We start from the raw sequence: 72,089 nt of genomic DNA, 5'->3' as shown, positions 1-72,089 counted from the left end.
GTGAGGAACTATTGTGCAACAAAGGTAACATATTATTCAGGTTGTTTATGGGAATGGAAGAGAATGATTTGATTGTCTAATGGCTATATGAGATTAGAGTGGTTTTTAAATGGGTTATGTTGAGTGAGCTAGAGGTGGGTAGCTAATTTTATTTTCCCATGTGGCCTTACAATGTAGTTTAAGTTGAACTCTACCATAAATGCTTATGGTTTAGTGGAAATTTCTAATATATAATCAATGTATTGAATTTTGTATTATTAAAATATAGGTGTTATTTTTTTATTAATGAATCTACAATACCATGTTATTTTCTCTAATGAATGTGAGAGAGATAAAGAGATAGAAATTATAAACATAGAATCTTGATTACCATGTAATATGTTAGCACATGCTTTTATTGTTCATTGCATTTTAATTATTACAATTTGCATACATTTTGAATTTGTTTTGGACCTTTATAGACACTCTCATTATATCGTTATAATGAATTCATCTCTTAAGGATTAAAATTTACATCCCCTATTTAGTAGCTCTTCATTCCATGACGAAGAGTATTAGTTAGGGCCACAACAAAAATATTTAGAAGTGCCTTTAATAAAATTGAGACAAATGAATGTAACTAACACATAAATACAACATATCATTCCAAGAAATTCATAAAAATAAGGTAAATAGATTTTGTAAGTAAACAACTTGCAAATTAGGATGTGTGATTGCTATACAACTTTCCTAAAAAAAAGAATTGTAGTGTGATTAACTTTTTCATCGCCAAATTATTGCTTTTATTTTTAGAGTTTTAAATGATCAAAACTTGAGTGTATAAAAAGTGCCAAAACTTTAATAATATCAATTAAAGCCATACCTATCTATTTTAATGGTTAAGAACATTGTTTCCTTGTAAGAGGTCATAGGTCTAAGTCTAGAGGGTAGTAGAGTATGTACATCTCCATATACTTCAGCAATGAGATCATTACAAGGAGGGGGATCCCTACGTGAAAGAGGATTTGGTTCAACATTAGTTGGAAATAATCCCAACTTAATAGATCTACATTACATAAATAAAATATACATGCAAATGTATTTACATTCTCAAATTACGTTAGTTGGTATATATTCCCAACTAATATTATTTCATAGCCTATAAATATGAATTGGAATATAATTCCCAAAAATATAAATTTACTGTGATTTGTGAGTTATTTAAATGAGATAACAATAGAGATTTTTTTTTAACCAATCATTGTCGCCAAATGGGTCGTAGTTGCTACAATGATTGTATGATATCTGAAACATCTTCAACCTAATCGTTATGGTTTTCATGGTGCTATGTTTAAGGTTACATGATAAATTTACAATCATTGAGAGCTTAAGCACATACTATTAGACACCCTCTAGATGACTTTAGTACTTCTAAATTATCAAAAATTAAGGAAATATCACAAGCAATATTTTTTACCTTAATTTTTCTTGATGAAATAAATATTGTTAAATATTTTATAAGATGGTAATGGAGGGTTATTTCATTGAAAGAGTGATAAAAAATGCATATAAGAAGGTTAATTAAGAGTTAAAATGATTTCAAAATGGAGACCAACATCTCCTCAGATATTGGGCATCTCTTTGCAGCTAATTCATAAAAGTTTCGGAGAACTTATAGCAATCTACGTTTTTTTATAAATGGCTACAAGGTTCCACATCCCTTGTAGCAAATTATAGAACCTACGACATATTATAGAAAATTGTAGAACTTGCAGTAGACTATAAAACATTTTGCAGTTTGTAGAAAACTACAAAAACATGTAACATACTATGAAACTTTGTAAAATAAGACATAATTTATTATTAGTTTTTAAACATTGTCTACCAGAAGATTGGTTTTCAGATATGATTTATTCAATATCTTCTTCTTTTTTTAATTATTTTCCATGTGCCTATACTTTGTTTTGCACACTATTCAACTCAAACTTAAACAACCATTTTTTCAGTTTCGTCCCATTCTGGTATTGTTCTAAATATTTATGCATTTTATTCTTATAACTCAATGCTTTTAGTGAATGAATACCTCCTCCAATATTATAACTATCACCAACAATACATGGAAAAGATGTAAAGTTGTATAAAGGAAAATTTGACTAACAATCAAGGTTTCCATGAGGGCTAAAATATAAATGGAGGAAAATCATTTCAAGAGTGGTATGAAATCATGGTTATATAGCTAGACTGGTATGTTGATTTATCTGTTAGTAAATGGGGCATTAATTGGATAAAGAGGTGATAATAGTTAACACAAGATTGAATTCGTAAAATCCTTTTAAAATAATTGAAAAAACTTATTAAAAGAACCAATAAAATCACCTCATTTACCAAAATCACATTTTTCTTTTACATTCTCTAACATATTACAACTTCAAACTCTGTAGCAATTGTGAATCATGTGACAAATTGAAACATTTTACAATACTTGTGACAAATTATGAATTTGAAGCCTAACAAGGTCAACTTCCTTCCTTGTATTGTCCTGGTCACCAACTTGTTATTTCTTCTTAAGTTCCTCATTTTCCTTTTTCAAATTGTTAATATCTTCCATGGCATCCATAAGTTTAGTGAGGATATCTTCTTCAAAATCTTTTTCATTCTGTTCATCTTCTAGGTCTTCTTTAGCCTTGATGCCATCACTCTTATCTTCAGCGTCCTTGACGGGCTCTGGATTTTCTTCTTGTTTTCCATCATTTTCTTCACTAGAGATCATTATCAACGCTCCTTTTGAGTGAAGATCATGAAGTTTATCCCATATGCCTTATGTTGATGAACATTTTTCAAAATTAGCCTTCATAGAATCAGGTAGCCCATTCAAGATTGCTTTCATTACTCTTGTATTATGTTCCTTGGATTCTCCATCCATCATGCTATCAGTAATCACTGATTTCCAGACTTCAATTCCTTGAGTCTTTAAGAAATTCCTTATTCTTGCTTCCCATATATCAAAGTTTCCATTGAACAATGGAGCCTTCACAAATTGATTGACTTCAATTTCAGTGGTTGAGGGAGACACATCTTTAGGAGGATTGGAGACTTTCTTCCTTGCCTTCACCATTTGTGTTCTAATGATCAACCTTCAAGATGTTAGGCTTTGAATGAAGGTACTGGCTCTGATGACAATTGTTGGAAATACTGAGAGGGGGGTGAATCAATATTTCTTTTCAATTGTTACTTTTACCAGTTAGATCACTTATATTTAGAACACAAAAATTAACAATAGAAGTAAATGATTTTATTAATATAATCCTTATAATGAATCAAGTACAATATGGGTAGGGCTCCAACCCTTGATGAAGACACCCAGGCTCCAACCTGGGATGTGCCAAGCACCTACTTGGACTTTAGTGAGGCTCCAACCTTTAGGGCTTCGACTCTATCTTATCAAGCCACCAACCTTGAGTTTTGGAGCACCAACTCCAAGGACACCAATCCTCAATCTTCCAGGCTCCAACCTTGTCAATTTTGAGGCACCAACATCAAGGGCTCCAACCCTATATCTGGTTCAGGATCCGACCTAGTTTTTTGAGGACTCTGATCCTCTAGGGCTCCAACCCTTTCCTCCAAGGCACCAACCTTGTCCCTTGCTTTACTTCATCAAGATATATTTAGTTGTACTTCATGGCTCTCGATGTCTTCTTCAATGAGCCCTGTCAATCTCTTCAACAATGTCGGTTGAAAAATGTGCAACAAGAAATGTTAAATTTAGAATGTGCTAAAAATAGACTTGCTAAAAATAGCATGTCAAAAATAGCAGTTTGGCTAGTGAGGTCATTGGCCACATTGGGTGAGAGGTGAAACTGCTAAAAATAGAAAGTTCTAGAATAGCATTTCTAGGTCCCTTCCTATTTATAGCAATCCTTAGTCTATCTATAGGAAGTAAAATTAATTTTGGTCTTAACAGCAGTTGGAAATATTAATTAATTAATTCATTTGAGTTAATTAGTTAAGGAAATTTGAATTTGAAGTCTTTGTGAGCATGCACATGAGTTGTCCCACTGATTGAGGGAATAAGTATGAGTTCTATAATGAGAGAATCAATTGACTTAGTTATTACTAGTCAAGTCCAGTTAGATTATTTTAACAAGTTGTCAAAATAATAAAATATAGTTTGTTAATGCTTGCAAGCATGTGACAACTATTATTTTAGATAACTGAGGATTCACTCATGGATAACTGTTGCATGTCAGTTCTTTCAGAGACCCAGTTGAGATCAGATGAGGGACAATGTACTATCAGATGCTTGGATATTTCTAGTAAGTATTCCTTGCATGGAGAAGGATCTATTTCCAAGAGAAATATGTATTATAGGAGATTGGAGGACTTGTGGCCTATATATTGAGGCCTAGGTAGTCTATGATCTTCATCTTCTAATTACAGAGAGAGCAGGATAGCTATTGAGCTGATTCTTTTTGTATGTTGTTGAGGATCTACACTTGATTGATAATACATGGTTGGGGTTTTATGTTGGTGCTTTCCCTTGGATATATCTTGTGTTATGTGTGAATATTTCTCTTGATCTGTTATGCATGTTTCTACTTGATGTTTCTCATGAATTCAATTATGCTTCCGCTTAATGTTTTATAGAAGTAGAACAAGTATTATGCTTTAGGACATTGCATATATCGGTTGGTTCTACAGGTGAAATTTCTACATGGTATCAGAGCACAGGTGACCAAGCAAGAACAATATACTAGTAGGAGAAATTCAAAGTTTATTATTTGGGATATAGATCTCAAGTTCTTATCACATTTATTTCATCGATGGCATTCGATGGTTTGAGGCTTGAGTATGCCCTTGATGGAAGCTCAAACTATATAGCTTGGAAGGATCACATGGAGGCAGTTTTGGAAGATAATGGTCTTAAGGATTTCATTGATCAAGAAATCCCTAAGCCTACTGACAAGACTGAGCAGGTGGAATGGAGGATGTGTGTGGCTAGAGCTAGGAGAATTCTTTTGGAGGGAGTGTGAGATCACATTGTCTCGAGCCTCCATGGGAAGGAGACTCTGCATGCAATGTGGAAAGCATTGAAATATTTATATCAGAATAGCAGTGATCAGAGGAAGTTGGCACTAAAGGACAAACTTCGAAAGATCAAGTGTGAAAGGGATGAGATGATCTCTATGTATTTGACCAAGCTCATCACATGCAGGGATGAGTTTGCAAGTGTAGGGGTTGTGACGTCAGATGAGGATATGGTGAGTCTAGCACTCCTTGTCCTTCCTAAGAGCTGGCATAGCTACTAGGACTCGGTGAATGGAAGGGAGAAACTGCCAAATTGGGAATGACTATGGTTGGATTTGATGAAGGAGGAGATCAAACGGAGCACCAGAGACAAATATTCATCCATGCATGATGAGGATAATTGTGCCTTAGCGAGTAAGGCGAAGAAGGGGAAGGAGAACGTTTCTCTTTCCGAATCCAGTTCTTCCAATGATGGGAAGAAGGTTGAGAAATCGAAAGTGCGATGCTTTCATTGTCATGAGGTGGGCCATTATGCCGCAAATTGTCCACGAAAGAAATCCAAGAAGGGATCCAGGAAGGATCTGAAGGTGAGGCACTTGCTTCACAATTTGAGTGGGATTTCACACTCTTCGCATGCATGGTTTCATCCATAGTGGGAAGTGGTTGGTTTCTTGACAGTGGAGCTTCTTTCCACATGACTGGCGACAAGAGTTTGTTCAGTACTTTGGAGGAGAAAGATCTCCAGATACTCATCGCGATGGGTAATGATGAAAAGTATAGTGTCTCAGGTGTAGGCATGGTTATTTTTTAGAGGGAGCATGGAGCTTGCCTTACCTTGACCGATGTCAAGTATGTACTAGGACTAAAGAGAAACTTGGTGTTGATCACGATGCTGGAAGACAGAGGCTATGATGTAGTCTTCAGTAAGGGAAAGGTTTTCCTTAAACACATCATCACTAGATAGGTGAAGTAGATTGGTTCATAGGTCAAGAACCTGTATGCTCTTGAGGTTCAAGATGCATGCAAAGCCTTGAGCAGCAAGGCAACTGATGGAGACTTGGTGGTTGAGAGGGAGGGTATATTACCTCTCAACATGCAGAGCCAGAAGAAGTCTCAAACGATTGTGGAAGAGCCACGATTGGTGCAGCAGCTTTAGGAGGTTGTGGAGCAGCCACAATAGGGGAAGCTGAGTGGAGATTGAGTAGAGACATCTACTCATGCAGAGACCTCCAGTAGGGGGAAACTTCGATCCAGGTGGGTTGAGGGATCACATGCAACCATACCTCTAGGTAGGAGGTTGGGAAATATAGAGTGATCGTCCCAAGGAGGAGGGGTAGAATCCTTGAGGTACCTAACCTCTTGGATGATACCTTGCTACAGGAGCTCTGATGTGGAGTAGTAGGAACTGAGTGATTGGGTAGAGATAGATGCGGATGGAGTGGCAGAGAGAGTGACAGTGTAGGGAATCCCAGGATAGTGCATAACAAGCAGGCTACAGCAATGTGAGAGGCACAAGTGTTTTGCACAGTGCTAGGTGGCACAGAGAGGTGTGCAATGGTGTGACATGCATGGAGATGTTGCAGTAGCACAGATGTAAGAGAAGGAGCACTTGTTAGCAACAGGTAGAGCTTCAGCATCAGAGTATGTTCCTAGCCCAACAGAGTGGTCAGTTGGGATTGCTTTTGTTCCAAGTGTTGTTGGAGCAAGTGGACCAGGTAGATGTCTTTCATGTAGAAAATTCCAGAGTTACAGGATCAGGTTCAAGAGAAAGCCTTTCTTGTTGAGAGGGAGTGTTGAAAAATGTGCAACACGAAATTTTAAATTTACAATGTGCTAAAAATAGACTTGCTAAAAATAGCATGTCTAAGAATAGCAGTTTGGCCAGTGAGTTCATTGGCCACATTGGGTGAGAGGTGAAACTTCTAAAAATAGCATTTATGGGTCCCTTCCTATTTATAGCAGTCCCTAGTCTATCTATAGGAAGTAAAATTAATTTTGGTCTTAACAATAGTTGGAAATATTAATTAATTAATTCTGCTGAGTTAATTAGTTAAGGAAATTAGAATTTGAAGTCTTTGTGAGCATGCACATGAGTTGTCCCACTGATTGAGTAATTTATCCTTAATTTCCTCCACTGATTGAGGGAATAAGTATGAGTTCTATAATGAGAGAATCAGTTGACTTAGTTCTTTTTTGTCCGAAGAAAAAAGCCGAAATTTTTTATAAGAAATAAAAAAGTTACAATCAGATGAGTGAACATTCAGCAAAATTCTGCTTGAGAAGGAGAGAAACAACCTCCTCTGTGTAGCCATCAGCATGTCTAAAAACAGCTAAGGTTCTCCTGTACCCGGCCTGAACAGCCATATCAAAAAATATAGTCAAGTCTGTCTCAGTGAATCTGGGTCTCCTTTCAAAGGAAAACAACCCATAGAGTATGCATAAGAACAGATGTCTCTAGTACGCTCTTGTCACAGAAGAGCGAAAACAGAAAAAGGAAAAACACAGATTTTCATATGCTGCCAGTATCAGATAATATAATAGAGTCCACTGATACCTAGAGCATTTACAGATGGAGGCAAAAAACATTAAGTGTATGGAGGAAGATCTGACACACGGATCTAGTCCTGGATCTGTTCTGTTATTCTCCACGAGCCCACAGCTTGCTGCAGACCTTCTTTAGAAAACCTGTCTGCCTCTTCATTCTTGTCCCGGATGGTTCATCTTCAGGAAGATCGGCCGAATCATCAATGGGCATTTCCATGTGAGGTTGGTCTTCTGTAGCTCGAGCCGGATCCCCTTCCTCCCGAAGCAAGCCCTCTTCTGTCTGAGTATATTGTTCTTCCGTATGCTCTGCTTCTGGGTTATTCTCCTCCACCGGTTTCTCGGCTTTCCTCAAAAAACCCTCCCACTCCTCTTCTTTATTTTGAGTCCTCCTTCTTCTTTTCCCCATAGGGCAGTCCCTTGCCAAATGCCCATACTCATGACAACGGTGACATCGAAAGGGTAGGAGTTCATAATCCAGAGGCTGTTCGAAGACATAATCCTTATACTACAGCGTGATCGATTCTGCAAGTCCTTCTTTCGGATTGAGCCTTACTAATATCCTCGCCACAGCTCTTTCATAGGTATGAAGGAAGGATCTATCAGCATCCAGATAAGTGCCCAGAAGGTTCCCAATAGACATGAAGATGGAATCCACCCATAGGAAAGGGGGTAAATTTGGAGCCCTGACCCACACAGGGAATTCATCAACCTTCTCCTTTGAGGCGTCGAAAAGGGGAGACCATCTTTTAAAGAAAACAGGACGATTCCCGAAAGCCCAATTCCTCCCTTCGACCCATTCCATAGCTTCCTTACTGTCAAATCTTACCATGAACCAACCCTTAACCAACGTGGCGGTCCTGAAAGAATTTGCCGGGGTCTCCAGCCACTGACTCTCCGCCCACTGCTTTAAGAATTTACCAGATACATAACGCCCTCTAGCTCTGCCCACAAGTGTACACTCTGCCACTTCCAGAGCATCCTCTACCTGAACGTCCATACCGAGAACCAAGTTCGTAAACCGCTTTTTCTTCAATGGTTTAGCCTTCTTCCTTTTTTCCCCTACCTTTTCCGGTTCCGGCTCTGATTCTCTGCCTCCTGAATCAGGGGTTGTACTTCCTACAACCCTTTGAGGACCATTCCCATCTACTGCAGCTTGGTGAACATCAATACTGGGGGGGGTTTCAATCAACCCTTCTACAGGGCTCCCCGCTTCTCCTTCTGCCGAAGTCCCACCTTCTTCCGCCTTGCCGGAAACGAGAGGATGAGCAAAATTCCCCTGATTCGATGTCTTACTAAAACCGGCGAAAACCCCCTCCGCCCTTAAAATGCTCTGAGTGGGATCCTTTGAAAATAGAGCCCTGTTTACAGCCGAATGGCTGCTTCTGTCACCCAAGTCTTTCCCAGCAATTGGAATACCCCCTATAGACCTCCATATCCCTTTATTTTGAGAAAAATTTATAATATCCTCAAGGCCGCCAGACGAACAGAAAATTTTTGAAGGGGAAAGAGACTTACTATCAGGTGAGGCGGTATTCTTGTCTCTCAGCGCGCCTATCTTAGCTTGAGGGATTGCCTCCTCCGAAACCTTGCCGACATTACCGAAACCGCCTGCGAGCTCCAAGCTCTCGTCCAGTAAACCTTTTGCAGTTTTGGAACTCCACGAACCTCCACCCGAGAACAATGCGGACGCATGGCTGTCTACTTGCCCAAAAAACTTGTCGATATTCTGCTCAGTGACCTCCTTTCCCCAGACCGAGAGGATATCTTCCGGAGCTAGGTCAAGGTCCACCGTTTCGTTTTGTTTTACCATGGTAAACAGCCCCAGTAAAAACCTGACACCACCTCGCAACCGCTACCCGGTGAAACAGCTGAAACCGCCTGTGAGCAAACAGGCTTTGACCTCTCCAAAGGAACAGAAAAAGAAAAAACCACCTAGAAAGTTCCCACAATATAGAAACCACTAGGGAAAAGACCCAAAACTCAAACCGTGACAGTTCCCCGGCGCCAAACCGATAGCGGTATTTTACCCAGCTGTCTCCCTCTCCGCTTGTCCACAATGAGCGACCTCGGAGGATCCGCCAGCAGCGAAAAACCCCCGTACCTGCGTGTCCTTTCCTGCGCCGTCTGTGTCACCTAGGCCTATGGCCTAGGGTTCCCGGATCGAACCCTACTCCATCCATCCAGCTCCCGCTCCCTTCTTGTCGAGTCTTGACTTAGTTCTTACTAGTGAAGTCCAGTTGGATTATTTTAACAAGTTGTTAAAATAATAAAATATAGTTTTTTAATGCTTGCATGCATGTGACAACTATTATTTTATATAACTGAGGATTCACTCATGGATAACTGTTGCATGTCAATTCTGTCAGAGACCCAGTTGAGATCAGATGAGGGACAATGTACTATCAGATGCTTGGATATTTCTAGTAAGTATTCCTTGCATGGAGAAGGATATATTTCCAAGAGAGATACATATTATAGGAGATTGGAGGACTTGTGGGCTATATATTGAGGCCTAGGTAGTCTATGATCTTCATCTTCTGATTACAGAGAGAGCAAGATAGCTATTGAGCTGATTCTTTTTGTATGTTGTTGAGGATCTACACTTGATTGATAATACATGGTTGGGGTTTTATGTTGGTGCTTTCCCTTGGATATATCTTGTGTTATGTGTGAATATTTCTCTTGATCAGTTATGCATGTTTCTACTTGATGTTGCTCATGAATTCGATTATGCTTCCGCTAATGTTTTGTAGAAGTAGAATAAGTATTATGCTTTAGGACATTGCATATATCGGTTTGTTCTACAGGTGAAATTTCTACAATGTCTTCTCCAAATCACTTCATCAATGACAACCTTGTCTTCTCAAAAGGTGTCACCACAACACTTCATGGTTCCCAAACAAATATCTTCAAGGTTAGTCCATGAGGGCTTCATCAAAGCATCATGTTTCCAAGTGTGCCTTCAAAATAAGCTACTACAAGGTGTCTTCATTGCTTCAAAATATTCTCAAATAGTCAAGTTGATTTTATAAATATTCAAGCTATGGTTCAAGAAGGTTTTCTACACGCTGCCCCAAGAGCTCTCCATAATATAAGATCTTCAATGTGACTCAACAAGGCCTCTAATCAATTCTTCAAGAGGACTGCTACAAGTTTAATAACTGCTCCAATGCTCAAAGGTTGTTCTCAAGTCTGCACATCAATTCTTCAATAAGCTACTTTAAGAATCCCCTCAAAAATATACTCAAAAGTGTCAACAAATCTGATTCACAAGAGATCAATTGATTCTGACACAAATCTGAATAGATCTGCTCATAAGGTAGGCTTGTAGGTCTATTTTATTGTTATAATTGTTGTATTTGGTTAGGGCTAGTAACCCACTACTGCAACCCTCTTAAACTTTCCCAACCAGTCCTTCCACAGCTGCAGCCTTGCTCCAAGATGATGTTGTTTCTACTCACTGCTCCTAGAATACCCTATAGCCTTGTTTCATGGCCTTTCAATTTTTTCCAAACAGGTTGTAGCAGCTTGGCCTTCTTCCTATAGTTGTACCATCCTACACCAACTCCAAAACACCCACAGGAAACTCATACTTGTCCACTGATGTAGCCCAAGCCTTTTTGTTCACTGTTTTCTGTGATAGTCCACAACAAATATAAGCTACAGGACTACCCAAGAATTCAAGTAGACAGTCATAAATCTGACGTCTGCTGCAATGTAGTGTCTCCACAGATCCAGTATACCACAGAGGTATTCCTTCTTGGCCTCTTTAAAGCGTTGCCCAAACAATGTTTTATAATGTGCTCCTCATCCTCCTTTTAATTCTATGCTTCTTCTCTGAAATAATCACCAAAATTGTTGAGGAGAAATGAGGTCTATGGTTTATATATATACACATTTCATTCATGAATTGAATGCTCAAATCATAATGGTAGGCCGACTTCAATTTACACATTCAGGTAGGCTTGCTGGCCAGAAATTATACCTTAACTTAAAAAATCAATAACTTTCCGACCACTTGGAATTTTGTGACATATAATAGCTTGTTGGAAAGGAAAAATTATGCTCTTTAAGGTTGTGTAGGTCTCATGGAAGAATTCTGCCTCTAAGGTAGCAAGAAGTACTTTTTTAATGTGACTAATATTTATGAGTGCAGAAACATAGGACAGAAACATTCTTTCATAGATGGGCTTCCTCTTCATGGATGATTCCTTCGTTAATTGTCTTCAAAATTCATGTCCTTGTCTTCATGTCATTATTTCTATGCCCTCTTCATGTTCTTGATTGCCTCATTCATGAATTCTTGTATAGGGACCTTCCAAAATTGTTCCTTAAATGCTCTTCATTTGCAAGGTTAGTTGGGCATCATTTATGTGTGTAAGGCTTCACATGCATTTAGTATTTTTCATGCATGTAGCATATGAATCTAGAGTTTCATATACGCATTTATGGTATCTTTAACATCTTCAGCAAGTGTTTGACATAAATGCACAACATCTAAGTTTAGGGTTTCCTTTATCTTCAACTATATTAATTTCCCTGAGGTTAACTTCATTAATGGCTTGACATCATATTGACTTAAGTGATTCTATTGTTTTTCATCATCAATGACACATAGGGTTAGCTTCAACAATGCTAGACATGACATCATATTGACATCAATGACAACCTTATCCAACAATCTCCCCCTTTTTCATTGTTGGCAATACTCTCCCCCTTTTAGCATTCTCTCCCCTTTGACATCAATGGCAAATGGGGTGCCCAAGTACTCCCCCTATCAAGCTGCTTCTTGACATGTTGCTTTATCGTATTATCTTCATTAATGATAGTTCTCCATGATAGATGTGTTGCTCCCTCTGTCAAGATGCTCTTCTTTTTGGCAATGTGGCCCATAATATATGTGTTTGCATTTCTTTATATGATGAACCAACTCCCCCTATCTGCACGAGATCCTCTAGCTCAAGAAATATTACCTGCTTAGTGATCAAGTGGAAGAGATCTTCAATAGTAGTTCATGGATGAATAAGGGATCATGTTCTTCAATGGAAAGTTCTCGAGAGGTGATCTATCAAAGAATGAATGTCCATGCTGCTCATCAAGGATTTCATAGGGCCCATTCATAAATAGCTTCTGCATGAATGCCTAATCATCATAAGCTCCCCCTAACTATATGCGTTGTCTTCCTTTTGGTAGAGTTTCCCCATCAAATACTTGGAATATCGAGGATGACATCATCAGGTCAACAACATGCGTTGTTGGCTGGAGTGTTCAAGATATTTTTGGATTCAATTTGCTTCCTTCTCCATACTTGTGTAACTTTCTTCTCTGGCACAGTTCTAGCTTGCGTAGGGGCCCAAGTCAAGTTACAATCACGTGTCATATGTCCAATGTTATTACATTTGAAGCATTCTAAGTTGTTCATGAATAAAAATTCATGACTTCTTGCAAAATTGCTTCTCGAAGATTGACGGGAATCATTATATTTATCATTGTGATATGCCCTACAATCTTTTTCCATGTGCCCAAAGTTCGTAGAAGAATAACAATAACCAAGAAATATACTTTGGTACCTGGGAGAAGAAGGTTTCCTTGATGTACTTCTGAAGTCTTTTTGCCTTGGGATCCTTTGATGATAATCATTGCTTCTTGCATCCTTAACACCATCTGCATTTCTTCTTGGAGGAGAGTTTCTTCCATACTTGCCTTGACTCTTCTCCTTGCCTTTGCTGGAACTAGGAGCATCAACATTTCTTCCAGGCTTCCTCACATCCTTGTTGTTTGAAGAATTAGGGTTTGCATCATTTCTACTTGAGGATTCACCTGCATAACTAAGACCTAATTTATTGAGGGGAGACCTTTGATGACTTAGGATGTCATCTAGGGTTTGAGAACTTTTCAAGTTCTTATTCAGCAAGTCAACTTCCTTTTTAAGAAAGACAATTTATTCCTTCATTTTCTTGCATTCTTCATCCTTATTTGATAGAATGATCTCCATTTCTTCCTTCATCTTGGTTGCTTCACACAATTGGGCCTAAAGAGAAGTGATTTGTTATTTTAACTTGGTGATGTCATCATCCTTTTCTTCTAGTTGGCATATCATGGTGTTTCTCTCCTTTTCTTCTTCATCAACTTGTCCTTCTATGAACGTCAAAGCTTCATCACCTTCTCAGCTCCTTGTGCTTGTTTCCTTGTTTCTTCTAGTTGAGATCTAAGGGAGGAGACATCCTCCTTGTATTGACCAATCTCTACTTCAAGTTTGTTCAAGCTCGTGTGCCTTTGTTCAAGGTGGTTTGACAAGGTATCTTCCCTTTTGTTTGCCTTATCCAATTGATTTGTCATGGATATGACTTCTTCATGATGCTTTCCCTAGTTTTGATAAATTCCTCCTTGATCTTGGCGAGCACTTCATATCTTTCTTGTACTTGAAGCTTGACAAGGTCAACTTCCTTCCTTGTCTTGTCTTGGTCACCAACTTGTGCTTTCTTCTTAAGTTCCTCATTTTCCTTTTTCAAATTGTTAATCTCTTCCACGGTAGCCATAATTTTAGTGAGGAGATCTTCTTCAAAATATTTTTCATTCTCTTCATCTTCTAGGTCTTCTTTAGCCTTGATGCCATCACTCTTATCTTCAGCGTCCTTGATGGGCTCTGGATTTTCTTCTTGTTTTCCATCATTTTCTTCACTAGAGATCATTTTCAACGCTCCTTTTGAGGGATGATCATGAAGTTTATCCCATATGCCTTTTGCTGACGAACATTTTTCAAAATTGGCCTTTATAGAATTAGGTAGCCCATTCAAGATTACTTTCATTTCTCTTGTATTATGTTCCTTGGACTCTCCATCCATCATGCTATCAATAATCACTAATTTCCATACTTCAATACCTTGAGTCTTTAAGAAATTCCTCATTCTTGCTTCCCATATATCAAAGTTTCCATTGAAAAATGGAGCCTTCACAAATTGATTGACTTCAACTTCAGTGGTTGAGGGAGACACATCTTTAGGTGGATTGGAGACTCTCTTCCTTGCCTTCGCCATTTGTGTTCTAATGATCAACCTTCAAGATGTTAGGCTTTGAGTGAAGGTACTGGCTTTGATACCAATTGTTGGAAATACTTAGAGGGGGGTGAATTAGTATTTTTTTTTCAATTGTTACTTTTACCTGTTAGTTCGCTTATATTTAGAACACAAAAATGAATAATAGAAATAAATGATTTTATTAATATAGCCCTTATATGAATCAAGTACAATATGGGTAGGGTTCCAACCCTTGATGAAGACACCCAGGCTCCAACCTGGGATGTGCCAAGCACCTACTTGGACTTTAGTGAGGCTTCGACCTCTAGGGTTGTAGAATTTTTCTACAAAACAGCTAGCTCTGATACCATGTAGAAACTTCACCTGTAGAACAAACCAATATATGCAATGTCCTAAAGCAAAACACATGATTTAATTCTACAAACAATTTAGCGGAAGCTTAATCAACCAAGAGAAACATCAATAAGAACACATATAACCGATAAGAAGGAATCAATCACACAAAACACAGAATATATCACTGGGGAAAGCACCAGCGTAAAACCCCAACACTGTATTATCAATCAAGTGGAAATCCTCTTCAACATACAAAAAGAATCAGCTCAATAGCTATCCTGCTCTCTTTGTACTCTGATGATCTTCAATCAGAAGATGAAAATCATGGACTACCTAGGCCTCAATATATAGGCCACAAGTCCTCCAATCTCCTATAATAGATACTTCTCCATGCAAGGAATACTTACTAGAAATATCCAAGAATCTGATAGTACATTGTCTCACATCTGATATCAATTAGGTCTTTGATAGAACTGACATGCAACAATTATCCATGAGTGAATCCTCAATTATCTAAAATAATAGTTGTCACATGCATGCAAGCATTAACAAACTATATTTTTTTTAATTGTAACAACTTATTAAAATAATCTAACTGGACTTGGCTAAGTTAGAACTAAGTCAATTGATTCTCTCATTATAGAACTCATACTTATTCCCTCAATCAGTGGAGGAAATTAAGGATAAATTCCTTAATCAGTTGGAAAACTCATGTGCATGTTCACAAAGACTTCAAATTCAAATTTCCTTAACTAATTAATTCAAGTGACACTTAGGACACTTGCATTATTTTCTGGGTCTTCAAGTCTTGCAATCCAAAGAACGTATTTCCCTTTCCCAGTCCAAGTATGCCTATGATCTTCTACGCCACTTTCACATGGAAGACTATAAGCCAACCCCTTCTCCCTTTCTGTCTGGAGCCAAACTTTCAGTCACTTGTACTTCCCCTGAAGTTGATTCTAACTTATACCGTCAGCTTGTTGGAAAAAAATTTATTTGACCCATACACGTCTTGACCTTTCCTTTGTTGTTGGCCTTGTTGCTCAGTTTATGAAAAAACCACATGAAAGTCATTGGAAAGCAAATAAAAGAATACTTCATTATGTTCGAGGTACAGCTCCATTTGGGATTCATTACAGTGCAGAAGCATCTCCTCTATTGGTTGGTTCCACTGATTCTGATTGGGCTAGTGACCCTGATGATCAAAAGTATACTACAGGTTATGTCTTCACCCTTGGTTTTGGACCTATTATATTGGCTTGCAAGAAACAAAGTGTCATTTCTCTTTCTTCAGCAGAAGCAGAGTATCATGGTGTTGTTGAAGCTAGTAAGGAAGCCTTGTGGCTTCGTCAAATCATTTCAGAGTTTGGTTTTCAGTAGCAGCATCTGACTACACTTTGGTTAGAATCAAAGTTCCATTCAACTATGCAAAGATCCAGTCCAACATCAACGCAAAAAACACATTGAACTACACATGCACTTTATCGGAAAGCTCATTCATGACCATGTCCTTGAAGTGCAATATTGTTCAATTGATGATCAAGTCGCATACATCTTTACAAAGGCTTTCACAAAGGAAAAGTTTACTAAACTTCGATTTATGGTTGGAGTTCAGGAAGTTGTCACTAGGGGGGATAGGCTCTAATGCCTCCTTCCTTCTCCTATTGTGTCATCTTTGTACATCCTTCAATCCTATTCCAAGTTGTTCTTAAGGGGGGATGTTAGGATATTCCGACACATAGGAAATAATTAAGTATAACTTGGTCTAGTTGACAGTTAGGTAAAGTGTGTTTCTTTAGTATGTACTTTTTGTAACTTACAATTCAATCGTCGCAATATGTTCTAGACATGAAGTGATTTGACGGTTCATTCTCTCCTCGGTATTAATGACACTTGATCCATGGCTTAACACCTGATTGGTCCATGATCTCTATTTAAAGAGCATGGAGGCTCATTTGTGTTGGCATTATGATACATATGTTGTACTTGATGGCAACCCACTCATCTCAGATGATAAATTATAGTGCAGAAAAGTTCACGCACTTATATGCAGAGAATTTATTTCATGTAGAGAAAAGTTCATGCACTTTTATGCAGAGAAAAGTTTATTTCATGTAGAGAAAAGTTCACACACTTTTATGCAGAGAAAAGTTTCTTTCATGTAGAGAAAAGTTCACGCACTTATATGCATAGAAACGTTTATTTCATGTAGAGAAAAGTTCACGCACTTTCATGCAGAGAAAAGTCCCTTTCATGAAGAGAAAAGTTCACGCACTTTCATGGTTGGCTCATGGTATTAGTCCGACAGTTTTTGATCCTATGGTTTTGGTCCGTGGTATTGCATCCAAAAGTGTTGATCTCACGCACTTTCATGGTTGGTTCATGGTATTAGTCCAGCAGTTTTTTGATCCTATGGTTTTGGACCGTGGTATTGTGGAAGGCCTAAGACTATAAAAGAGGAAGGAGATCATTTGGCAAAGCATCATCGAATGAATTGAATATCTAATAAGTGCTAGATCTGAAATATTTGTGATTGGGTTATGGTGCAGATCTGGATCTGAATGAAGGAGGAACCTTAGCACATAAAGAAGGATAAGTTCTATTGATGGGTCATAATCTTTATGCTTGAATAATAGTATCTTTGCATGATTTTGATCTGTTATATGAGGCGCATGCCTAATCTATAAATTTGACAATTTGGGTTAATTAGTGTCTGAATATTTGAAAGAAGGAATTATCCTTTATAGATCTGCACGCAGGTTTCAGGTTGTTGAAGTAGCATATATCTTTAAATTATGATCTAGCTGCCTCTGTCTATTGCTGCAGTATTCTGGGTTCAGAATTTGGTGTGTGGTTACTGTTACTGTGTTCTGGGTACAGCTGCCAGAGAAGTGTTTACTTGATTCAGTGCTAATTGGGAAAAGGAGATTGTTTGATGCAGATATACTTGATGATTGATTGATGTTCATGGATCCATTCTGAAAATTTATGAAACGTGGTCCTTAGAAGAAAGAGAAGGTTGTAGCCTTCAGTAGGCCAGCACCTACGTACTAGTATCTTGGCTAGTACAAGAGCTAAGGGGGTTGTAGCTCCCTTCCAGGAGAAGCTGGAGAATGAGAGAGGGTTGTAGCTCTCTGCAGGTTGTAGCCTGTGTACTGGTAAATGACTGCACCAGTACAAAATCATTGTAAAAGGAGTTTCTAATTGAAAGAAGATAGAGACATGTTGCAGCAGGTGGTTTTCACCCACATTGGGTTTCCACCTTATATCTGGTGTTCTTTTGTGTGACTATTTGCTTTTCTTGTTCCTGCTCATTATTTTATGATACTGACATACAAAGTAATGATCAATATTTGAAGAATTATTCAAAGTATAAATAAGGAAGATAGATTGAAAAGAATTTGATAATACTGATTCACCCCCCCCTCTCAGTATTATTTCCAACAATTGGTATCAGAGCAGGTCCTTCTGAAGAAGCTTGATCACTTGAAGGAAGATCTAACATCATGAGCAACTACGAGAGGGAAGCATCAATCAGGCCACCGATTTTTGATGGAACAAACTTCGTATATTGGAAGGTAAGAGTTACTGCCTATCTTCAATCTTTGGGTACAGAAGTATGGGACATTATAGAAACAGGGTATACTTTTCCATGAGCTACTCCTACTGATTCAGCTGAGAAGAAGAAATATGAAACAAATGCAAAGGCGGTTAATACTCTTCTAGGATGTCTATCTCAATCTGAATTCGTGAAGGTTATGCAATATAAATCCGCAAAAGAAATATGGGACAAGATTGCTTTGAGCTACGAAGGAGATGAACAGGTAAAACGTGCAAAACTTCAAACCCTCAGGATTCAGTATGAGAATCTCAGAATGTATAATGATGAAAGTGTGGCTAACTATTTCCTTCGGGTAGATGAGATTGTTAATTGTATGAAAAACTTGGGTGAAGAAATAAAAGAGGCTGTTGTGGTTGAAAAAGTCCTAAGATCATTGTCCCCCAAGTTTGAATCTAAAGTGTCTGCAATAGAAGAAAAGGAAAATCTACGAACTCTTACTATGTCTCAGCTACACAGAATTCTAACTGCTTATGAAATGAGAAAAGGAGGTCCATCAGACAGGAGAGAAGCTGCTTTTAAGGCTTCAGGCAAAGGAGACTACTATGAATCAAGTCACGTGCCAGAAGAAGAAGAAGAATCAAATTTTGTCAGAAATCTTCAATGGGGTACTGGAGGGTTCAGAGGTAAGCTACCTTTTAGATGTTTTGCTTGTGGAAAAGTAGGTCATTATGCTGCCAAATGTCCTCATGAGGATAAGATTGACAAAGGAAAGGAACCTGCTAGATGGAACAAGAAACTGAATGCAAATAAGAAAAGCTACTACACTCATGAAGACAGTGATGGTCTATTAAATAGTGATGAAGATGAACGAGGTAATGACTATAAACTTTTAATGGCATTTGAAGATGATGATTACATGGATGCTATAGATGTGGATAGTTTTTATGAAGATATTTCTAGACTTAAGACATGTATACAAGAAAAGAATATGATCATTGATACTCTACAATTTCAAATTGATGAAAAAGAAAAATATCTTGAAAAGTTAGAAGGTGAAATTGTTGGCCTTAGAAAAGAAATTGAGAAAACAAAGGCTATTAATCTTAAGTTTGTCAAAGGATCTGAAACTCTGGATGAGATCATCAATGTACAGCGTTCTCCGCTAAACAAGACAGGTCTGGGGTATAATGGAGAAACATCTCAAGCATCCACCTCAAAGAGTTATCTTGATGCAGCAAGAAGAAATGAGCAAAAGCACAATGGAGATCACCAGGTAAAGCAGGGACGAATTACATCAAGAACGAACAAAGACTATCAGGTAAACCATGGGCAATCTGTCTTAAGGATGAACAAAAGCTACAACCAGCCACAAGTAAAATCTTCTCAATTTGCTTCAAGAATGGATGACAATAGAAATTACAATCATTTGGCCGGTAGATTTGATAATCGCAGAAGTTTCTTCAATGGGCAATGTTTCTCTTGCCATAACTTTGGTCACAAAGCAGCTCAATGTGTTGCATATAAAACAATCATGACAAGAGAAGCTCAAAAACAAAGAAGTATGATTGGGATTACAAAAAGGACCTATAACAACTTTTCGGCTCTTGAAAATGAAGTTGAATGTTCTATTTGCAATAACTTTGGTCATGAAGATTCTGAATGCAGGAGCAGGTTTCAGCAGACAAAGGAACAAGCCTCAAGCACCAGAACATGGAGAATAAAGGAACCACAAACAGAAAGATGTGGGATAGCATTTTATGTAGAAGGACAAGAAAATCTATGGTACATTGACAGTGGATGTTCGAAACATATGACAGGTGATAAAGAAAAACTTGAATCATATTCTGCTTTAGAAAAGGGAAAGAAAGTCTCTTTTGGAAATGATACTCCTGCAGCTATAAAAGGAAAAGGCACTGCTCAGTTAAAAGAAAAGGTCAAAGTTGGAAATGTTTTGTATGTTGATGGATTGAAGCATAATCTTTTAAGTGTCAGCCAGATGTGTGATCAAGGAACCGAGGTGATATTTAGATCAAACGGATGTCGTGTTCGTGATCTTGATACAGGTGAAACAGTGATCAAAGGTAGAAGAACTTCAAATAATCTATACATATTTGAAGAAGGACAACAACAATGCTATTTGAGCAAGGATGATGAACACTGGTTATGGCACCGGAGGTTGGGGCATCTAAGTTTTTCACAAATAAGGAAAGCATGCAAATATCAGGCAGTTCGTGGTCTTCCAGATATCAAAATTCCAGACAACACCATATGCAAATAATGTCAGTTTGGAAAGCAAACCAGAACTAACTTTCCAGAGAAGGAAGGATCAGCTAGCATGCCTCTTGAGCTAGTCCATACAGATGTATGTGGTCCATTTAGGAAAAGGACACCTCGAGGAGAAGAATACTTGATATTATTCATTGACGATTTCTCCAGGTTTGTTTGGTTAGGACTTATGAAGCACAAAGACGAAGCATTCGAGAAATTCAAATCCTTCAAAGCCTTGGTTGAAAATGAATCAGGTTACAAAATTAAGTGCCTCAGGTCTGACAGAGGTGGGGAGTTTACCTCAAATGAATTTTTCGATTTCTGTGAAGAACATGGGATAAGAAGAGAATTCTCTACAACTAGAACTCCTCAACAAAATGGAGTGGTGGAAAGGATGAACAGAACAGTCCAACAAATGGCTCATGCTATGCTGGATGAGTCTGGAACTCCCGCAACTTTCTGGGGTGAAGTCGCATATGCTTCGGTTGTTATTCTCAACAAAACAAATGTCCGAGTGAACAGCACTCAAACTCCTCATGAGATCTGGTATGGTGAGACTCCTTCGGTAAAGCACTTCAAAATCTTTGGGAGCAAATGCTATATTAAGAATACTGATGAGCAACTTGGCAAACTTGAACCTAGAGCAGATGAAGGCATTCTTCTTGGTTATTCTCCACACAGCAAAGCATATAAGTGCTACAATAAAAGACTTGGAAGAATTGTTGACAGCATTAATGTAGTGGTTGATGAAAAGGGATACATTCCTAGGCAAGTAAATCATGAAAATATCGAAGAAGATGAAGACTACCCTCAAAGACAGAATGATGAAGAAGAAGAACCTCAAGAAGCACCAACGGAACAGATAAGGATAGAAGAGAAGACTCCATCCCGGTAAGTTCAGAAGAATCATCCAGAATCTCAGATTTTGGGGCAGAAAGAAGCAAGTGTACAAACAAGAAGAACAATTGCAGAAGCTTCAAGCTATTTGGCATTACTCTCCTCCACTGAACCACAAAATGTAAAAGAGGCATGCAAAGATGAATGTTGGGTCAAAGCAATGGATGAAGAACTTGAGCAGATCGAAAAGAACAACACTTGGGAGTTGGTTCCTAGACCAAAGGATAAGAATGTTATAGGGACAAAATGGGTCTTCAAAAATAAGTTGAATGAAAATGGGGAAGTAATTAGAAACAAGGCAAGACTTGTTTGTAAAGGGTATGCGCAGCAAGAAGGAATAGATTTTGAGGAAACTTTTGCTCCTGTTGCAAGACTTGAGGCCATCCGAATGTTCCTTGCTCTCTCAAGCTTTCAAAAGTTCAAAGTATTTCAAATGGACGTGAAATCAGCCTTTCTGAATGGAGACTTAGAAGAAGAAGTATACATTGAGTAGCCAGATGGTTTCATTCTTGGAAATGATCCAAATCTTGTATGCAGACTGAAAAAGGCTCTCTATGGTCTTAAACAAGCTCCAAGGGCTTGGTACTATCGTTTGGAAAAATATCTTCATCAACAAGGTTTTTCAAAAGGATCAGCAGATAGCAATCTTTATATAAAAATTGAAAATGACAAATTGCTAATACTTGTTGTGTATGTAGATGACATTATCTTTGGCAGCAATGAAGAATCTATGAGTCAAAGCTTTGCCTTGGTGATGCAGAAAGAATTCGAAATGTCCTTGCTTGGAGAATTGACATATTTTCTTGGTCTGCAAATCCAACAAAAGGAAGGAGGGATCTTCTTGTCTCAAACCAAGTATCTCAAGCAAATTTTGAAGAAATATGGCATGGAAGATGCAAAACCAGTATGTACACCCATGGTCACAAGATGTAGCCTCAGTGCAAATGATGAATCAGCAGCAGTACATCAACCAACCTATAGATCTATGATTGGAAGTCTACTTTATTTGACAGGTACCCAACCAGACATCATGCATGCAGTGGGAATAGTTGGAAGATTTCAGGCAAATCCAAAGGAAACTCATCTTCAAGCAGTAAAGAGAATCTTCAAATATCTTCAAGGGACTCAAAATTATGGCTTATGGTATCCTAGAGATACAGATCTCACACTTCATGCTTATACTGATGCAGATTGGGCCGGAAGCGTGGATGACAGGAAGAGCACAAGTGGTGGTGCATTCTTTATGGGTTCCAGATTAGTATCTTGGTTCAACAAGAAACAGAGTTCGATTGCCTTGTCTACAGCTGAAGCAGAATATGTTGCTGCTGCATCTTGCTGCACTCAACTCCTTTGGATGATGCAGACCTTGCAGGATTTTCAAATCACTTGTACACCACCCATCTCCATCTTATGTGATAATACAAGTGCAATCAGCATTTCAAAGAACCCAGTCATGCATTCAAAAACCAAGCACATACCAATCAAGTATCACTTTCTCCGGGAACAAGTGCTTGAACAAAAGGTCAAGTTGGAGTATGTTCCTTATAAGGAACAGGTTGCTGATATACTCACCAAACCATTGCCTAGGGAGACCTTTGAATACCTCAGGCAAAAGCTGGGGGTTGTTGATGCATCATCTTGTTGTTGAATCTCTTCTGATTGTTGGTTGTACGCAAGGTTCATCTGAAGTATATGCGTACATGTGTTGGGTTGCGGATTGGTCAAAGATCGAATGGCACAGGTTCAGGTGGAGCATATCATGCATTGTTGGCATTATGGAGGAAGTACAGAAGGAGATAATGGATGCTGGTCTGAATATTGCTGCAATATGTCTCTATCTCTTTCATGGTCATTTATGGTGTTTGATGGATTATGGTTCTTCTTTGCAGATCTGGTTTATAGTCAGGGGGAGCATGTTCTAGGGGGAGCATAACCCTTTGCCCTTGATGTCAAAGGGGGAGAGTGATTGGTTGTTGTTGCCATCAAGTCCAAAGGGGGAGATTGTTGGCATTATGATACATATGTTGTACTTGATGGCAACCCACTCATCTCAGATGATAAATTATAGTGCAGAAAAGTTCACGCACTTATATGCAGAGAAAAGTTTATTTCATGTAGAGAAAAGTTCACGCACTTTTATGTAGAGAAAAGTTTATTTCATGTAGAGAAAAGTTCACGCACTTTTATGCAGAGAAAAGTTTCTTTCATGTAGAGAAAAGTTCACGCACTTATATGCAGAGAAAATTTTATTTCATGTAGAGAAAAGTTCACGCACTTTCATGCAGAGAAAAGTCCCTTTCATGAAGAGAAAAGTTCGCGCACTTTCATGGTTGGCTCATGGTATTAGTCCGACAGTTTTTGATCCTATGGTTTTGGTCCGTGGTATTGCATCCAAAAGTGTTGATCTCACGCACTTTCATGGTTGGTTCATGGTATTAGTCCTATAGTTTTTGATCCTATGGTTTTGGCTCGTGGTATTGCATCCAAAAGTGTTGATCTCACGCACTTTCATGGTTGGTTCATGGTATTAGTCCAACAGTTTTTTGATCCTATGGTTTTGGACCGTGGTATTGTGGAAGGCCTAAGACTATAAAAGAGGAAGGAGATCATTTGGCAAAGCATCATCGAATGAATTGAATATCTAATAAGTGCTAGATCTGAAATATTTGTGATTGGGTTATGGTGCAGATCTGGATCTGAATGAAGGAGGAACCTTAGCGCATAAAGAAGGATAAGTTCTATTGATGGGTCATAATCTTTATGCTTGAATAATAGTATCTTTGCATGATTTTGATCTGCTATATGAGGCGCATGCCTAATCTATAAATATGACAATCTGGGTTAATTAGTGTCTGAATATTTGAAAGAAGGAATTATCTTTTATAGATCTGCACGCAGGTTTCACGTTGTTGAAGTAGTGTATATCTTTAAATTATGATCTAGCTGCCTCTGTCTATTGCTGCAGTATTCTGGGTTCAGAATTTGGTGTGTGGTTACTGTTACTGTGTTCTGGGTACAGCTGTCAGAGAAGTGTTTACTTGATTCAGTGCTAATTGGGAAAAGGAGATTGTTTAATGCAGATATACTTGATCATTGATTGATGTTCATGGATCCAGTCTGAAAATTTATGAAACATGGTCCCTGGAAGAAAGAGAAGGTTGTAGCCTTCAGTAGGCCAGCACCTACGTACTAGTATCTTGGCTAGTACAAGAGCTAAGGGGGTTGTAGCTCCCTTCCAGGAGAAGCTGGAGAACGAGAGAGGGTTGTAGCTCTTTGCAGGTTGTAGCCTGCGTACTGGTAAAGGACTGCACCAGTACAAAATCATTGTAAAAGGAGTTTCTAATTGAAAGAAGATAGAGACATATTGCAGCAGGTGGTTTTCACCCACATTGGGTTTCCACCTTATATCTGGTGTTCTTTTGTGTGACTATTTGCTTTTCTTGTTCCTGCTCATTATTTTATGATACTCACATACAAAGTAATGATCAATATTTGAAGAATTATTCAAAGTATAAATAAGGAAGATAGATTGAAAAGAATTTGATAATACTGATTCACCCCCCCTCTTAGTATTTTTTCCAACAATTTGTTAGGTGATCGTTTATGAGAGAAGCTTATTTAATTTTTCTTTCTTTTACATTAATAAATTGCCTGAAGTGGTCGTGTTGGCTCAGGTCATGGATTGTTTCCCTCTTTGAGGGTTTTAACCACGTCAAGAATACTGGTGTACTAATCTGTGATCTATTTGTGAGCGGTGTCCTTTGGTGTTCCATCTAAGGAACTTACCATGTAAATTCCTACAATAGAAGAACTGGAAAGACTGTTATGACCTATTACAATTGGAAATTATGGATCTCCTCCTGGAAATTGGAAACTAGAAACCCTCTAAGAAATTCTGGAAATTCCTCCCATGTGTTTTTCTCTTCCTTCCCTACACAGATTTGCAACTACACCCTTGTTGTAAATCTTCTATGCCCATATATGCTCAGTGAATCAACTGATCTGCTCACCAGAACTGCTTCCCAACAACCACACTACCTACTGGAATTCTACTCTAGGTAAATCAAACTTTTCCTACACTATACTTGTGGAAATCAATTTTCCTGCCCAACAATTCGCACCCCTAGCCAAGTCTACACGGCTCTAAATATTGTGCTTCAAATCTATGTCTGAAACTGTGTGATCTCTCAATATTTCTCTTCTAAGCCTATGATCTGATCACTAACACTTTGATACCATGTGAAATTTCCATGAATGAAACAACTAGAAATTATTCTCCTAATTGATTAGTAGTTTATTTGTTTACGACAAATATAAAATAACTCATTGATGCATTCTTCACAATAAAATTATGTCACAGAAGTAAAGAAATTAGGAATTGAGAAATAGATAAACCCCAATAAAATTTGACACAATTATTTTTTACTAAAATTACCGAGAAAAAACTCGAAGGGAAAATTGGTGTAACAGATGAGGGTTCATTTTATTATGCAACAAATATATAGATTTACATTTTGGATGCCCTACTAGAGATCCTCTAGAAATCTATCTCAACTAGAAAATAATATGGGAAATGTTTTTCCCTCACAACAACTGGATATGGCCCTCTCTAGAAAATTTGCACGTCTTAGCTAATTATTACAGCCAGACTAGAAATGTGCACTATCTGCTAGAGAGAAATTACTCTTTGTCTGGAAACACTTTTAGCAAGTTATCTTGCCTCCTCCTGCCCCTTTGGATCTAATTCGTTATGCCTTTGAGATGTAGATCTTGGATCTTGCACTTCGCTCTAGATCTTACACTCGCTCTTTCTGGGAAACTTGGCAACTTGCAATGCAAATTTTCGACCTCCCTACTAGATAATTCTATCTCCCTTTCCTAGATTTAGAAACTAGAAAACCCCTTAAGAATTTCTCTGAAAATTCTTCCTGCTGCAAATCCCTACTACTCTTTTTCCATGGCTTGAGTTGCACCCTCACTAGATCTACAAACTCGGTAGCTCAATCTGCCTTGATCGTGTCAATCTCTCTAATGCAGTTGATGTCTTCTCCAAGCCCCTTCGACCTACTCTTATAATCTCTCGTTGAGTCTTCAACGGTCACATTTTAATCTCCACCAACAACTAAGATCAATTAAAATTCATCAATAGAAGTCTCTAGAGAAATCTCGAACATCCTTAATTAACTACTTTTAATTTATCACTTTTCCTAAGTTAGACTCAGGAAATATTTAATTATGGAAAATTAATTTAATTACGGTGTTTCCCAAGCTTATGTCGTGAATTTTTTTATAGGTTTGGAGATCTATTGTTCCTTAGCCTCTTAGCATCATCTGAGACTAGAACACCTATCTGATGCTGCCATAAAATAAAATGATTGATATTATTTCAAATAAATGATACATATAATGGAGGTGACTGCACTATAAGCCGCATTCAAAAATTATTTGGGTAGAATCCACAACTGTACAAATAATAATGTTAGTTCAATGAATGTAGCCCATTACTCAACACATAATCCTTATATTTCATATGACATTCGATTTGGATTATAATTGTACTTCTGGTTTTCACCCCGAGACCATGACTATGCCATGAGTCTATACCTTCCAAGGGTAACCTTCCATGTAAATCCAGTTTTTTGTTGCATGGGTTTTATTTTACTTACATTTTGAAAATACCCTAAGGCCATAGCTAACACATGAAAAATTTCACTAGCATGGCTAGCTACCGAGCCCACATTTCATTCTATGGAAGTGGGTAAGTTTGTTTTTCTTTTTTGCCAACATATAAATATTTAGTTGTTTAATGCCATCAATTTCATGCCCTTCTGCCCTAACTAGATTACAATCTTACTAACTTGAAATCCCATCATGAATACTAAAAAGTGGTTTCCATCACCTTGCGTCTAGTATACTTATGAAAAATATAATGAGCTTGACCATGTAAATCGCAACAAATTTCATGGCCACAAGCTATTCTCCAACCCACATATTTCTTTTCTCTATGATGTCAGGTTCAGCCATACCATCTTGGCTCACAATATTAGGCAAATCCATACTAGTTTAAAATATGCTAAGGAATACCATGGCTCATTCAAAGAGAATTTTTCCACTTATGTAGTTGTACGTAGCTTGGCCACAACAAGGAAGGAGGGCAAAGCCTGTCCCTCACAAAACCAACGTGCGACCTATGTTCGGTCTCACGAAGAGAGGCACCAAAATCATTCACCTTGCATACATTTGGGTTACGTTGCAACCCCTGGTTTATGCATTTGGGTTATCATTATACCCACAACCCACAATTTATATCTTATGCTTTCCAAGCCTGCATTTTAATTCATCATAAACAAACATGGTATCACTTTATTTTCTCATGTGTTTGAAAGTTGTATTTGGACCCTGCCATAGTCATTTTCACAGCACATCATGCAAAGCATAAAAAATTATTTATTTTTTGGCATTTGGCAGTTTTAAGTTTTCTGAAGCTAGTTCACCTCCATCCTCATATGGCTTGTCATGTGTTAAATTAACTTCAAAAATAATCACCTAGAAAGGTAAAAAAATCAACATTTGTGCACAACATATATACTCACACTCCATAATTATCATTTGATGCCTCCCATGCTAGGACATCGTCCCCTACCTTCAACCATTTCCATCATCAACTCAAAATGAAGTGTTGGTAGTTTATGAAGTTTATCTATGGCTTGAAAATCAATTTGGGCAAGAAAATGTAAAGCCCAACCCTCAATGTTGTCATAGATAACCAAGTCTGCCTAATTAAAGTTTTACCCCCAAATGGGTTGTGAACTTTAGCCATGCGTATGTTCATTATACTTGCCATATAAATGCTCTTTTATGCTAATATCCATGGCCTCCATTTTGAAGCAAAAAAAAAAAAAACTCAAAGTAATGTTTCATCCTTTGCTTAGTGACAAATATTTCATGTATTTATCCCATAGAGTGACAAATATTTCATGTATTTATCCCATACAATTCGTGGGATATTTTTGTTACATATTATGCTTTATATATACACAAGCCATGCTTTGATTTGTGGTGTAAATATGGAAAACAACTCATAAATAATTGTCTTTATTAATTAGCACATTATAGCACCATACATATTACTCTTTGCACACAGTTTTATAAGGTTTTGATAAACAAGCTACATGAGCACAAAATATCTCATTTGTCACATCATATGCATTGTGTCAGCATATTGTTCATAACACTTTCTCCTGTTGCATGAATAAACAATTCCCTCCCCCATGTTATATATTTTCCACTTGTGTGTATGTAAAACACCCCATCATTTATGTGAAACATGATCTTAAACAATCCTTTATTTTTTTTATTATATATTCATGCTCAAGAATTAATGGTTGCATGACATATTTTCTTGATCACAGTACACTATGAGTTTCTTTAGCATGGGCTCTTAGGGTAATTGAAAGGGGCAAGCCAGAAGAACCAATGTATCATGGAGGGAAAACAAGAACCAAAGAATAATATGTCCTATACACTTTGATGAGGACTCTGAGAAGTTCAATCGACTCACTCAAATAGGAAACTTATACCTCAAAGGTCGTCCTTCCCCCCCTCCTAATCCACTTTCTTCACAAAATGTACCTCTCCCACATCCTAGCATCATGGAAATCCAAAAACCTCATGTATCTCAGTAGCAGCCTGTACATAATGATGGTTGGGAGACCAACCCCTTTAGAATTTCATATGTATTTGCACATTAACCTACTATTTGTCATCACTCAGTTCATCTTGTGATCATTTCTCCTCAAGTACCTTCTGCATTATCTCAGGCCACATAATTCCAAGCTCATCAACCCCTTGATTCCCCTACTCATCTTGCATTGGGAAAGTTTCATATGTCAGTCATGCATTCCCATGCTCCCTCTGAGGCCACTTCATCACATACACATATTTACATTCCACTAGAAGAAGGATGGGGGCAGAGAGAAATCTCCTTCCAAAACATGTGTTTAGAGGTACAAGGAGAAAAGGTGGAGGAGAAAAGGCCATTCTACATGACTAGCTTGAGAAGACCTCTTGAGCTAACATGAGTTATTTCTTTGGCATGATATGTTTTCAGTTTACTTTATTTGGACATATTTTAGACTACAAAATTATCATATTTTGGGGGCACCATATTATTGACTATGTTACACGTATCAATGGCATTATTGTTGATGGGAGACACAATGATTATTTCACATGCTTGTTTGTAAATGATGATGGATGTCAAGATGGTTCATATGAATGATTTTATGGTGATGGTATTATTGATCATATCATGTTTGTATATGCTTTGTTTCATGGGAGTTACAACGATTGATGAAATATTTCATGGACATGATCGGGGACCCCACCTATAAATATAAATTTAATTAATTAAGGAAAGAGCGTTTTAGTTGTCTTCTCTTGAAATAAAAATAAAAAGAGTTTAACATAATAAAAACATTTAGTTATAAAACAAATTTTCTCTCCAATTACACAAGGAGAATATAAAACTAAACATAAAGCATAGATGGGAGGATGGAAAATACTAGCGAGGAGAGATATGCATAAGTTTTAAAGTTGTTGTTTTTTTCTCTAATTAATTTATTCTAGAGTACAATATCTTACTTGTTTTGGTGACAAAAAAAATCCTTCAAGAACTAACAAGAAGAAAGTGAGCTCATCAATTTATGATTATTTTATCAAGGTTGTTACTTATTTCTTACATTATCTTGTGTTGTTAGAAGGCCTGATATTTGTCATATTAGTGCTAATTGGTGCACTTTTGCAGAACATATTGTTGATCCAATCTTATTGAAAGTGTCTAAGTTGCCCCACACTTTGTCTTATTTAATGTTGGAGTTTCAAGTATCTATGTATGAGTCTTTTTACATCCTAGATGGTTTAGAGTTTATTTTTGGTCTAGATTCTCACAGGAATCATTCAAAATATTATGGTGTACTCATATTTTTATTAATAAAATATACAGTTGACAACCTATATCTTTCCAGCATATTTCTCCAAAAAGTTTACTTTATATTGTTAATTTTTATGAGCAAATATTTTTGACATTAGTGGCTAAAATTGTTAATTAAATTATGTCATATTTCAAGAGATGCATGTGCGGTCTTATGGCTGACATGACATTATCATAAATATCTACGTGCAAATTCATTTATTAGTTTGTTTTCAACTTTGTTTAAATTTCAATTTAGTTACTTTACATTATGTACATGATTGTTTGTATCATCTCCTTTTTGTTTGTTTCTTTGTTGTACATGATTTTCTTTGCTTTACTGTACAAATATGTTGTATAAATTTTATTGTAGTTTATTTCAGGGCAATAAACCTCAGACGTAGTCCCATTATCTCACCTGGCTAGTGAGATTCGAGGAAGTTGGCAGTGAAGCATAAGAAACTTCACTCGTCGACACTCTTGCCCTTGCACAATAAAACTCATAATTTTATGGCTTGTGGCAAAGGAATTCGTGGGTCAACTAACAAAAATGAGATCAATACTAGTTGTATCATTTGCTAACAATTTTCAACTATAGTAACTACTTCCCATACCCTCATAACTATGGGTGGTTGGCTTCCCAACTTATACCCAAATATCTTTCAATAGCTGGATTTTGGAAAGTGGGCAAAGAGGGAAAATTTTCAGATTTAATTTCTAGCAATTGGTGACATGGGTTTTCAATGAAAGGTGTTTAGTTGAGTAGGTACAATAATCTTGCAACCCCCTCATCAGTGCATTTTTGTCATATCATGGCCAATGCTAGTGCTACACCCTTCATTCAATTGTTCATCACATTTTATTCATTAATTAGCAAAATGCAATCACATTGTATTTAATTGTTTGTCACAGTTCATAAGTCATTAAAACACCACCATCATGGTTGATGGTGACACTAAGTCATAGTTATAATTACATGATGGGGAGAGATGAAGTGTTACATTTCTACAATCGAAACAATTAAATAGCAGAAATTATTTGTATTTTTTAGCAATATTTACCTACTAGTTTTATGGTACATTTAGTGGAAGATATTCAATTCATTAATGTAGTGAATTATATATGGATGTTCTTCCTAGTGAGGTACATGAAAACACTTTAGGGGTTTGTAAGGAAATGAGCACATCATATGTCTAAACATACAATGTTATTAAATATTTATTCTTCTTTTTTTAATGTCTGAGTTCCTCAGGCACTTGCATATCATTATCTAATAATTTAAATTACAAGTCATTGTCTCACTAGATTCAATAATGATCTACTGTTTTCTACTTTATTGGTAAGCAAGGTCATCATCAACAACAATATTTTTCAATTTCCACTTCAACTTTAGCATTGGAGGATAATGTTTTTGTTGTTATGAGGAATGATAGGGATTAGCATATGTATTTAGCATGTCATGTTATTATTTGTATTATAAAGATTATTGTAGTTTGGAAAGTGATGAATCCTTTTGGTTTCATATCACATATTCTTATGGATTAATTGAGATATTTATCCAGCTATCTCTATTAGTGTGCTTAGTTGCTAGTTCTTATGATTTAATTGAGCACTTATCTCTTAATTTGTTGTAGTATTTCTCTTCATGCAATGCTATATAAACATGTTATTTGTTTAATAAAATTCAGACATAGGTTTTACTTGTACTTCAATGCAGAATTTTACTAGAGAATGGTTTTGGTATCAATCCACACTAATTGGATAACTTTTATAGGTCATTTTAATTTTAAAGTTGTTTGTTGCATTGCTCTTAATATAGTGCATTGATTTTGACATGTGTACAATAAATTCATTATTCTATTTTGTACATTGATTTTAGAGTTAGTATAGTACATCCATTTAATTTATTCTATTTTGTGTATTGATTTTAGTGTTTATACAATGGATAATTACTGCATGATAGATATTTCCCACTATTTTGAAATGATAGATTAAATATAATTGAATGAAATGTTACTCATAGTAAAGGAATTTAGTAGTGAGGAAGTGAATAATTAATCAGTTACATGATTTGAGATCATGATCATGGAAAATAATTAAAGGCAAAGGTTCACATGACAATGCAAATCACGAGATGATAGAATGAGAATCACAAAGCAAAAGGTCACATGACTCCAACATCTACATCTGTAGATGTCCATATGGCAAGAAACCAAACCAAAAGGTCATATAAGTCTCATTTGTCCAACTTCTATTGGGAGTGGTACCTGAATTTACAATAAAATGTCACTTGAACTCAAAATTCTAAGATTATGTTGTCAATATCCCATGGTTGGGGTACTCTCCTATAATCCCAAGTGCACCTTTGGGCGCCACAGTTCTTATTTGCCAATATTTCCTTAATTTGTATAAATATTCCTTGTGCAAGTCCCCTTCTGTTGGTCTCACAAATGTGATTCTTTTTTAAGCTTCATAAAATCCAAAGGATTGATGTTAGAGAAAGTAACCACTGAAAATCAAAAGGATTGATGTGAGAGAAAGCAACCATTGATATCAAAATGATTGATGTTAGAGAAAGCAACCCTTGATATTAGAAAGAAGGAGAAATAGAGTATGCCTTTCACTATAACATCTAAGATTAAAGGTTTGAATGGTGTCTGATTTCAACCTCCTTTATCATATTACCTATATGAAATATGTGAAAGATAGTAGGCACAACTATACAAAAAACTTTAAGAAAATAGATTGAGAAGATCATTGTGTAATCTATTTGTTATTTATTACAAGCTTCCTATTACTTTTTACCATTCATCTTCTTCATTTTTACTTTATTGTTATTCATCTTAATCATCATGTAGTTTTTGAAGTGGCCCTTTTGATAATACAAAGCATATATAATACTTAGTAAATTCAAAAATAAAAATTATTTAAAACACAAAAAGGTACACATAATCATCTAAAATCCAAAACTTTAAAAGTCAAGTATCAAATATAAAGATCCCTTGAAGTACATATCTTTTCTTAAATTTTATATTTAAAAAAAAAAATTAAATATAAAATCCCTGGAAGTACAAATCTTTTCTTAAATTTTGTATTTTAAAAAGCATTTATATTTGTTAAAAAATATTATTTATAATTATTATTTTTTAATTAAATAGATCTAAAATCATATAAATAAATTAAAAATTATATATTTTAAAAAATAATGAGAGAGATTATTTAAAATGATATATAAATTTTGAAAATAACATATTACAGGCTCCATTTGAAGATATAAAGACTAGGAGGGTCTTGGGTAGTGTTAAGATTAAAATTAAGCTATTAGTGCAAAACAAACATACCCACATCATTTTTTATTCAATGATAGTTCAAGAAGTTAAAATTGCATTGAAATATATGATTAAAAAACTAATCGAAATGCCACATAACATAGTGGATGCAATACTTGCATCAGCAGACAAACTGTTTAACAATGCTGCCTTGAATATTGTGCAACTGAACAAAATAAGTACTTTGATAAACTGACAAACTGCCTAACAATGCTCCCTTGAATCTATGCCAGGGATAGAACACTATCATGTTGAATTGCCACTTCTTCTATTTTCCCAACAGAAAGGGTATTTTCTTAACAGAATCAAGCAATTCCTAACAACTTCTTCACGTCTTTCTGCAAACACGAAATGGAAAATATTAGTAACTATGTTTGTAATGGAGAATATTAGTAACTAATCCTTTAAGGTATGCATCCCATTAAATTAAAACCCTTTCAATGTCAAGTTTGTATGCAAAAAGACTAAGCAGACAGCTAGAATCTCCGCAAAGAAGGCATGGAACTAAGAAAAGGTGATTTGTCCAGACACCTCAATGCTCAATGGAGACGTAGTTGGCGCATATCGTTCAACAACATTTCCATCTTTGTCCACCAGAAACTTAGTGAAGTTCCACTTTATGTCTTCTCCAAAAATCCCACCTTTACTGGACTTCAAGAACTTGTACACAGGAGCTGCACTACTCCCATTAACTTCCACCTACATTACAGAGATGCCAATTTAGCACCGAGGATCTCAAGAATCAACCTGGTGGATTAGTTACTTTTAAATTAATCCACCTCTTGTATGAAAAGAAGTAGTAAATCTGAGAAGGTATAAAAAGCAGAAATAAGATGGAGACCTTGTCGAATATGGGAAACTCTGCTTTAAAACGAGTGCAGGCCACTTCTGCAATCTGTGCATTATCACCTGGTTCCTGTCCACCAAACTGATTGCATGGGAAAGCCAGTATTTCTAATCCTGGAAAAAAGTTATTGTGTAATAGACTAATATATTATCAAGACAGGAACGGGAGAATGGAAACAGAAAAGTAATGCAAAATTTTCAACAAACTCAAATAAAATAATTGACCTAAGGATGCTAATCCCATACCATTAAAGAACTAAGGCATTTTGACCTTCCTTGTCTAACATACATGCTATTATCAACAGATCAACAACAACAACAACCGGATATAATAGGACAGTAAGGAAATTTAAGAATTATTTGATGAGGTTAACCATGTATGTTTGGATAGTACCTTGATCCTTGTACTTTGCATACACTTCATTCAGCTCAGTATAGTTAGAGGTAGTCAACCCACTGCAAGACAAAGAACAGAGAGTCCCCAGTTAGTCAAGTTTATAAATGGGATAATTTTAGTTAAATACTGGAATAATACTGTGTAATATAGGTGAACTGTCCAACATTTGGGATGGTGAGTCCATCCATCATCAAGACCATAGAGAGTCTCCTAGGCATGGGTGCTTCCTAGGCTCTCTACGGTCCCTGATGATGGATGAAATCACCATCTTAAATGTTACACAGATCACACATATTACACAGCGTTATTCCCGAAATCTCTACAATATAAATATAATTAACTCTGAAAGTCTCCAATCACTCATTCTCACATATTATTTTAGAACTAAATTTTATAAAATACCTGATTTGAAAAATTACAGAAACACAATTGTAAAAATTCTTTCCTTTTTCTTTCTAATAACATAAATTAAATCCATTATGAAATCATTGATCCCAAGCTGAAGCAAAATGTAGAATTACCATTGAGAGGCAACATTGACAATGATTAAAACCTTGCCTCTGTAGAGGCTGAGATCCACGTCATTACCCCTAATGTCCTGCATACACTTTAACACAGTCCATTCAGAATCTCATATGCAAATGGGTGTAGAGAATAATAATATCAGAGAAAACAAGTCAAAGAATTAAATTAAAATTAAACTCTCCCTCTAGGGTGGCATTATGGTTTTTGCTTCTACTATCTCTATGCAACTATATGTTGGTTTTGCTCAGTCTAGTCAAATGTATTACTTAATGAAAACTAATGTTAGAAACATGTTTAGCAAATGGCTTAGCCATTGCTGGATATATGACATTTTTTGGACCACAATACTACTCTTCCATTGTTCGGTTTCCCTAATAGTAGGCCATGGGGGAAGAAGTAGCAACTATGGATGCACACAATATATCTTTCTAATTATCAATAGAATACACACACACACACACATAATGGTTGTTGAATGCCGATAAACATCAAAACACTTAAAAAACCATAAAAATTAGCACGAGTATATAAATTAAATGGTTGATAAATTCTCATAGGAGTCAATCTACAATAAAAATCAAAACACACACTTCATAATGCATGTCGCATTGCCCAAAAAATAAAAAATCATGAAGGAGATCCTTAACCTATAAATAGTCTTCCATAGAATGTCATGGGCCAATTCCATGGCTTATCACTACCACATGCCAAAAAAAAAACATAACTTGTTCCATATGACACTTGTCCATATGCCAATTTTATTTTTAATTAATAATGATTAAATAGGTAGAAAATAAATGACTATCTTTGAAATAAATTTCAACTTTAATTTGTGACTATTACAAAGAATATACAAAAATATTATTTAGAGATTAAATCCTTACCATCCACCTAATAATTATTGATAACTAAATTAAAATTGTGGAAGCCTTATTCCAAAATAGACACACTTAATTAACTAAACTATAAGTTTATTTTTAATTATTGTTATTATTGATTATAAAATACATTTATAAAAACATGTAACAAGATTCTTAACCATGGAGATTCACCCCACTTTATCATGGATATTTTCAACATATAAATATGTTGTGTTACAATATTATGAACCAATATCATGACTTACTAATATCACATGTCCAAAAAACCATAACTCATGTTCATATGACATTTCTTTTAATTAGCCAATTTAATTAAAAAGGAAGAAGCGGCAAGGTTGAGTACTTTCAGTGAAATAAATATCATATAATAACAAAAAATAAAAATAAATAGAATTTAGAAACAATAAAGTATAGTTAATATAATTTGGTATAATTTTATTATATTTATGGGATTAAAAATTTTGTAAGGTTGATGTTATTTATTTCATGGATGTCTCAATTATGATATATTATTACTTTTAGGTGTTAGAAAAATAGCCCTTTTCTTGGGCATTTTTTCCAATCCTAAAATCCAGTAGAGGATTTTAAGAATCATAAGGCTATTTAATTTACAAATTTCATGCATCCGGATGGTTTTACTGGGTGTTGAATCTATTTATATGCATTCAAAAATGCATTTTAAACAACAAGGTATCACAATCTGGCCCCAAATTATATTGTGAGATTCCAGGGGAAAAGGTCATTTTGTCTATTAGTTATAAAACATATCTATATTATAATTATTTTTGTCTTTTTCTTTATTTCTTTTAACTTAGTAAACTATGCAAATTATTTAAATCTTTCTCTAATTTACTTGTGTATATATATAGGATAGTGTATTAGAACATCTATATCATCTTCAATTCTCCTTGTTTACCTATATATTTTCTCTTAGAGATATTGTTGTTCTAGGTAAGTAAACATTGGATTAATCTCACTTTTGATAAAAATCCATATTATCATGAAGACCTTGGCACAATTAAAGTCTATCCATTACTCTTTTTCAACAAACCTCAAATGACTAATGGTTCATCTAGCAATTTGTTTTCTTCAATTCCCCATTTTTAATCCATTGCATCCTAATCCCTGCTTGTACATGTTTCTATCCTTATGCTATATTTTGATAATATATGTAACTGCACTAGGAGTGTTTTCTATAGTTATATGATGTATGTGTAATTTTTTATGTGCTCAACAACATAGAGTTAATAATTGGAATTTAAAAAATAGTAATTAAAAAAATTATATTATTGACCATAAATAAAACGTTTCATGTCCACTTTAAGTTAAAAAATTCAAAAGCTCATAGGGCATAGAGGTGAATAGGGAATGGAGTGTATTGTTAAAGCACTCCTTATGTGAAGGTCATTGGAAGAAAAATCCACTGAATAACTAACAATTAAAAAAAACCAATGTAGAGTCTCTCTCTCTCTCTCTCTCTGCTAATCATAAATACCTTATAAACAATAATTAATCTCTTAAAGCGAATAAACATATATAAAAAAATACAAATTCAAGAAATATAAATCAAGCGTGATGTAATATTTTTCCATTAGAAAAGGACGCATTAACAAATAAGTTGCTAGGATTTGGTCAAATAAAGGTACTTGATATGATATTTTTTCAGATCTGACAATTCTGTGATTTGTATTATGTCCGGGATTTGTTTTCAGATCCATCACATTGATGTTGGTTACTTTATCGATGTTACGAACCATCATATATGGTGATGCACCATGTATGATGGTTCATAACATCGATAAATTAACCAATATCAATGTGATGGATCCATAAACAAATCCTACACATGATATTGTTATGAATAATTATTATTGTAAGTGCCTTAGCTTAGACTTATGAAATGCAATGGATTAGATTATATATAAGTTGTGAATGTGTGGTTAAAATGACAAGATTTTATCCATGTGAGCTTAAGTAAATGATCCTATCCATAACTAATGTAATGTTATGCTTGCATGGATTCCTCGTCTTAAATTTAAGGCTAAGACTTTACTAGTGAAAGGATAGGCATGTAAAAATGATGTAAATATAATTATATGGACCATGAGGAAACTTTAGGTATGGATTATATGGACCGTGTGGTAACTTCGGGTAAGGTTGCCATAGTAAACGCAAGTTATCAAAATATTAATGTTGGAATATAATATATAATGGTCAAAAATGGTTGCAGAGAGAATGATGTGGCTATAATTCCATCAGAAGGGAAGAGGAAAGGGATCCTATGGGAAAATAATCATTTATTTCTAAGTGTCATCCTATGATCTCATTTCATATCCATCATGTGTTATAAAAAAATCCCATCCACCTCCATAGACTTAGAATCCAGTCATTTGATGCGTGTAGAGGTTGGTGGCAAAGTCTCCTCACATCATTATTGTAATACAATTTGAGTAGAATTAAGAGGAAGTGTAAGAGTACTTCATTCTCTTGTCAAAAGGAATTTCAATGGTCATTCTCCTTAAAACTAGCTCATTTTTTATTCTCTTTATGATTCTAAGGCACACATTCAATCAAGATACACCCACAGTGCATTCTCCCTTGGTAACCATTGTAGGAATTTATAGGGAAGTTCCTTAAATAGAACACCAAAGGACAGTGTTCACAAATAGATCACATATCAATACACCAGTATTCTTGACGTGGTTAAAACCGTCAAAGAGAGAAAAAGTCCATGGCCTGAGCCAACGCGGACACTTTAGGCAATTTATTAATGTAAAAGAAAGAAAATTTACATAATCTTCTCTCATGAACGGTCCCCTAACAAATGACCCTCCATGCTCTTTAAATAGAGATCATGGACCAATCGAGTGTTAAGCCATGGATAAAGCATCAGTAATACTGAGGAGAGAATGAACTGTTAGATCACTTCATGTCTAGAACATATCATGCCCATGGGATTGTAAGTTATAGAAAGTACATACTAAAGAAACACACTTTACCTAACTATGCACTAGACCAAGTTATACTTAATTATTTCCTATGTGTCAGGAATATCCTAACATCCCCCCTTAAGGACAACTTGGAATAGGATTGAAGGATGTTCAAAGATGACACAATAGGAGAAGGAAGGAGGCATTAGAGCCTATCCCCCCTTAGTGACAACTTCCTAAATTCCAACCATAAATCGAAGTTTAGTAAACTTCGCCTCCGTGAGAGCCTTAGTAAATATGTTTGCAACTTGATCATCGGATGAACAATATTGCACATCAAGAACATGGTCATGAATGAGCTTTCTGATGAAGTGCATGTGTAGTCCAATTTGTTTGTAGTGCTGATGTTGGACAAGATCTTTGCATAGTTGAATTACACTTTGATTATCACACCAGAGTGTATTTGGATGTTGCTGCTAAAAACCAAACTCTGACAGGATCTGACAAAGCCACAGGGCTTCCTTACTAGCTTCAATGGCGCCACGATACTATGCTTCTGCTAAGGAAAAAGAAATGGCACTGTGTTCCTTGTAAGCCCATGTAATAGGTCCAGAACCAAGAGTGAAGACATAACTTTCATTAGACTTCTGATCATCAAGGTCACCAGCCCAATCAGAATCAGTGAAACCAACCAATAGAGGAGATGCTTCTGCATAGTAATGAATCCCAAACTGAATTATACCTTAAAAATAACGAAGTATTATTTTAGCTTCTTTCCAATGACTTTAATGTGGGTTTTTCATAAACCGAGAAACAAGGCCAACAACAAAGGAAAGGTCAGGACGGGTATGGGTCAGATACAAAAGTTTTCCACCAAGCTGACGATATAAGATAACATCGACTTTAGGGGAAGTACAAGTGAATTACGAAAATTCTTTCGGTAGAAATCACATAGCATGATTTTTTGGTCGTTTAATATAGTCATTACTTAATAATATTTGTTAATATCATAATTTAAATATTATTTTTCAAAAACTAGTTGTTATTTGAAATTTTGGTGTCTACATTGCTTTCTATTTAAGTTGTTTCCATGGTCTTCCTCTTCATTTGGTCTTGATGATGAACCACATAGGTTGGTTCGAAACACGTCTTGGACAAAAAATTATGTTGTGTGATTTCTACCAAAATACCTTTTGTAATTCATTATGGATCACAGAAGCCTGAATTCTGAAGTACTAGTCACTAAAAGTTTGGCTCCATACTGAAAGGGAGAAGGGGTTGGCTTATAGTCTTCAATGTGAAAGTGGCATAGAAGATCACATGCATACTTGGACTGGGAAATGGAAATACCTTCTTTGGATTACAAGACTTGAAGACCAAGAAAATAATGCAAGTGTCCTAAGTATGTCATTTCAAACTGCTTTTTAAGGCTAGAATTCACATGGTTTATAAGGTTGGGATCACTACTAGTAAGGATAAGATCATCAACATAAAGAACAAGAATGATATGATACTTACCCACTTTCTTGGTGTAGACAGTATTGTCATAATAACACTTAAAAAATACAATATCTTAAAGAAAGCTATCCATTTTGGCATACTAAGCCTGAGGGGCTTGCTTTAGAACATAAAGGGATTTCTTAAGCCGACATACAAGGCTAGAGTCTGTTTTTATAAAGTCAAAAGGTTGTTCCATATAGATTTATTCATGCAAGTACCCATGCGAGAAGGCAGATTTGACATCCATCTGATGGACTTCCCATTTGAAAGAGGCAGCAAGGGAAAGAACAAGGTGGATAGATTTCATTTTGGCAACAGGGCAGAAGGTTTCAGTATAGTCAATTCCTTCAACTTGTGAAAAACCCTTAGCAACAAGATGAGCTTTATTTTTATCAACTTTTCCATCTAGTCCAAACTTGGTTCTGTAAACCCATTTGCATATAACAAGTTTTCTTCCATTTGGAAGAGGAACAAGGTCCCTTATATCATTTGCCAATAATGAATGATATTCTTCATTCATATCTACAACCCAATCTGTATGGATTGAAGCTTCTGCAAAGGTGCCATGATCATAATTCGTTGAAGCTTGAGCCAGTAAATAAGAGGCTCTATTGAACTGAGAACGTGTACGGTGTTGATTTGTAGGATCACCTGCAACATCCCGAGTAGAACGGACCCATTTTGGAAGTTGAGGATTTGAAGGAGGATCCTAAGAAGCTAGGGAAGGATTGTCATCCTTGTTGTCATCATCTGAAGAAGGAATATTTTCAGAAGTAGAAAAGATAGAGAGATGTGGCACATTTGTCGAACTAGGCTCGTAGTCCAATATATTTTCAGCAAACTTTACATCCCTTCTAATGATAACATTTTTGGATTTAGATTGAAGAAGTGTATATCTTTTGACATCTTCAAATTATCCAACAAAAATACATTTTTCACTCTTAGGTTCTAAGGCTTTATGTTTCTCATCTAGAATATGGGCCCATGCTTCACTTCCAAAAACATGAAAGTGACTTACATCTAGTTTAATTGAGCTCCATGCTTCTTATAGAGTGATATTCTTTAAAATCTTAGTAGGAGTGTGATTTACTATTTAAATTGCATAGTTAATTGCTTCTGCCCAAAAATTAAGTCTAAGTCCTTTAGATTGAAGCATACAATTATCCATTTCTTTTAAGGTGCGATTCTTCCTTTCAGCTAAACCATTTTGTTATGGAGCATATGGAATAGTATGTTGCAATTGAATTCCATACTCAGTGCAAAGGTTGATGAATTTGTTGTTAACATATTCTCTGTCATTTTCAGTTCTTAGCTTAAGAATTTGATGTCCATATTGTTTCTCAACAAAGGCCTTAAAGGCCAAGAACATGTTAGGGACTTCACTCTTGAATTTTAAGAAGTATACCCAAGTGTGTGTCAAGAAATCATCAATAAAAGTTAAGAAATATTTGTAGCCAGAGAATGAAACAATTGGAAGTGGACCACATAAATCACTATGCACAAGTTGTAAAGGGGTTGAGGCTTGCCAAGAGGCACGTTTTCCAAAACTATCCCGATGATTTTTTTTGAGTACACATCCAAAACAATCACCATCTCTACAAGATTCCATAGAAAGACATGTCACCATATTTTCTTTAAATAGATTTTGAAGGGAACAATAGTTTAAGTGACCAAATAGTTTATGCAAAAGTTTGTTCACTTCATCATTATGAGCAACAAATACCGAGGTAAGAGTTGATGACCCAAAGTTGTCAAACTTATACAACCTTGTAGAATCATCAGTAATGCCAGTAGCTAAAATCTTTCTAGGATCTCTTAGGTCCTTAATTAAAACATCATGAGGTGAAAATTCAACGGTTTTACCTTCACCTAAATTAGTTATCTGATATACAGATAGAAAATTGCAGGATAAGGTAGGAACACATAATACATCATTAAATTAACCATTATCTAGATGAATAGTTCCAATCCCTACAACACTAAGAGATCTATCATCACCAACATATATATTTTTGGTGTAACAATCATTTAAAGAAGAAAACATGGCTTTGTTTTTGGCTATGTGATAAGAAGCTCCATAATCAATGAGCAACTCCTGAGAATAAGAAGAAGAAGATACATTTAGTGCATAACCAGAATGAGATGCTTGAAAACCACATGAAGAAAGTGTTATTACTAAAGATGAAGTTGAAGTTGAAGAGTGCTCCAAATGGATGTTATGCTTCTTCATTGCTGCTTCCAAGGCTTCCATCTTCTTAAAGCATTTGGATTCTAAGTGGCTATCACGATTACAAAAGTTACAATGTTTATCAGTGTTATTCCCTTTGTTTTTAGTTGCCTTATCATTTTGTTGAGTTGATTTTTCATTTTGAGATTGAAATGGCTTAGGACCCTTTTTTGGTTTAGGACCATTATTACTAGGATGTTGCTTCTTAGGATTCTTTGAACTTGGTTGTTTTTGGGCTACTAAGGTTTTCTTAGAAGAGTTTCTAGTATTAAGAATACCAAGTTGTAAGAGATTTTCTTGCTCTTATTAAAGAATCACAAAAGACATCAAAAGAGGGGGACTTGTAGTCTTGTCCTTTAGAAATAAAGGCTTCTCTAGTAGAATGGAAGGTGGAAACAAACACAGAGTAGGCTGGTCCTAACTTAGTAAGAATGGAATAGATAAGACTACCATCTTCTTTCTTAACCTTAACACCTTCCAAAAGAAGTCTAAGGGTCTTGAACTTTAACAAAAAATCTTCAATGGAAGAAAATTTATTGGGGTCCAACGTAAGCAACTCATTTTTGAGTTGATGGGCTCTAATTTCATTTTTAATTCCAAAAATTTTATTGAGCTATTTCATTGCTTCATCAAGGGTATCAATTTCGATGATATGGAATCTAAGGTCTGGAGAAATAGACATCCTTATCAATCCACATACTTGATCTTGCTTATTTTCCCATTTAGCTTGTTTATCTTCATATTTAGTTTTAGACTCTTGGCTTGAGGCTATTCTATAAAGACCTTTACTTCTAAGTAAATCCACAATGTAGGATAGCCATTGGAAGTAGTTGGTGCTGTCAAGAATAACTAGGCATGGACTTTCCATTTTAAAAGAAACTGAAGTTGTAGATGTTGAAACCAAGTGTTCCAATGGAAATATCTCGAAAAATTAGGTTGATTAAAAAAAACGGCTTCAAGATGAAGAAGTTATGGCTTTTTGAAGAAAAGTTGTTCAAGATGCCGATGAACCACGTAAACGTTGGGATGTAAATGATAATGTTATATTTCAAAAAAAAAATCTCCCACTTTCCCAACTTAATGTAATTAGCTCACTTTTAAAAAAGATTACTTTATGTGACCCACTTTTAGAAATAAATTAAAGTCACTTTTACAATGGTACTTTACGAACTACTCTCCAAATTGTAACTTAAATAAAAGCTAAAGTGACTTTAAAATTATAAGTGACTCACATTTTTATAATATGTGAGAACACTTTTACATAAAAGACCTTTAAAGTATAAGTTACATGTGATTTTTGAAAAAGTAACTCAACAAAAAGAAAGACTTAAACCCAAGACCTCTATTCTCATAAAATAACTTTAGACCAAGTGAGCTAGTTTAAAAGGTTAATAATTTTTGGAAATGTTGTGTTTTGTTTTTTTTTTTTTTTTTTTTTTTTGTTCTTTTTCTTAGCGTGCTTGCTTGTAAAACCTCATTTTTGCCTACAAAACAAAAAAACAACCACACAAACCATACAAACAAGCAAAAGTATCCAAGCCTTATGGCTTAAAGTTAGATTTGGCCAAAAACTAGATATTTTCCTCAATGTTTCTGATTTTCCGATATCACACTAAGACGTGACAGAAAAGAGCATACACATGAGAAAAATCATTTCTTTCTATTCCTGGCTAGCCCAGATCACACAAAATCATAGGGAAAAGAGCATACGCATAAATGAAAGGTATACATTCGGTAAATATTGAGAACTATAAACTGAAATAAACAGAGAGATAAATAAGTATAACTACAAATAAAGACTGTATACCTCCAGATCTTAAAATTGACGTAGCTAGGGTTACCGGAAACCTTTTCACATGAAACAAAATGGATTCCTCACTAGAACATATGCTCATAACACAATATAGTAGTCCTCTCATCCTGAAAGCAGCCAAAAACAATAGATCTAGGAAACAACAGTCGGTTGCAGTTGTACTAGCTTCGAATTTGGATCACCAATGGATGCGGCCCTCGAATAGCTCTAATACCATGTAGGAATTTACAGTGTAAGTTCCTTAGATAGAACACTGCTCACAAATAGATCACATATCAGTACACCAGTATTCTTGGCATGGTTAAAACCCTCAAAGAAGGAAACAGTCCACGACTTGAGCCAACGCGACCACATCAGGAAATTTATTAATTTAAAATAAAGAAATTTTACATAAGCTTCTCTCACGAATAGTCACCTAAAAAATGACATTCCATGCTCTTTAAATGGATATCATGGACCAATTGGGTGTTAAGCCACGGATCAAGTGCCAGTAATACCAATGAGAGAAAGACCGTCTCATCACTTCATGTCTATAACATATTGTGACTGTCGGATTGTAAGTTACAAAAAGTACATACTAAAGAAACATACTTTACCTAAATATACACTAGACCAAGTTATACTTAATTATTTCCTATGTGTTGGAATATCCTAACAACCATTAATAAATCTATAAACTGACCAAATTAACACTAAGAAAGAGAAATTGAAGTACGAGAGAAATATGGTTATAGAGGAGCAAACAAGATGGGAAAGTTAGGTATTCCTCATCCATGGTATATTTTACGGCCAATGGATGCATGAGAGCTAAGTGTTATTCTTGCAAGTTATACCCATACAACATTTAATGGATTGGACTCTTTCTACCTACACTTAAGGGTACCAGAAAGGAAGTACATTTGTGAGGGATGAGCAAAAGAAAAGAAACATATTACTTTTGTTGTTTATGGGAATAGAAGAGAATGTCATGGTTGTTTAATGGATAGATGAGATGCTTGGGGTGGTTTATAATGAGAATATTTCCTAATCCATGAGGGAAAATGTGTTAAGTTGAGTGAGCTAAAAGTGAGAAGCTTGGTTCCTTTGCCCATGTGTCCTCACAACCTAGCTTGGGCTGGCCTCTATAATAGATGTTTATGTTTGGGTGGAAATTTTCTCGTACATAATCAATGTATTGGACTTTCTATTATTAAAATATAAGTGTTATTTCTCTATTTATAAATCTACAATATCACATTATTTTGTCTTATAAATTTGTGTATGAGAGAAAGATTATAAATATAAAAACTTAACATGTAATATATTAATTCATGCTTCTATTTTTCATTGCATTTTAAATATTACAACTGAAGTACATTTTGAATTTATTTTGAAACTCTATAAACACTATTCTTCTATTGTTATAATTGATTCATCTCTTAAATATTAAAATTTTCATCCCTTATTTAATAGCTCCTCATTCCCTGACAAAGAATATTATCCAAGGGAAAGACATAAATATTTAGAAGTACCTTTAATAAAATTGGGACAAACCAAAAATAAATGCATTTAACACGTAAATATAACATATCATATTAATAGATTAAAAAAATAAGGTAACTAGATTTTGTAAGTAAACAACTTACACATTAGGATGTGTGATCATTACACAACTTTCCTAAGAATAAAAATAAAAATAAAAACTATAATAGTGTGATTTTTTTCATCGGCTAATTTATTATTTTTTTTAGGGTTCTCGTGATCAAAAATTGAGTGTATAAAAAGTGTCAAAACTTTAAATAAATTCCATGAATGTCATAACCATATTTGTGAGGAACTATTGTGCAACAAAAGTAACATATTATTAAGGTTGTTTATGGGAATGGAAGAGAATGATTTGATTGTCTAATGGCTATATGAGATTAGAATGGTTTTTAAATGGGTTATGTTGAGTGAGCTAGAGGTGGGTAGCTAATTTTATTTTCCCATGTGGCCTCACAATGTAGTTTAAGTTGAACTCCACCATAAATGCTTATCGTTTAGTGGAAATTTCTAATATATAATCAATGTATTGAATTTTGTATTATTAAAATATAGGTGTTATTTTTTTATTAATGAATCTACAATACCATGTTATTTTCTCTAATGAATGTGAGAGAGATAAAGAGATAGAAATTATAAACATAGAATCATGATTACCATGTAATATGTTAGCACATGCTTTTATTGTTCATTGCATTTTAATTATTACAATTTGCATACATTTTGAATTTGTTTTGGACCTTTATAGACACTCTCATTATATCGTTATAATGAATTCATCTCTTAAGGATTAAAATTTACATCCCCTATTTAGTAGCTCTTCATTCCATGACGAAGAGTATTAGTTAGGGCCGCAACAAAAATATTTAGAAGTTCCTTTAATAAAATTGAGACAAATAAATGTAACTAACACATAAATAGAACATATCATTCCAAGAAATTCATAAAAATAAGGTAAATAGATTTTGTAAGTAAACAACTTGCAAATTAGGATGTGTGATTGCTATACAACTTTCCTAAAAAAAAGAATTGTAGTGTGATTAACTTTTTCATCGCCAAATTATTGTTTTTATTTTTAGAGTTTTAAATGATCGAAACTTGAGTGTATAAAAAGTGCCAAAACTTTAATAATCTCAATTAAAGCCATACCTATCTATTTTAATGGTTAAGAACATTGTTTCCTTGTAAGAGGTCATAGGTCTAAGTCTAGAGGGTAGTAGAGTATGTACATCTCCATATACTTCAGCAATGAGATCATTACAAGGAGGGGGATCCCTACGTGAAAGAGGATTTGGTTCAACATTAGTTGGAAATAATCCCAACTTAATAGATCTACATTACATAAATAAAATATACATGCAAATGTATTTACATTCTCAAATTATGTTAGTTGGTATATATTCCCAACTAATATTATTTCATAGCCTATAAATACGAATTGGAATATAATTCCCAATAATATAAATTTACTGTGATTTGTGATTTATTTAAATGAGATAACAATAGAGATTTTTTTTAACCAATCATTGTCGCCAAATGGGTCGTAGTTGCTACAGTGATTGTATGATATCTGAAACATCTTCAACCTAATCGTTATGGTTTTCATGGTGCTATGTTTAAGGTTACATGATAAATTTACAATCATTGAGAGCTTAGGCACATACTATTAGACACCCTCTAGATGACTTTAGTACTTCTAAATTATCAAAAATTAAGGAAATATCACAAGCAATATTTTTTACCTTAATTTTTCTTGATGAAATAAATATTGTTAAATATTTTATAAGATGGTAATGGAGGGTTATTTCATTGAAAGAGTGATAAAAAATGCATATAATAAGGTTAATTAAGAGTTAAAATGATTTCAAAATGGAGACCAACATCTCCTCAGATATTGGGCATCTCTTTGCAGCTAATTCATAAAAGTTTCAGAGAACTTATAGCAATCTACGTTTTTTTATAAATGGCTACAAGGTTCCACATCCCTTGTAGCAAATTATAGAACCTACAACATATTATAGAAAATTGTAGAACTTGCAGTAGACTATAAAACATTTTGCAGTTTGTAGAAAACTACAAAAACATGTAACATACTATGAAACTTTGTAAAATAAGACATAATTTATTATTAGTTTTTAAACATTGTCTACCAGAAGATTGGTTTTCAGATATGATTTATTCAATATCTTCTTCTTTTTTTAATTATTTTCCATGTGCCTATACTTTGTTTTGCACACTATTCAACTCAAACTTAAACAACCATTTTTTCAATTTCGTCCCATTCTGGTATTGTTCTAAATATTTATGCATTTTATTCTTATAACTCAATGCTTTTAGTGAATGAATACCTCCTCCAATATTATAACTATCACCAACAATACATGGAAAAGATGTAAAGTTGTATAAAGGAACATTTGACTAATAATCAAGGTTTCCATGAGGGCTAAAATATAAATGGAGGAAAATCATTTCAAGAGTGGTATGAAATCATGGTTATATAGCTAGACTGGTATGTTGATTTATCTGTTAGTAAATGGGGCATTAATTGAATAAAGAGGTGATAATAGTTAACACAAGATTGAATTCGTAAAATCCTTTTAAAATAATTGAAAAAACTTATTAAAAGAACCAATAAAATCACCTCATTTACCAAAATCACATTTTTTTTTGTACATTCTCTAACATATTACAACTTCAAACTCAGTAGCAATTGTGAATCATGTGACAAATTGAAACATTTTACAATACTTGTGACAAATTATGAATTTGATAATAAATTGTAAAATTTTGTAGAGCTTGTAGTGGCTGCAAAATATTGCAAAACTTGTAGCAAATAATAGTTTGTTGTAGAATATGAATAGAATAGTATCCATAACTGACATGAACGAACAAATTTTTTGATAGATTAATACCATCTCTTAGAACTATTTATTTAACAATGGGACCTAAAAGGAAATTCATTTTGCTAAAAAATTATCACCAAAGGATAGTTTTCAAGAATTCCATGCTTTGATAGCGTTGAAAAAGGTTTTAACCATCAATTATTTCCTTTCTTTTCATTTAAATAAAATACAAAATCTAAGTAACTTGGCAATGTAAATAGGTTGAGTTAATTTATTGAGTGGGTTAAGAGTGGATGGAATAGAAAGTGGGTTGTACCAATGTTTATACCAATGATATGATTATGAAATTCTAAGAAAATGAAGCAATCTTCATTATGTTTGAATAAACAAAGAAAATGTATTTGCGTACCATAATTTTGCAACAATAGATAATATGTGGTCTATTGTGGATGTGGCAATGGAACTTGACTTTTCATTTGTCTTCACATTAGGTTTTCATTTGTCTTGATCTTTGTCCATCTCAAATGTTCTATTAAAGGTTTTCGTTAGTAGCTATAATACGCTTATAGAAAATTCTTTTGAACTTTGAACAAGGTTCATTAAACATCACATTATGTCACATTTTCTTGGTTTGCATGTTTGGATGACATGGCCTTATTCATAAAAAATTATTATTCAAAATCACTTTTTCATGGTTTGACCTTCTTGCACCTTTTGACACTTGCAAAAAAATAACACTTCTACGATAAAACATCATATCGTGAAAGAAGAGAGGTGGTTGGGATTTTATTTTTTACCAAAGTAATGAGTAGGATTTATATTAAATCTATGCCTGGACACCACAAGTACATGTGACATTTACAACATATTCATCTATCTTATGATTCCATAGAAAAGAGGATTGTTGATAGCACACTAACAAGACTCCACACTATAACAAATTGTAAAACATTCCTAAAACTATGAATATAATGAAAATTATCCAATAAAAAGTAGAAATTACATGGAAACATGTTTCAGGTGCATTTGAATTCCTCTCATATGGTAGGCCTACTCAAGTCCAAGAGCTATTGAATAGGTGTTCTAGCTATATCTTCATTCTCATTGAGGTGTTCTTGTAGGAGGTTGATTTGGTCCTAGAGGTCTAAGAGTTGACTACGCGGAGCTTCTAATTCATTATCTTTCCTGGCTAGATTTTCTTTGAGGGACTAGTTTTCCTCCTGCACTTAGATAGTTGACAGCATATAGTCCTTTAACCTCAAATTGAGGAAAAGTAAATCCATTCACATAGCATCGATTTGTTGCTTCAGTTGCGTCACAATATCCAGACTCGCACAATTTAGTATCCCAATTCCATGGCTACTTTCTACCATTTGTGCAAAGCCCTTCCATATTTTCACTCTTGCTTCACCATAAATTGTCAACTCCTACAACCTGTTCCTTGTCCCACTGCTCCTGATAGCTAGAACGAATGCTATTCCTTGATGAGACCCTTACGAATCAATACAGGGTCATTTATCTTCTTGACCAGAGTAGAAGACAAAGACTCAAACAACCCAAGGAAGCTAAATAGCCTGGAAATGTCACAGAGAACTCCTTAGATGTCAAAAACACCAATAATTCCTCCATAGAGGCACCACACTTGTTACTTTCTTCACATTACCTTTCTTGCTAGCATTAATCGAGTTAACAAGGGAACATTCCAATTATGGAATCATAGCCCAAATTAGAAAAATCTCCACCCACATAGCTAAAGTGTCAGGTGAGTATCCCACTTTAAGTCAAAGATGTGTATTTCCAACCTTCTTGTAATCTCCAGGGAGGAATTACCCTATCATAGAGGTCGCGATGCACTCCTATATCCATAGTCAACACCCACCAAAATGTTGCTTAAAAGAGGTGAATTCTAATGTTTGTGTAGAGTTTGGGTTATCATGATAATATGTTTCACTATTAAAGCACCCACGTGATGATTTAAAGTTGCAGGCATGTTCCTAATTCCTCATCTACTGAGATCCATCATGCTTAGAGGAGGATATTTTACTCCACGATCATTTGGCGACCTCCATACATAAAAGTAGCAAGTTAATAAGATTCGACTTGCATTACCATTAGGGTGGAGATGATAATGGTATGCCATGATCCGGACTAGATTCCTTACCACCTGATAGTGGATTGATATCCCAAAATTAACTTAATTACATAGAGATTATGCCTTGAAATTTGTATGATGATATTAATGTATGTCGTATTATGCTTTATTACCATATGATTGAGGTTGAGGTTATGGTAAATTACACCACCCCTAGAAGCCATTGGTTTCTAATTGTTGAGCTTTGATTTGGGAAGATCTATTAGCATACTCATTAACCTCAGTGTTTTCTTCCTTAAGATTTCGAAGAAAATTTTATGGGGGAATTCTTCAGGCAATGTTCTAATTCTCTTCATAAGGTTTTCCAGACAACTATCTCTTGGCCAAGTATCTTTGAGGAGATTTTGAATCACAATAAGTGAGTCTCCAAGGATGGTTATGTTAGTTACTTGAAGGGCTCTTTCCGGCAACAAGCCTTGCAATAGGCCATGCAATTCAACCTAATTGTTGGTTATAGATCCCAACTCATAAGCATACCTTGTATTTGATTTTTCATCGGGACTGTACAAAACCTCTCCCTCTCCTTCCACCCCTAGGTGATTAAGATTTATCACCTCCAAGAAATACACAAAAAATAAAAAAATGGTGCACATAAAATGGAAACAAGGAAAGAAAAACGAAGGAAAAATCATTTTTTTAACTATTGAGGAGTGGTGACTAGCCTAGATTACCAAATAACGTTTTTCTTGACATATTATTGAAGTGATTGCAAATCTATTTCGAAAAGAATTCACAAGATTACCTCAAGTATAAACAAGTTTTTGGGATGCCATCAAATGATATGTCAAATTTGATACATAATAGCCTACATAACATTGTTATTTTTAATTTCCAGCTTAGATCAACAATGACTCTTTTTAATACGATTTTTTCATATGATATTCAATTCTAGTGGGAGATAAAAGTAGATTCTCATGGTTATGTCTAATAAAAATAGGTTTTATAAATAATTTATGTCAAAAATGATAATGATCTGATCTGAACTTAAAAAGGATCACATCAAATCATTGATATAACCATAAATACATAGATGCAGCAGAAATAACACTTCATTTCATTAATATCAAATACTAAAATATTCTTACAATTAGAATGGAAATAAACTAGCTCGAGTGATGGTAGCTTATCTCTGAGAAGAGATGTGGCAGCTACATGTCTCTCAATTGTGTTACAATGAGGCTCGAAGGCCTATTTATTAATGAGAAATAATTGAAAACCCTAAACATCCAAAAACCTAACCCTAGGAGATGAGGCGTAAAAAACTATGGGCCCCGTTTGAGTAAATTGTTGCATCAACTTCTTGGGGTCGTAACTTTGGGATAAGATCTTTGTTTCATACGCACAATACCTCATTATAAAGATCTATCTAAGGAATACAAATTTCAAACACAAAAACAGGCAAACACTTATGTTTGCTCTATTTTCCAAAAAAATGTCATTTAGGGCCTCAAAACAGCTTTGGATGTTCAGGACCCGAAAAACTGCCAAAAAAAGTAAATTGTGCTACAATTAAGGAAACCAAAAAATTGAATAAGACAATGTTGGGGGTCCAATTGGAATAGGCAGGTGGCCACCAAAATCCACCTGGATCAATCCTCCCCCCTTAGGAAGCAATGGTCACCATTGCGTTGAGTGCCTCCATGAGATAGGGAAACTTCTGCTAAAGTTGGTCCCTAGTGAGCCACATGCCTTGGTGCAGGAGTTGGACAACTTTGACAACCCTATATAGTTTGATCTTCTGCTGGTAAGTGTTCTTGATTTGTGTGTCCATGATTCGATCATTTGTGGCATTTTCCATGCAGTCTGGGTTTAGATTTGCTGGTGTGAGTTGTTCTGCAATGTTGGATATATCCAACAATGGTGGAAAGTATGGCCGAAGGAGGTCTACATTGAACACTAGGTGCATACCAAGGAACAACGGAATGTTGAGCTCGAAGGAATTGTCCCCTACAGCCTTGGTGATGGTGTATGGCCCATATTGGAGTGAGCACAGCTTGCGGTGCGGTCCAGTGATGTGCTACTTCTATAAATGTAAAAAAACTTTGTCGCCCACCTCGAACTTGTGTGGCACCCAATGTTGATCATGGTGTTGCTTTTACTTAGCATTGGCCCTGAGTGGTGAAGTAAAATTATAAGTGCGGACACAAACAAATTCCTCTAGCCCAATAATTGGTCTAGCCACAACTGATACATTCTATGGAAGATTTCCTTAAGTTAGAACTAATTAAGAGTGCCTACCTCTTAGTACACTTATCCTGTTTGATGATTTCGTTGCTTTCTCTCTCCACCTTATATCTTGCATGCCCTAATGGAAAGTTCTTTGCACTCAACGACGAGTTCACATCATTGGCTTTCAATCGAGTGATTTCACGGGTGTTCAACTTCAATTCCTTTGTTTACATTAAAGAGGATTCACCTGCATAACTAAGACCTAATTTATTGAGGGGAGACCTTTGATGACTTAGGATGTCATCTAGGGTTTGAGAACTTTTCAAGTTCTTATTCAGCAAGTCAACTTCCTTTTTAAGAAAGACAATTTATTCCTTTATTTTCTTGCATTCTTCATCCTTATTTGATAGAATGATCTCCATTTCTTCCTTCATCTTGGTTGCTTCACACAACTGGGCCTTAAGAGAAGTGATTTGTGATTTTAACTTGGTGATGTCATCATCCTTTTCTTCTAGTTGGCATATCATGGTGTTTCTCTCCTTTTCTGCTTCATCAACTTGTCTTTCTATGAACATCAAAGCTTCATCACCTTCTCAGCTCCTTGTGCTTGTTTCCTTGTTTCTTCTAGTTGAGATCTAAGGGAGGAGACATCCTCCTTGCATTGACCAATCTCTACTTCAAGTTTGTTCAAGCTCGTGTGCCTTTGTTCAAGGTGGTTTGACAAGGTATCCTCCCTTTTGTTTGCCTTATCCAATTGATTTGTCATGGATATGACTTCTTCATGATGCTTTCCCTTGTTTTGATAAATTCCTCCTTGATCTTGGTGAGCACTTCATATCTTTCTTGTACTTGAAGCTTGACAAGGTCAACTTCCTTCCTTGTCTTGTCTTGGTCACCAACTTGTGCTTTCTTCTTAAGTTCCTCATTTTCCTTTTTCAAATTGTTAATCTCTTCCATCGCAGCCATAATTTTAGTGAGGAGATCTTCTTCAAAATATTTTTCATTCTCTTCATCTTCTAGGTCTTCTTTAGCCTTGATGCCATCACTCTTATCTTCAGCGTCCTTGATGGGCTCTGGATTTTCTTCTTGGTTTCCATCATTTTCTTCACTAGAGATCATTGTCAACGCTACTTTTGAGGGACGATCATGAAGTTTATCCCATATGCCTTTTGCTGACGAACATTTTTCAAAATTGGCCTTTATAGAATTAGGTAGCCCATTCAAGATTACTTTCATTTCTCTTGTATTATGTTCCTTGGACTCTCCATCCATAATGCTATCAATAGTCACTGATTTCCATAATTCAATACCTTGAGTCTTTAAGAAATTCCTCATTCTTGCTTCCCATATATCAAAGTTTCCATTGAAAAATGGAGCCTTCACAAATTGATTGACTTCAATTTCAGTGGTTGAGGGAGACACATCTTTAGGAGGATTGGAGACTTTCTTCCTTGCCTTCGCCATTTGTGTTCTAATGATCAACCTTCAAGCTGTTAGGCTTTGAGTGAAGGTACTAGCTTTGATACCAATTGTTGGAAATACTTAGAGGGGGGTGAATTAGTATTTTTTTTTCAATTGTTACTTTTACCAGTTAGTTCACTTATATTTAGAACACAAAAATGAATAATAGAAATAAATGATTTTATTAATATAGCCCTTATAATGAATCAAGTACAATATGGGTAGGGTTCCAACCCTTGATGAAGACACCCAGGCTCCAACCTGGGATGTGCCAAGCACCTACTTGGACTTTAGTGAGGCTTCGACCTCTAGGGTTGTAGAATTTTTCTACAAATCAGCTAGCTCTGATACCATGTAGAAACTTCACCTGTAGAACAAACCAATATATGCAATGTCCTAAAGCAAAACACATGATCTAATTCTACAAACAATTTAGCGGAAGCTTAATCAACCAAGAGAAACATCAATAAGAACACATATAACCGATAAGAAGGAATCAATCACACAAAACACAGAATATATCACTGGGGAAAGCACCAGCGTAAAACCCCAACACTGTATTATCAATCAAGTGGAAATCCTCTTCAACATACAAAAAGAATCAGCTCAATAGCTATCCTGCTCTCTCTGTACTCTGATGATCTTCAATCAGAAGATGAAAATCATGGACTACCTAGGCCTCAATATATAGGCCACAAGTCCTCCAATCTCCTATAATAGATCCTTCTCCATGCAAGGAATACTTACTATAAATATCCAAGCATCTGATATTACATTGTCCCACATCTAATCTCAATTGGGTCTTTGATAGAACTGACATGCAACAATTATCCATGAGTGAATCCTCAATTATCTAAAATAATAGTTGTCACATGCATGCAAGCATTAGAAAACTATATTTTTTTTAATTGTAACAACTTGTTAAAATAATCTAACTGGACTTGACTAAGTTAGAACTAAGTCAATTGATTCTCTCATTATAGAACTCATACTTATTCCCTCAATCAGTGGAGGAAATTAAGGATAAATTCCTCAATCAGTTGGACAACTCATGTGCATGTTCACAAAGACTTCAAATTCAAATTTCCTTAACTAATTAATTCAAGTGACACTTAGGACACTTGCATTATTTTCTTGGTCTTCAAGTCTTGCAATCCAAAGAAGGTATTTCCCTTTCCCAGTCCAAGTATGCCTATGATCTTCTACACCACTTTCACATGGAAGACTATAAGCCAACCCCTTCTCCCTTTCTGTCTGGAGCCAAACTTTCAGTCACTTGTACTTCCCCTGAAGTTGATTCTAACTTATACCGTCAGCTTGTTGGAAAAATTTTGTATTTGACCCATACACGTCTTGACCTTTCCTTTGTTGTTGGCCTTGTTGCTCAGTTTATGAAAAACCCACATGAAAGTCATTCGAAAGCAAATAAAAGAATACTTCATTATGTTCGAGGTACAATTCCATTTGGGATTCATTACAGTGCAGAAGCATCTCCTCTATTGGTTGGTTCCACTGCTTCTGATTGGGCTAGTGACCCTGATGATCAAAAATATACTACAGGTTATGTCTTCACCCTTGGTTTTGTAGCTATTATATTGGCTTGCAAGAAACAAAGTGTCATTTCTCTTTCTTCAGCAGAAGCAGAGTATCATGGTGTTGTTGAAGCTAGTAAGGAAGCCTTGTGGCTTCGTCAAATCCTTTCAGAGTTTGGTTTTTAGTAGCAGAATCTGACTACACTTTGGTTAGAATCAAAGTTACATTCAACTATGCAAAGATCCAGTCCAACATCAACGCAAAAAACACATTGAACTACACATGCACTTTATCGGAAAGCTCATTCATGAACATGTCCTTGAAGTGCAATATTGTTCAATCGATGATCAAGTTGCATACATCTTTACAAAGGCTTTCACAAAGGCAAAGTTTACTAAACTTCGATTTATGGTTGGAGTTCAGGAAGTTGTCACTAAGGGGGGATAGGCTCTAATGCCTCCTTCCTTCTCCTATTGTGTCATCTTCGTACATCCTTCAATCCTATTCCAAGTTGTTCTTAAGGGGGGATGTTAGGATATTCCGACACATAGGAAATAATTAAGTATAACTTGGTCTAGTTGATAGTTAGGTAAAGTGTGTTTCTTTAGTATGTACTTTTTGTAACTTACAATTCAATCATCGCAATATGTTCTAGACATGAAGTGATTTGACGATTCATTCTCTCCTCGGTATTAATGACACTTGATCCATGGCTTAACACCTGATTGGTCCATGATCTCTATTTAAAGAGCATGGAGGCTCATTTGTTAGGTGATCGTTTATGATAGAAGCTTATTTAATTTTTCTTTCTTTTACATTAATAAATTGCCTGAAGTGGTCGTGTTGGCTCAGGTCATGGATTGTTTCCCTCTTTGAGGGTTTTAACCACATCAAGAATACTGGTGTACTAATCTGTGATCTATTTGTGAGCGGTGTCCTTTGGTGTTCCATCTAAGGAACTTACCATGTAAATTCCTACAATAGAAGAACTGGAAAGACTGTTATGACCTATTACAATTGGAAATTATGGATCTCCTCCTGGAAATTGGAAACTAGAAACCCTCTATGAAATTCTGGAAATTCCTCCCATGTGTTTTTCTCTTCCTTCCCTACATAGATCTGCAACTACAACCCTTTTTGTAAATCTTCTATGCCCATATATGCTCAATGAATCAACTGATCTGCTCACCAGAACTGCTTCCCAACAACCACACTGCCTACTGGAATTCTACTCTAGGTAAATCAAACTTTTCCTACACTATACTTGTGGAAATCAATTTTCCTGCCCAACAATTCGCACCCCTAGCCAAGTCTACACGGCTCTAAATATTGTGCTTCAAATCTATGTCTGAAACTGTGTGATCTCTCAATATTTCTCTTCTAAGCCTATGATCTGATCACTAACACTTTGATACCATGTGAAATTTCCATGAATGAAACAACTAGAAATTATTCTCCTAATTGATTAGTAGTTTATTTGTTTACGACAAATATAAAATAACTCATTGATGCATTCTTCACAATAAAATTATGTCACAGAAGTAAAGAAATTAGGAATAGAGAAATAGATAAACCCCAATAAAATTGACACAATTATTTTTTACTAAAATTACCGAGAAAAAAATCGAAGGGAAAATTGGTGTAACAGATGAGGGTTCATTTTATTATGCAACAAATATATAGAATTACATTTTGGATGCCCTACTAGAGATCCTCTAGAAATCTATCTCAACTAGAAAATAATATGGGAAATGTTTTTCCCTCACAACAACTGGATATGGCCCTCTCTAGAAAATTCGCACGTCTTAGCTAATTATTACAGCCAGACTAGAAATGTGCACTATCTGCTAGAGAGAAATTACTCTTTGTCTGGAAACACTTTTAGCAAGTCATCTTGCCTCCTCTTGCCCCTTTGGATCTAATTCGTGATGCCTCTGAGATGTAGATCTTGGATCTTGCACTTCACTCTAGATCTTACACTCGCTCTTTCTGGGAAACTTGGCAACTTGCAATGAAGATTTTCAGCCTCCCTCCTAGATAATTCTATCTCCCTTTCCTAGATTTAGAAACTAGAAAACCCCTTAAGAATTTCTCTGAAAATTCTTCCTGCTGCAAATCCCTACTACTCTTTTTCCATGGCTTGAGCTGCACCCTCACTAGATCTACAAACTCGGTAGCTCAATCTGCCTTGATCGTGTCGATCTCTCTAATGCAGTTGATGTCTTCTCCAAGCCCGTTCGACCTACTCTTATAATCTCTCGTTGAGTCTTCAACGGTCACGGTTTAATCTCCACCAACAACTAAGATCAATTAAAATTCATCAATAGAAGTCTCTAGAGAAATCTCAAACATCCTTAATTAACTACTTTTAATTTATCACTTTTCCTAAGTTAGACTCAGGAAATATTTTAATTATGGAAAATTAATTTAATTACGGTGTTTCCTAAGCTTATGTCGTGAATTTTTTTATAGGTTTGGAGATCTATTGTTCCTTAGCCTCTTAGCATCATCTGAGACTAGAACACCTATCTGATGCTACCATAAAATAAAATGATTGATATTATTTCAAATAAATGATACATATAATGGAGGTGACTGCACTATAACCCACATTCAAAAATTATTTGGGTAGAATCCACAACTCTACAAATAATAATGTTAGTTCAATGAATGTAGCCCATTACTCAACACATAATCCTTATATTTCATATGACATTCGATTTGGATTATAATTGTACTTCTGGTTTTCACCCCGAGACCATGACTATGCCACGAGTCTATACCTTCCAAGGGCAACCTTCCATGTAAATCCAGTTTTTTGTTGCATGGGTTTTATTTTACTTACATTTTGAAAATAACCTAAGGCCATAGCTAACACATGAAAAATTTCACTAGCATGGCTAGCTACCGAGCCCACATTTCATTCTATGGAAGTGGGTAAGTTTGTTTTTCTTTTTCTCCAACATATAAATACTTAGTTGTTTAATGCCATCAATTTCGTGCCCTTCTGCCCTAACCAGCTTACAATCCTACTAACTTGAAAGCCCATCATGAATACTAAAAAGTGGTTTCCATCACCTTGAGTCTAGTATACTTATGAAAAATATAATGAGCCTGACCATGTAAATCGCAACAAATTTCATGGCCACAAGCTATTCTCCAACCCACATATTTCTTTTCTCTATGATGTCAAGTTTAGCCATACCATCTTGGCTCACAATATTAGGTTAATCCATACTAGTTTAAAATATGCTAAGGAATACCATGGCTCATTCAAAGAGAATTTTTCCACTTATGTAGTTGTACGTAGCTTGGCCACAACAAGGAAGGAGGGCAAAGCCTATCCCTCACAAAACCAACGTGCGACCTATGTTCGGTCTCATGAAGAGAGGCACCAAAATCATTCACCTTGCATACATTTGGGTTACGTTGCACCCCCTGGTTTATGCATTTGGGCTATCATTATACCCACAACCCACAATTTATATCTTATGCTTTCCAAGCCTGCATTTTAATTCATCGTAAACAGACATGTTGTCACTTTATTTTCTCATGTGTTTGAAAGTTGTATTTGGACCCTGCCATAGTCATTTTCGCAGCACATCATGCAAAGCATAAAAAAAAATTTGTTTTTTGGCATTTTGCAGTTTTAAGTTTTCTGAAGCTAGTTCACCTCCATCCTCATATGGCTTGTCATGTGTTAAATTAACTTCAAAAATAATCACCTAGAAAGGTAAAAAAATCAACATTTGTGCACAACATATATAATCACACTCCATAATTATCATTTGATGCCTCCCACGCTAGGACATCGTCCCCTACCTTCAACCATTTCCATCATCAACTCAAAATGAAGTGTTGGTAGTTTATGAAGTTTATCTATGGCTTGAAAATCAATTTGGGCAAGAAAATATAAAGCTGAACCCTCAATGTTGTCATAGATAACCAAGTCTGCCTAATTAAAGTTTTACCCCCAAATGGGTTGTGAACTTTAGCCATGCGTATGTTCATTATACTTGCCATATAAATGCTCTTTTATGCTAATATCCATGGCTTCCATTTTGAAGCAAAAAAAAAAAACTCAAAGTAATGTTTCATCCTTTGCTTAGTGACAAATATTTCATGTATTTATCCCATACAGTGACAAATATTTCATGTATTTATCCCATACAATCCGTGGGATATTTTTGTTACATATTATGCTTTATATATACACAAGCCATGCTTTGATTTGTGGTGTAAATATGGAAAACAACTCAGAAATAATTGTCTTTATTAATTAGCACATTATAGCACCATACATATTACTCTTTGCACATAGTTTTATAAGGTTTTGATAAACAAGCTACATGAGCACAAAAATATCTCATTTGTCACATCATATGCATTGTGTCAGCATATTGTTCATAACACTTTCTCCTGTTGCATGAATAAACAATTCCCTCCCCCATGTTATATATTTTCCACTTGTGTGTATGTAAAACACCCCATCATTTATGTGAAACATGATCTTAAACAATCCTTTATTTTTTTATTATATATTCATGCTCAAGAATTAATGGTTGCATGACATATTTTCTTGATCACAGTACACTATGAGTTTCTTTAGCATGGGCTCTTAGGGTAATTGAAAGGGGCAAGCCAGAAGAACCAATGTATCATGGAGGGAAAACAAGAACAAAAGAATAATATTTCCTATACACTTTGATGAGGACTCTGAGAAGTTCAATCGACTCACTCAAATAGGAAACTTATACCTCAAAGGTCGTCCTTCCCCCCCTCCTAATCCACTTTCTTCACAAAATGTACCTCTCCCACATCCTTAGCATCATGGAAATCCAAAAACCTCATGTATCTCAGTAGCAGCCTGTACATAATGATGGTTGGGAGACCAACCCTTTTAGAATTGCATATGTATCTGCACATTAACCTACTATTTGTCATCACTCAATTCATCTTGTGATCATTTCTCCTCAAGTACCTTCTGTGTTATCTCAGGCCACATAATTCCAAGCTCATCAACCCCTTGATTCCCCTACTCATCTTGCATTGGGAAAGTTTCATATGTCAATCATGCATTCCCATGCTCCCTCTAAGGCCACTTCATCACATACACATATTTACATTCCACTAGAAGAAGGATGGGGGCGGAGAGAAATCTCCTTCCAAAACATGTTTTTAGAGGTACAAGGAGAAAAGGTGGAGGAGAAAAGGCCATTCTACATGACTAGCTTGAGAAGACCTCTTGAGCTAACATGAGTTATTTCTTTGGCATGATATGTTTTCACTTTACTTTATTTGGACATATTTTAGACTACAAATTATCATTTTTTGGGGGCACCATATTATTGACTATGTTACACGTATCAATGGCATTATTGTTGATGGGAGACACAATGATTATTTCACATGCTTGTTTGTAAATGATGATGGATGTCAAGATGGTTCATATGAATGATTTTATGGTGATGGTATTATTGATCATATCATGTTTGTATATGCTTTGTTTTATGGGAGTTACAAGGATTGATGAAATATTTCATGGACATGATCGGGGACCCCACCTATTAATATAAATTTAATTAATTAAGGAAAGAGTGTTTTAGTTGTCTTCTCTTGAAATAAAAATAAAAAGAGTTTAGCATAATAAAAACATTTAGTTATAAAACAAATTTTCTCTCCAATTACAAAAGGAGAATATAAAACTAAACATAAAGCATAGATGGGAGGATGGAAAATACTAGCGAGGAGAGATATGCATAGTTTTGAAGTTGTTGTTTTTTTCTCTAATTAATTTATTCTAGAGTACAATTTCTTACTTGTTTTGGTGACAACAAAAATCCTTCAAGAACTAACAAGAAGAAAGTGAGCTCATCAATTTATGATTATTTTATCAAGGTTGTTATTTATTTCTTACATTATCTTGTGTTGTTAGAAGGCCTGATATTTGTCATATTAGTGCTAATTGGTGCACTTTTGCAGAACATATTGTTGATCCAATCTTATTGAAAGTGTCTAAGTTGCCCCACACTTTGTCTTATTTAATGTTGGAATTTCAAGTATCTATGTATGAGTCTTTTTACATCCTAGTTGGTTTTGAGTTTATTTTTGGTCTAGATTCTCACAGGAATCATCCAAAATATTATGGTGTACTCATATTTTTATTAATAAAATATACAGTTGACAACCTATATCTTTCCAGCATATTTCTCCAAAAAGTTTACTTTATATTGTTAATTTTTATGAGCAAATATTTTTGACATTAGTGGCTAAAATTGTTAATTAAATTATGTCATATTTCAAGAGATGCATGTGTGGTCTTATGGCTGACATGACATTATCATAAATATCTACATGCAAATTCATTTATTAGTTTGTTTTCAACTTGTTTAAATGATGCAGGAGCATCTGGTTAACAGGGCAGTGGTTTCCGAAAAGGACAGAGGACACAGTTCGTTGGATGGACAGTAGATCTGTCTTTGTTTTTTTTTTATCTATTTTACTTTACTTTTTAAATTGCCAAAAAACAAAGAAAAACAATACTGTTATGGTTTTTAATTTTAATTAGGAACAGTAGTGATTAGGTAGCGTTTTTTGTTTTCAAAACAGCCATATTACGGTTGAGAAATACATGTAAAACAGAATGTACTAACTAGCTATGGAAAAGCCGCATATGAAACAACTGTTATAACCAACAACACAACTGACAGCAGTTACAAAACTGTTTGTAAACAGTATTATAAAATGGGTGAAGCAAAGAAACCGACTCGCACGAGATTCAGCACCATACCCACGCCCAGCAACTAACGAAGAGTCAAGCACATATGGAGAGCAGTCTAAGACCAGTAACCAAGTTCAACAGTTGAAGTCGAAACACCCTAAGACAAGTTGCCAAACACCAAAAGGAAAACTACCCGTGTTTTCCGAACTGCCGGAAGCTCAAACACCGGTAACCACGAACAGTCACACCTGCAAGAACATGCGCAGGAAGAATTAGATTAGGCGACAGTATAAACTGGGTAAAAGAAAAAAACCCTCTAAAAAGGCGAGCAGACAAAAGGCGACGGAGCCCTACCTGTTCAAAGAACCATAACTTCCAGCCAACCCCGAGAGGACCCCTGCTCACGAAGGAGCCACAACATTAGGAATAGGAAAAGAAGGTTACAAAAAAATTATGGCATAGAACCCAAACTCACTGAATAAGCATGCAGAGATTCCAACTGAGGACGCCGCCATCGAGTTATCAAGAACCGTGAAGAGGAGCCGAACTGGTGCCGGAAGCAAGCAGTAGTCACAGGGGCGGACATTGTCAACAGAAGAAAATCGAAATCATACACAGGGTACAAACAACATATGCAGAGATGGGGACCCTCTAAGGAAAGAAAATAACGAAAACTCAAACCACAGCAACGTTCGACATGCAAGCCGAGATGCAACGCCATCCAGACTTACCAAATCAATTATAAAACCCCGGAGGAATAGGGCCATATCGGACCAAACAACAACGACTGAAGCTGCGAGGGTAACCAGGAGTTGTAACAGCGAACCGAGCAAACAAGTAACAGGAAACCGCACCCAGAGGAAAAGACCGCAAGTTACAGAGCTTGCAGAGCAAAAAGACTAAGTGAAATAAAAAGAGTGAGGTGGGCGCGAAAGGGTGAAAACCCAAACCCTGGACGGATTCGTGGGATCCCGAGGAGGACAGATGTTCAAAGGACAGAGCGTTAAGGTACAACCCTCATAAAAACAAATCCATATGGCGCCGATTACAAATCAACCCACATAACTATCCAACAGATCCACCACATTATTATATTAACAACGGTTGTTTACACCTCAGCACTGCAGCGACGGGACCATGTGGGCTGGCCCCATCATTAAATTTCAATTTAGTTACTTTACATTATGTACATGATTGTTTGTATCATCTCCTTTTTGTTTGTTTCTTTGTTGTACATGATTTTCTTTTCTTTACTGTACAAATATGTTGTATAAATTTTATTGTAGTTTATTTCAGGGCAATAAACCTCAGACATAGTCCCATTATCTCACCTGGCTAGTGAGATTCGAGGAAGTTGGCAGTGAAGCATAAGAAACTTCACTCGTCGACACTCTTGCCCTTGCACAATAAAACTCATAATTTTCTGGCTTGTGGCAAAGGAATTCGTGGGTCAACTAACAAAAATGAGATCAATACTAGTTGTATCATTTGCTAACAATTTTCAACTATAGTAACTACTTCCCATACCCTCATAACTATGGGTGGTTGGCTTCCCAACTTATACCCAAATATCTTTCAATAGCTGGATTTTGGAAAGTGGGCAAAGAAGGAAAATTTTCAGATTTAATTTCTAGCAATTGGTGACATGGGTTTTCAATGAAAGGTGTTTAGTTGAGTAGGTACAATAATCTTGCAACCCCCTCATCAGTGCATTTTTGTCATATCATGGCCAATGCTAGTGCTACACCCTTCATTCAATTGTTCATCACATTTTATTCATTAATTAGCAAAATGCAATCACACTGTATTTAATTGTTTGTCACAGTTCATAAGTCATTAAAACACCACCATCATGGTTGATGGTGACACTAAGTCATAGTTATAATTACATGCTGGGGAGAGATGAAGTGTTACATTTCTACAATCGAAACAATTAAATAGCAGAAATTATTTGTAATTTTTAGCAATATTTACCTACTAGTTTTATGGTACATTTAGTGGAAGATATTCAATTCATTAATGTAGTGAATTATATATGGATGTTCTTCCTAGTGAGGTACATGAAAACACTTTAGGGGTTTGTAAGGAAGTGAGCACATCATATGTCTAAACATACAATTTTATTAAATATTTCTTCTTCTTTTTTTAATGTTTGAGTTCCTCAGGCACTTGCATATCATTATCTAATAATTTAAATTACAAGTCATTGTCTCACTAGATTCAATAATGATCTACTGTTTTCTACTTTATTGGTAAGCAAGGTCATCATCAACAACAATATTTTTCAATTTCCACTTCAACTTTAGCATTGCAGGATAATGTTTTTGTTGTTATGAGGAATGATAGGGATTAGCATATGTATTTAGCATGTCATGTTATTATTTGTATTATAAAGATTATTGTAGTTTGGAACGTGATGAATCCTTTTGGTTTCATATCACATATTCTTATGGATTAATTGAGATATTTACCCAGCTATCTCTATTAGTGTGCTTAGTTGCTAGTTCTTATGATTTAATTGAGCACTTATCTCTTAATTTGTTGTAGTATTTCTCTTCATGCAATGCTATATAAACATGTTATTTGTTTAATAAAATTCAGACATAGGTTTTACTTGTACTTCAATGCAGAATTTTACTAGAGAATGGTTTTGGTATCAATCCACATTAATTGGATAACTTTTATAGGTCATTTTAATTTTAAAGTTGTTTGTCGTCCTTCCCCCCCTCCTAATCCACTTTCTTCACAAAATGTACCTCTCCCACATCCTTAGCATCATGGAAATCCAAAAACCTCATGTATCTCAGTAGCAGCCTGTACATAATGATGGTTGGGAGACCAACCCTTTTAGAATTGCATATGTATTTGCACATTAACCTACTATTTGTCATCACTCAATTCATCTTGTGATCATTTCTCCTCAAGTACCTTCTGTGTTATCTCAGGCCACATAATACCAAGCTCATCAACCCCTTGATTCCCCTACTCATCTTGCATTGGCAAAGTTTCATATGTCAGTCATGCATTCCCATGCTCCCTCTAAGGCCACTTCATCACATACACATATTTACATTCCACTAGAAGAAGGATGGGGGCGGAGAGAAATCTCCTTCCAAAACATGTGTTTAGAGGTACAAGGAGAAAAGGTGGAGGAGAAAAGGCCATTCTACATGACTACCTTGAGAAGACCTCTTGAGCTAACATGAGTTATTTCTTTGGCATGATATGTTTTCACTTTACTTTATTTGGACATATTTTAGACTACAAATTATCATACTTTGGGGGCACCATATTATTGACTATGTTACACGTATCAATGGCATTATTGTTGATGGGAGACACAATGATTATTTCACATGCTTGTTTGTAAATGATGATGGATGTCAAGATGGTTCATATGAATGATTTTATGGTGATGGTATTATTGATCATATCATGTTTGTATATGCTTTGTTTTATGGGAGTTACAAGGATTGATGAAATATTTCATGGACATGATCGGGGACCCCACCTATTAATATAAATTTAATTAATTAAGGAAAGAGCGTTTTAGTTGTCTTCTCTTGAAATAAAAATAAAAGGAGTTTAACATAATAAAAACATTTAGTTATAAAACAAATTTTCTCTCCAATTACACAAGGAGAATATAAAACTAAACATAAAGCATAGATGGGAGGATGGAAAATACTAGCGAGGAGAGATATGCATAAGTTTTGAAGTTGTTGTTTTTTTCTCTAATTAATTTATTCTAGAGTACAATTTCTTACTTGTTTTGGTGACAACAAAAATCCTTCAAGAACTAACAAGAAGAAAGTGAGCTCATCAATTTATGATTATTTTATCAAGGTTGTTATTTATTTCTTACATTATCTTGTGTTGTTAGAAGGCCTGATATTTGTCATATTAGTGCTAATTGGTGCACTTTTGCAGAACATATTGTTGATCCAATCTTATTGAAAGTGTCTAAGTTTCTCCACACTTTGTCTTATTTAATGTTGGAATTTCAAGTATCTATGTATGAGTCTTTTTACATCCTAGTTGGTTTAGAGTTTATTTTTGGTCTAGATTCTCACAGGAATCATCCAAAATATTATGGTGTACTCATATTTTTATTAATAAAATATATAGTTGACAACCTATATCTTTCCAGCATATTTCTCCAAAAAGTTTACTTTATATTGTTAATTTTTATGAGCAAATATTTTTGACATTAGTGGCTAAAATTGTTAATTAAATTATGTCATATTTTAGAGATGCATGTGTGGTCTTATGACTGACATGACATTATCATAAATATCTACGTGCAAATTCATTTATTAGTTTGTTTTCAACTTGTTTAAATGATGCAGGAGCATCTGGTTAACAGGGCAGTGGTTTCCGAAAAGGACAGAGGACACAGTTCGTTGGATGGACAGTAGATCTGTCTTTGCTTTTTTTTTTATCTATTTTACTTTACTCTTTAAATTTCCAAAAAACAAAGAAAAACAATACTGTTATGGTTTTTAATTTTAATTAGGAACAATAGTGATTAGGTAGCGTTTTTTGTTTTCCAAACAGCCATATTACGGTTGAGAAATACATGTAAAATAGAATGTACTAACTAGCTATGGAAAAGCCACATATGAAACAACTATTATAACCAACAACACAACTGACAGCAGTTACAAAACTGTTTGTAAATAGTATTATAAAATGGGTGAAACAAACCATTGCAGGGGTTCGACTTCGTGTAAGAGAACAAAGAAGTAATAATAAGAAAAACATTCTGTGCATATTTATATATTCCTATCGTGCTTCCAGAAACTGTGCTTTTGTGCAAATATAGTATCATGCAAGACTGCCGAACGTGTTTGCTACAGGTTTCGAGACCAGAGGGAAGAATAACAAGCTAGACGACAAGCAGTAACCAAAGCTCACACAACCAGACCATTAAAGAAAGCCTCATCACAGGTATGTAGAAAAAAATGATACAAGTCCTTGTCGTTCACCTAAATTAAAATTCATACGAATACACCGCATAGTCGGTCAAAATATATATGTATAGATTTCGAATATAAGTTTCTTTACATACTGTCCCCGTTAAGAGCCTAAATTAAAACCACAGTCGAAGACATTAACCCTACAGCAAACAAGAAACCGACTCGCACGAGATTCAGCACCATACCCACGCCTAGCAACTAACGAAGAGTTAAGCACATATGGAGAGCAGTCTAAAACCAGTAACCAAGTTCAACAGTTGAAGTCGAAACACCCTAAGACAAGTTGCCAAACACCAAAAGGAAAACTACCCATTTTTGCCGAACTGCCGGAAGCTCAAACACCGGTAACCACGAACAGTCACACCTGCAAGAACATGCGCAGGAAGAATTAGATTAGGCCACAGTATAAACTGGGTAAAAGAAAAAAACCCTCTGAAAAGGTGAGCAGACAAAAGGCAACGGAGCCCTACCTGTTCGAAGAACCATAACTTCCAGCCAACCCCGAGAGGACCCCTGCTCACGAAGGAGCCACAACATTAGGAATAGGAAAAGAAGGTTACAAAAAAATTCCGGCATAGAACCCAAACTCACCGAATAAGCATGCAGAGATTCCAACTGAGGACGACGCCATCGAGTTATCAAGAACCGTGAAGAGGAGCCGAACCGGTGTCGGAAGCAAGCAGTAGTCACAGGGGCAGACATTGTCAACAGAAGAAAATCGAAATCATACACAGGGTACAAACAACATATGCAGAGATGGGGACCCTCTAAGGAAAGAAAATAACGAAAACTCAAACCACAGCAACGTTCGACATGCAAACCGAGATGCAACGCCATCCAGACTTACCAAATCAATTATAAAACGCCGGAGGAATAGGGCCATATCGGACCAAACAGCAACGACTGAAGCTGAGAGGGTAACCAGGAGTCGTAACAGCGAACCGAGCAAACAAGTAACAGGAAACCGCACCCAGAGGAAAAGACCGCGAGTTACAGAGCTTGCAGAGCAAAAAGACTAAGCAAAATAACAAGAGTGAGGTGGGCGCGAAACGGTGAAAACCCAAACCCTAGATGGATTCGTGGGATCCCGAGGAGGACAGATGTTCAAAGGACAGAGCGTTAAGGTACAACCCTCATAAAAACAAATCCATACGGCACCGATTACAAATCAACCCACATAACTATCCAACAGATCCACCACATTATTATATTCACAACGGTTGTTTACACCTCAGCACTGCAGCGGCGGGACCACGTGGGCTGGCCCCATCATTAAATTTCAATTTAGTTACTTTACATTATGTACATGATTGTTTGTATCATCTCCTTTTTGTTTGTTTCTTTGTTGTACATGATTTTCTTTGCTTTACTGTACAAATATGTTGTATAAATTTTATTGTAGTTTATTTCAGGGCAATAAACCTCAGACATAGTCCCATTATCTCACCTGGCTAGTGAGATTCGAGGAAGTTGGTAGTGAAGCATAAGAAACTTCACTCGTCGACACTCTTGCCCTTGCACAATAAAACTCATAATTTTCTGGCTTGTGGCAAAGGAATTCGTGGGTCAACTAACAAAAATGAGATCAATACTAGTTGTATCATTTGCTAACAATTTTCAACTATAGTAACTACTTCCCATACCCTCATAACTATGGGTGGTTGGCTTCCCAACTTATACCCAAATATCTTTCAATAGCTGGATTTTGGAAAGTGGGCAAAGAGGGAAAATTTTCAGATTTAATTTCTAGCAATTGGTGACATGGGTTTTCAATGAAAGGTGTTTAGTTGAGTAGGTACAATAATCTTGCAACCCCCTCATCAGTTCATTTTTGTCATATCATGGCCAATGCCAGTGCTACACCCTTCATTCAATTGTTCATCACATTTTATTCATTAATTAGCAAAATGCAATCACATTGTATTTAATTGTTTGTCACAGTTCATAAGTCATTAAAACACCACCATCATGGTTGATGGTGACACTAAGTCATAGTTATAATTACATGATGGGGAGAGATGAAGTGTTACATTTCTACAATCGAAACAATTAAATAGCAGAAATTATTTGTATTTTTTAGCAATATTTACCTACTAGTTTTATGGTACATTTAGTGGAAGATATTCAATTCATTAATGTAGTGAATTATATATTGATGTTCTTCCTAGTGAGGTACATGACAACACTTTAGGGGTTTGTAAGGAAGTGAGCACATCATATGTCTAAACATACAATTTTATTAAATATTTCTTCTTCTTTTTTTAATGTCTGAGTTCCTCAGGCACTTGCATATCATTATCTAATAATTTAAATTACAAGTCATTGTCTCACTAGATTCAATAATGATCTACTGTTTTCTACTTTATTGGTAAGCAAGGTCATCATCAACAACAATATTTTTCAATTTCCACTTCAACTTTAGCATTGCAGGATAATGTTTTTGTTGTTATGAGGAATGATAGGGATTAGCATATGTATTTAGCATGTCATGTTATTATTTGTATTATAAAGATTATTGTAGTTTGGAACGTGATGAATCCTTTTGGTTTCATATCACATATTCTTATGGATTAATTGAGATATTTATCCAGCTATCTCTATTAGTGTGCTTAGTTGCTAGTTCTTATGATTTAATTGAGCACTTATCTCTTAATTTGTTGTAGTATTTCTCTTCATGCAATGCTATATAAACATGTTATTTGTTTAATAAAATTCAGACATAGGTTTTACTTGTACTTCAATGCAGAATTTTACTAGAGAATGGTTTTGGTATCAATCCACATTAATTGGATAACTTTTATAGGTCATTTTAATTTTAAAGTTGTTTGTTGCATTGCTCTTAATATAGTGCATTGATTTTGACATGTGTACAATAAATTCATTATTCTACTTTGTACATTGATTTTAGAGTTAGTATAGTACATACATTTAATTTATTCTATTTTGTGTTTATACAATGGATAATTACTACATGATAAATATTTCCCACTATTTTGAAATGATAGATTAAATATAATTGAATGAAATGTTACTCATAGTAAAGGAATTTAGTAGTGAGGAAGTGAATAATTAATCAGTTACATGATTTGAGATCATGATCATGGAAAATAATTAAAGGCAAAGGTTCACATGACAATGCAAATCATGAGATGATAGAATGAGAATCACAAAGCAAAAGGTCACATGACTCCAACATCTACATCTGTAGATGTCCATATGGCAAGAAAACAAACCAAAAGGTCATATAAGTCTCATTTGTCCAACTTCTATTGGGAGTGGTACCTGAATTTACAATAAAATGTCACTTGAACTCAAAATTCTAAGATTATGTTGTCAATATCCCATGGTTGGCGTACTCTCTTATAATCCCAAGTGCACCTTTGGGGGCCAGAGTTCTTATTTGCCAATATTTCCTTAATTTGTATAAATATTCCTTGTGTAAGTCCCCTTCTGTTGGTCTCACAAATGTGATTCTTTTTAAAGCTTCATAAAATGAAAAGGATTGATGTTAGAGAAAGTAACCACTGAAAATCAAAAGGATTGATGTGAGAGAAAGCAACCATTGATATCAAAATGATTGATGTTAGAGAAAGCAACGAATGATATTAGAAATAAGGAGAAATAGAGTATGCCCTTCACTATA

The 72,089-nt window shown here is 35.5% G+C and overlaps 1 protein-coding gene across 1 annotated transcript; it reads right to left on the bottom strand.

Moving 5' to 3' along the window:
- Positions 1-33,974: 33,974 nt before the first annotated feature.
- Positions 33,975-64,188, bottom strand: LOC149148184 (putative phospholipid hydroperoxide glutathione peroxidase). Its single transcript, XM_089442098.1, has 8 exons — positions 63,943-64,188; positions 63,802-63,821; positions 63,661-63,715; positions 35,713-35,798; positions 35,189-35,250; positions 34,790-34,908; positions 34,480-34,647; positions 33,975-34,286 (listed from the first exon to the last, which is right to left on the bottom strand). The coding sequence occupies exons 1-8, from the start codon at positions 64,186-64,188 to the stop codon at positions 34,254-34,256; spliced, it is 789 nt and encodes a 262-aa protein (XP_089298224.1). The 3' UTR covers positions 33,975-34,253.
- Positions 64,189-72,089: the final 7,901 nt, after the last annotated feature.

The sequence above is a fragment of the Pinus tabuliformis genome, chromosome 9 (assembly GCF_031772625.1).
Source record: "Pinus tabuliformis cultivar Carrire ecotype Pingquan chromosome 9, CPIR1, whole genome shotgun sequence".
Taxonomy (NCBI): Eukaryota; Viridiplantae; Streptophyta; class Pinopsida; order Pinales; family Pinaceae; genus Pinus; species Pinus tabuliformis.
This window is presented reverse-complemented; position numbering and strand designations above follow the sequence as displayed.

Coding starts and splice junctions, on each gene's coding strand:
- LOC149148184 (XM_089442098.1), bottom strand. CDS start 64,188: ATGGCGTTGCATCTCGGCTTGCATGTCGAACGTTGCTGTGGTTTGAGT. Junction 63,716..63,801: donor GTAGGGCTCCGTCGCCTTTT/GTCTGCTCGCCT, acceptor ATGTTCTTGCAG/GTGTGACTGTTCGTGGTTAC. Junction 34,648..34,789: donor AGTTTCCCATATTCGACAAG/GTCTCCATCTTA, acceptor TCTGTAATGTAG/GTGGAAGTTAATGGGAGTAG.